The sequence below is a fragment of the Mytilus galloprovincialis genome, chromosome 12 (assembly GCF_965363235.1).
Source record: "Mytilus galloprovincialis chromosome 12, xbMytGall1.hap1.1, whole genome shotgun sequence".
Taxonomy (NCBI): Eukaryota; Metazoa; Mollusca; class Bivalvia; order Mytilida; family Mytilidae; genus Mytilus; species Mytilus galloprovincialis.
This window is the reverse complement of record NC_134849.1, coordinates 55,873,857-55,945,945: the sequence shown is the minus strand read 5'-3', so window position 1 is coordinate 55,945,945 and position 72,089 is coordinate 55,873,857. Positions and strand designations below refer to the sequence as shown.

The 72,089-nt window shown below is 32.0% G+C and overlaps 1 protein-coding gene across 1 annotated transcript; it reads left to right on the top strand.

Annotated features, from left to right (window-relative positions):
• Window positions 1-32,043: 32,043 nt before the first annotated feature.
• On the top strand, window positions 32,044-54,401 carry LOC143055134 (uncharacterized). The gene is made up of 3 exons (XM_076228276.1): window positions 32,044-32,180; window positions 41,613-43,190; window positions 54,389-54,401. The coding sequence occupies exons 2-3, from the start codon at window positions 41,626-41,628 to the stop codon at window positions 54,399-54,401; spliced, it is 1,578 nt and encodes a 525-aa protein (XP_076084391.1). The 5' UTR covers window positions 32,044-32,180; window positions 41,613-41,625.
• The last annotated feature ends 17,688 nt before the right edge of the window (window positions 54,402-72,089 follow it).

Below are 72,089 nucleotides of genomic sequence, written 5' to 3'. Positions count from 1 at the left end.
TATATGTACACGACAACATAGAGTATACACAATTGCGGGTCCTACATAAACCCACATATTAAGTTAAATCTGTGAATAAAACTCGTGCTCGTATAACGCAAAAACATTTTTTTTTTACTTAAACCGCCATTTAAGAAAATAATTGCTAACAATAACATAGTCGACAATGGTACTTAGCATTTAAAAGTATGTGTCAATTCACAAAATCGACAGCAAAAACTCCAAAAGACAAGGTTATATTTAAAAATTGAAACATTCCAAGCACAGCAGGAGATCATACCCAATGCACTTTAAAAAAAGTTCCGTTGTGTTTATCCTATTTTCAACTTTATTCTCTGAACTGAAAAAATCTTGTTTAAATGCCAATAAACGATATACATATACCCTGTGTATGAGATCGATATGAGGATGTATCTTCCAGTATGAACTATTCGAGGTCGATATACTTCTTTAGGTCTATATAATAGTTATCAAAGGTACCAGGATTATAAATTAGTACGCCAGACGCGCGTTTCGTCTACATAAGACTCATCAGTGACGCTCATATCATAATAGTTATCAAGCCAAACAAGTACGAAGTTGAAGAGCATTGAGGATCCAAAATTCCAAAAAGTTGTATCAAATACGGCATAGGTAATCTATTCCTGGGATAAGAAAATCCTTTGTTTTTCGATAAATTCAAAGTTTTGTAAACAGGAAATTTATAAAAATGATCACATAATTAATATTTATGAAACGTCCACTAGCAGTGGCGTCCACCTAGTGGTGTAAATAGTTATAAAATGTAACAGGATTATAATTTAGTACGCCAGACGCGCGTTTCGTCTACATAAGAATCATCAGTGACGCTCATATCAAAATATTTATAAAGCCAAACAAGTACAAAGTTGAAGAGCATTGAGGATCCAAAATTCCAAAAAGTTGTATCAAATACGGCTAAGGTAATCTATCCCTGGGATCAGAAAATCCTTAGTTTTTCGATCAATTCAAAGTTTGGTAAACAGAAAATTTATAAAAATGACCTCATAATTATAACCTTGTATCTAACCTTATACAAAGGCTACACTTGTTAAATCATTATTGTCGATAAGTTAAAAGAAAAACAAAGCACACATATTCATTTGATTGCTTCTATCTTCTATTATTACAACAACACATGTTTAATCTCAAGTGAGAAGCCTCTGACCGTTATCAGTCTTGTATGATTTTGTTTTATTTTCGTTCATTGATATGTTTTGGAGTTTAGTGTGATATCCATTTTCTTTGAACTAGTAAAATATTGTTTCAGAACAAGCCGATCCCCGTCTCTGGGTGTGTTTTTTCTCGCTGAGTTGAAGATCCATTAGTGACCTTCGAATGTTTTCTGCTATTTGTTGGGTTGCTTTTTATTTGACACGTTTCCAATTTCAATTCTCAGTTTTAACTTAATATAGGTATTAATCCCGTTAGGGAGTGTACATGGATGCCACTGTACCCTCGCAGCTTTCATGGGGTTCTTCGGATATCGGAGGCATTTACCAGTACATACATACATGAGGCACTTGGAAATACCGCTATAGCTTTTGAAGATACATGATTTTTATACGAAAGCCAAACGTATATTGATGTATCACTCAAATCGTGTTTTGTTAATGTTATGTAAACAAAAAATTCAGATGAATATTCAAAAGAGAATGTTCGTAGTCAAATGATCAAATCAGAAGCTCAAAAAACATAACACAAATGGATAACAACTTTCACGTTCCTGGCTTAGACTATGAATTTTCTTATGTAGAAAATATGGATTAAACCTGGTTGTATGGCTAGCTAAATAAGTTCTCGCTAATATGATAGTCGTATTATCTTAATAGCACTGTGTGACCAACAACAAACTAGACATCATAGGTAAACATACCAATAACAGAGGGACAACAGTCAGCCTTGTGGTATGAGTTATTTTGTTTGCTACCGATCCCTACAGATCAACCAGCGTACAGTTTTCAGTTTGTTAGCGGGCATAACGTAAAACAGCGAATCAAAAAATTCAACTTCATTTATAACTAATATAGGACAATGCTTTTGATTAAAAAATACTCCATTCCAAGACCTTTTGTTTTCCAAATAATCAATATTACCATTAATTGATAAGTTCCAGATCGACGGGTTCAAACAGAAAAAAAATTGAAAACAGTGAAAACTGTGCGTCTTATAATTGGCATGACTTTATCAGATGACAATCCCAACTAACTAAAATAAGGCTTACGCATAGTTATATACTTTAATTCAGTCACGATATCACGGGTGTGTTCTAGTAATATTTGAAACATACAAAGATAAATATGTAAATGGTGTACACAATGATTGACATTTAATTGATTACAGGTAGTCTCTATTTCTTTTCACCTTGTCCATTTGGAAAGAGATGTTTTTTTTTAAGACAAAGATCGAACATCAAGTCATCATCAATACCGTTTTAAATAATGTCTGTGTTTGTGATGTCAAAGTATCATTTGCGTTTACAAGATATGTGGATACGTCCAATACACAGCAGTCAATTACATCACAATTGCCTTACTTTTTTATGTATTGGATATTTCTCATGTGAAGTTGACAATATCGTAATCGAGATGACAAAAACAAAAGTCAATCAATATATAAATAATAAGTAATTAGAAAAAAGAAGAAAATGTATCTTATAGTATTAAAGCAAAAGGTCAGCATTTATTAATACCAAACATTAAGATATCAAAATAATTTCTATCGTTGTTGACAAATCCAATATTTCAGTATTGTCATTTTGCTTTTATAATGATTTTCCCAGTTTAAATAAGACCGCATAATATAGATGTTGATCTAATAACAAAGTTCATTATCTTAATAAAAATTGAGAGTTTGTTTTCAAGTTCTAATTTTATAAATTATTTTTTACTTAGCAATCATGGAATATACATAAGGATTATCTCTCTTCCAACGTTCTCATAACTCGCAACACTTGGATGATTTTAAACATCTGTCTAACATTGATCATCCGGGTGAATGCCTCATCAGTTTATCGACGGGAACAAAATATTCCCTATACCAAAAATTATTTATAACTGGGGAGGTGGTGGGAGCCTTGACTGGTAAGTAAAAATAATTCATAAAATTAGAACTACAAAACAAATTCAAGGAATATACATAAGGATTACTACTGATTTCAAAGCAGTCTGAACCTTAGTAGGAGTGTTATAAATAGATTAGCTCACCCGAAGAGACTACAACACACATATAATAACATAAAACTTCTCTGTGATTCTTTGTCATTTCAAACTTCATCATAAGTTCAAATATAGCTCATAGTTAAAAACATATAAAATACTTCCACCATTTAAAATGCTTCCACCAATAACATTTTAATGAATAACAAAAATCATGCAGAGCAACTCGCCGAAAATATCAACTTTTCTGTAACACATTACCATCTAATTCACGCAACAAAAATCTACTAAAAGTAGATTCCGAACTCCAATCTGCAGATTCTAAGATCGAATTGATAGATGCTCCTTTAAAGAATGCGCAAGTCGGACCAATAGCTCTTGTAGAATGTGCATGTATTTTCCGTTTCCCTAATGATTCAGAGTCCGAATAAGCCTGTTTAATAATTTTAACAATCTAAAGTGAAATTGTCTGAGATGTAACTGGTTTGTGAGGTTCACATAAAGCTAAAAATAATTTCCATCTTTGCTCCTGCTGTAATTTTTCTTTTCGCAACGGTTTTGTTTTATCTAAATATTGTAACAGACTTTTTCGTGTATCTAAAGAGGTATTCTTAGTGTATGTAGTTACGAAAAATTTTGCTCCAAAATGTTTCTTCCTATCCTGTTTGGCTAGGCCATGTCTTATAAACGTAATTCCTTTAGTCTGTATTCTCATGGAGCCTTCATCCTTTCTTATTGCCTGCAGATCGCTACATCTCCTGATAGTAGTTATGTCAGTGACATTGAGTTAAGAATACAGTTTTTAAAGTCAAATATTTTAAACTCATTTGTTCAACATTGTCAAAAGGACTATTTTCTAACATTCTTAATACTATGTGCAAATCCCATTCAGGTAATAGTTTTGCAACTGGAGGCCTTGTATTGAAAACACCTTTAATCAATCTAATTATTTTAGGATGTTGCCCAATTTGGAAATTATCTATTGGAGGTAATACCGTGGACAACATTGAGTGATATCCTGCAATCGTTCTGTATTGCAAACCACTATCAAATAAATATGATAAAAATCAGCTATCTGACTTAAATATATTTTTATAGAGATCAGTTTTCCTTGTAGTAATCCAGCTTTTGAACTTTCTGAATTTTGAGCAGTAATCTTTCTGAGTCCCATTCCTCAATGAGATGGAGAGTAACTCTATAACCCCTTTAGACAAACCTTCTGTTATAAACCGTTCGTTGATAGAAGTCATGCAGTCAGCTTGAAAACGTGTGGATTTGGATGATAAATTCGAGTTTTCGGTTGACATAACAGTGCTGGAATTACTGGTATCCTGATTTGAACTGCTATCAATAATTGAAGCAGCTCTGGATTCCAATGTCTCCGTGACCATTTGGGAGCTATCACCACACTTTGACACTGGTACTGCCACATATATTGCAAGACGTTTGGGATCAGACAAATTTGGGGCATAAGCATAGGCGTGCATTATCTCCCATGAAATTGTCAAGGCATCCAGATCTAATGCTTTCTGATGTTGGATCCATGAACAAAAAATGTCTGTCTTACGATTGTCTATTGAAGCAAATAAATCTATGAGAGGAGTTCCCCAAATTTTAAATAGATTTTGAACCACAAGTTTGTTCAGAGACCATTCCGTATGTTGTATTTTGGTTCGACTGAGTTGGTATGCTAAAATGTTCAAATTTCCTGTTATATGAGCAGCCTGCAATCGGATATTGTTTTGAATTGCAAGATTAAAAAAAATCCCATGTTTGGTAGCAAAGAGTGGGCAATTTCGTCCCCCATTGTTTGTTTATATATTGGACCACTGTGGTATTGTCCGATCTTATCAGAACATATTGACCTTTCAACTGATTTAGGAAGTGTTTCAGCGTTAAAAACACTGCTTCCAATTCTAGGGAATTTATATGTTTCTTGCTCTGCATTTCTGACCATTTCTCATGAAAAATTTGATTGTTTATAAAACCCCCATGCCCGGTTTTGGAAGCATCTGTCGTTATGGTGACAGAAGTCTATCCCAGTTGAAAATATTGGCCTCTCAGCGTGTATGCTGAATTTTTCCACCAACTGAGATGTGATTTCAGATGTGGTGTAACTCGGATCTTTATGGACAGATCCTGACAACTAGGTCTCCAAAATGAGAGGAGATGTAGTTGAATAGGTCTCATGAACAAGCGTGCATTCGGAATTAATTATATGCAAGGTGCCATTATGCTTAGTTATTGTAGGAAGTGAAATGCTGACACTGCATTCCCTGATGAAAGAAATACTATCGCCATATTCTGTTTGTCTATTCTTTCCTGAGTTGGACAAACAAGTTCCTTGTCCAAATGAAACTCCCCTTCTAGATATATCAAGTTTTGATTTTTCTCTGTTGATCAGAAAACCTAGTGAAATTAGGAGATCAAGACATTTCTTCTGATCTTGATATAATTGATCCTTGCTTTGATTGACTACTAACCAGTCGTCTAGATAGACTGCTAGTCTCACATTTTGAGTTATCAGAAAAGCCGCTACTAGCGAAACCATTTTTGTAAAGACTTTTGGAGCAGAAGGTGGTCCGAAACAAATAACTTTCCACTGAAAACACTGGTTCTGAACAGAAAATCTGAGAAATTTGCGATGTTTTTGAAATATTGGGATGTGTAAATAAGTATCGCTTAGATCTATAGAAATGGCACAATCTCCTATTTTCACTAAGTTTAATACTTTTGTAAGAGTGTCCATGTTACAATGTATTTTCTTGAGCTACTTTATGAGGGGTCTGAGATTTATTACTGGTCTCATTGTCCCATTCTTTTTTGGGACTAGGAAAAATATACTGTGGAAACCTGTTGCTTCATCTTGCTTGCTAACAGGTTCTATAGCGTCTTTTTTATAAGGGTATCTATTTCTTGGATTCAAATATCCGAGTCTTTTAATGACACAGAGGTTTTCCGTATGCCTTTCGAAAATGGCATTTCTAGAAACTCTAGTTTGGAACCCTCTGTTATTACTGACCAGACCCATTGATTGTCTGTCATTTTTTCCCAATTGTCTCGAAAAAAATCTTAGTCGACCCCCAACTGGTATCTCGGCCTGATTCTGATAAACGATTACCTTCAACTCTGACTCAGCTACTGTTTTTCTTTGGGATCCGTAAAGAATTCCTGCATCCACCTGCTTTCTTTTGTTTATCTTTTTTCCCAAAGTCATCAGCTTTATTGTCTTTCTGAAACTTCGTAGGAGCAGATCTCACAGAATATGTTTTGTAAATAAAGCCTGAGCGTTTATCAGCTGAATTAGCATTGTTATAATTAACATGAGTAGAACTATTATTGGAACTATATCTAGGAGTTTTATTTTGCCAATCTTGACGCACCTGAGTAGATTCAAACTTTCTCTTATTATTGTTTTTGTACTCTGGTAACAGATCGTCTAGTTGCTCACGTTGTTCTTTACGTTTCTCAAGTTTATCTTCCAAACCTTTACCAAATACACCCTCATTCGAAAGAGGTAAATGCAACACTTTAGCCTGTTTATCTTTCAAGTTATTTAAACCAGACTCAGTAGTATCAGCTTTCCTGCGTATCATATAGTTAATTGCACCTGTGCGTCCTACCTGATCAAGAGACTTTGTGTCGAAATTGCAAACAAGTCCTTCACCATTTGACAGGTTTCATCACTTACATTTTCATTTTCAACCCTCTCTAATAATGTACCTAATGTTTGTTGCATATACAACACTGATATAATACCCATACGTGTAGCCACCTGCCCTTGATAGGCTAGATTTTCTATCTGTTTTAAAGGTTTAGTAACCAACTGCTTGTGTTTATCCCATGACTTAACACTATTCGTACCATGGACAGTTCTTATCATTGGTTCTAATAAATCATCCAAACTGGGTACTTACAAAAAGCTTTTAGATTTATCATTAACCGGAAATCAACTACGGTATTCATCTTTAAAAACTGTAAGTTTCTCTGGCTTTTTAGTTCTCCAGGAACGTTCTACAATTGTCACCTGTGCTTCATCAATGATCAAGCCACAAGAATTATCAGAAGATTCTGAAGGAATAATTTCCTTGAAAAGCTTAGACAATAAGTTTAAATTATCTGACTGCTTGTCTACAGTTGTATTGTTATTATTATCAATGTTACTTGTTTGTCTCTGATTTGACTGACTTTCAACATGGTTATTAGTAGTAGTATGTTGAGTTTGTAGACTTTGGTTTAATCTTTCAACATTTCTAGATTTATTGCCAGCCAGAGAATAAAAAGGACTGCGGAAGCCACGAGAATAATCATCATCTGATGAACATAGACCAAGTAAATCAGCCTTTTTCCGATTGTCTATATGAAGAGAAATTTCTGACCTATTGTCAAAATCGAAATTTCTAATAATTCTAGGACTTCCCAAGTCCTCATCAAGATTTGCAGTCAAAGAAATCACCGGTCTACGCTCCCCTGTACTTATCCGAACTTTTTTCTCTCTGCGTGGCTAAAACACCATCTATTTTCTTATCAAACCTGTCTTCCATACTGGTTGACTTATTCTCAAGTTTAGCCATCTTTGTCAAGCGTTTTTTTTCTTTAAAGAAGAGTCTTTTGTTGTCCTCGCCATTTTTTCACGAGAAACTCACCCGTTGGCGTTTAACCTACACTATCTGAATCTGAATTGTCAGCATTTACGTCAGCAAGTGAGTGTCTATAATCTTCAGCCATCGTCCAATATGACCGGACGATAATATCAAACGTACATAAATAAAAAATTAAACGACGATACTATACTAGAAACTCTCCGACAGTGAGAACGTCTCATTTTGTTGCCGCCGAAAGATAAACTAAGGAGGCATTCACCCGGATGATCAATGTTAAATAGATGTTTGAAATCATGATTTTCTCAATTTTATTAATACCGCATAATATAGATGTTGATCTAATAACAAAGTTCATTATCTTAATAAAAAATTAGATTCAAATGATAAAAATGTTTTCTAAATTTCTATCTAAAATATTAACAGATTTTGATAACAATGTCAATGTATAAACAGCCATGCTTTTGAATAAAATATAGAAAAAATGAAGCTGATAGCCTGCTCGAGGGTGATAGAACAGATTGGTAGCTGTGGTTGACAATGTTTTTTAAGGGTACCAATCTGCTCTATCAACATATCATGTATGTGTTATTATATTAATTATATTTATTAAACTGAATACTTTTGTTTAGTATTGCCTTATACTATCTAATTCCAAACTAAAAGTTCTTTAGTACGATTTCAAAAGGTTACAGATCATAGAAAACTACATAAGAAGCAAAATAAATTTTCTTTCATTTTTGAAGCAATTGATGTTAAAAAACCATTGTCTTTTTAATTATGATTATCGATTTTTGTTGATCTAAACGTGAAGGTAAATTACATTATCTTCCACGTATAAACCAATAAAAAAATTTGGGATTTGGACGTGAATTATAAAAACATAGTTTATCCACTGGATAGTATGGTATTCCATTTGATTAACGGTTATCAGTGGGCAAACTTATATATTTGATCATCTTGTTTCAAGTGTTTAAACATTTGGGTTCTGATAAGTAATTGATGTTATTCAAGAAAAGCTCTATACATTACGGACAATTTTCTATAAATTTTGGTTTTCTTAAAACAAAAAACAAACGTTAAGCAGGCTCTTGACGAGATAAATGACATGGAAATAAGAACAGTTTCCAAATTTAGAGTTCTTGCACGATTCAATACACACATCAAAATCTAAATTGGGATTTCCTAAATGTTTAAATGGCATAGGTATACATAGAGTGTCTTAGTTGATGGAATTTTACCTACCTGTTTAAAACTTGTTTACTTAGGAACAAAAACAACATTTATCATCTAGATATTATACAATTCATACCACTGATCAGAATTTTTCGTAAGTTCATATCTTTGTTTACTTCTGCAGTTTATCAATTGATTAATATGTTTTGTTTTAGAACGGTAACTGACTGTCATCAATATATTTCCTTTTGCATATAAAACAAATATATGTGCAAGACAAAATCATAAAAATAACAAAATAACAAAATAATATCGATAACAAATATTAACATTTAAATTGAAATATATCTGCTTAACAACAAGCAGAAGTTGAAACATTCATGTTGAGCCAGATCGTTTTGTTACTTTATTTTATTCACAAATATGAAATTACAAAACAAAACGTTTTTAAATGTTAATGACAATATACATACGTTATTATTTACTGGATTTTCGAATACATCTATGGCAAAATCAAGAAGACATACACTTAACGAACAATCTTGATCAATATAAAGACTAAATAAATAGAAATAATTCATCGTCAAACTGAATATTTATCTGATGTGGTACGAAGAAACGATATTGAGACACAATTTGAATTACAGAAGTGCATTACAAATGGTGTCAAAGGTCAAATTATCACAAAACTACGATCTGACAGTACTCGCAGTTAATGAAAGCTTGTAAAAGCCACAAACGAAATATAGTCATTATAATAGAAAATTATGCATCCGAGACTAAAATCAAGTAATACACATGCTATGGACTAAAGCACACAAAATAATGTAAATGTTAATGTTATTAAGGATTATATCTGGGATGTCACAAGTATAAACTGCAGTGCTTCATATCAACAACACTGTACTAGATAATGCAATGACCCATATACTTTAAATGTCGTATATACATAAAAACAAATAGTGGAGTTACCTACGTATTCCCATTTAGATTTACTGTAACGAAATAATAGATATAAAGACCACCTGGTCTTCTAAATATTTAAATGTCATCAGTATAAATAGATTGTACTGTTTGTTTGATATTTTACATCCAGTTCAGCTACTATTATTTTGTTTACACGATTGCTAACTTCTATTTAAATAATTTAATCATTTTCATCAAGATAGTATACAAATTTAACCGAAGATTAGTCATTTGCATAAGAACATGACTTTGGTGTATTCATAAAGGTTTATCAGTTGTGTATGTATGCACTATATATGTAAAAAGAAAATTAGAAACCAATACTAAAAGTAAACACACTTTAAGCAATACCACTTACATACAGATACAGTTATATTTTTAAAAGTATTGATAAACCAAACGTAAACGAACTAATGATAGATTTAATTTTAATCACAAAAATAATAGATGACGTTAGATTGTGCAAATCCTAGCTTTTTATACCAAGATTACTTTAGTTCTTAAATTTTACAGCAATACAACAAAAAACTAAATGAAATGGGATTCAGTAAGCTTGATATATATGTAAGATAGCTGCATAGTTTGATGGAAATCCAAGTTGATTTGAAAAAGTTATTAAAAAAATTAAAGTGTACTATCTCTATTTTGTCCGAATTGCAAATCCTAGCTTTTTTTACCAAAATTACTTTAATTCCTAAATTTTACAGCAATACAACAAAAAACTAAATGAAATGGGATTCAGTAAGCTTGATATATATCTAAGATATCTGCATAGTTTGATGACAATCCAAGTTGATTTGAAAAAGTTTTAAAAAAAATTAAAGATGCCTATCTGAATTTTTATATAATAATTTTTTTTTTACATATTGTAAAATTGAATTCTTTCATTTCACAGCAATAAATCAAACTACCTAATAAGCTGGATTTTGTAAGATCAATATTTAATTTAGTTAGATGGGCTGATTTACACCAGTCAAAACTAAATTTGAAGGTCAAGACTAGTCGAGACAGGTCGAGACTAGTCAAGACAGGTCGAGACAGGTCGAGCCTTGGTCAAGACCATTTCAGACAACACAAAGATCATCAAGTACTGAATCAGACTAATTAAGTAAAGTCGAGACCTAGTCGAGTACACTTAAGTACAGTTAAGTACAGTCGAGACCTAGTCGAGTACACTTAAGTACAGTTAAGTACAGTCGAGACATTGTGACTAGTCGAGTAAAATGTGTGCCATTTTATTTAATAATAATTTTGAATATAAGATTTTACAAAGTAAAAAAGATCAAAATGGTAATCTATTAGGATTGAATATTAAAATTGAAGATAGTAATATTACTTTAATTACATTATATGGTCCAAACAGTGACAGCCCTGATTTTTATGATAAAGTTAGTGAAATAATTGAAGAATTTGATAATCATACTGTCATTGTGACAGGAGATTATAACTTAGTGCAAAATCAAGACCTTGATACTTTTAATTACTTAAATATAAATAATCCAAAAGCCAAGGAAAAAGTTTTAGATATAAAGGAAATTTACAACTTAACTGATCCCTTTAGAGAACTATATCCAGAAAGTAAAAGATATACTTGGAGGAAACCAAACCCTATAAAACAGGCCAGACTAGATTTTTTTTTAGTTTCACAGAGCTTTTATCCAAATGTACATGACTTAAAGATACAAAATAGTTATAGATCAGATCACTCGCCTATTATTTTACAAATAAAACTTAATAACTTCAGAATTGGGAGGGGTTTATGGAAATTTAACAACTCTCTTCTATATGATCCAAATTATGTCCATATTGTTAAAGAGGTAATAAATAAAACCAAAGAGCAATATGCTTCTCTTGTATATAATCGAGAAAACCTAAACTTAATAGACTCTAATGAAATTGATTTCACAATTAGTGATCAATTATTTTTAGAAACATTGTTAACTGAAATAAGGGGGAAAACAATATCATATGCTTCATTTAAAAAGAAAGAAACAAATAAATCAGAACATTTGCTATCTGAAGATATAAACAAGTTGGAAGAAATAACTCAAACAGATGAAATTTTGGAACAGATAGAAAAAAAGAAAACAGATCTTAGAATTCTCAGACAAAATAAAATGAGGGGTCAATACATAAGGTCAAAAACACAATGGGTAGAAGAAGGAGAGAAACCTTCAAAATATTTCATAAATTTAGAGACGAAAAATTATGTAAATAAAACAATTCCTAAATTAATTGATAAATCAGGAAATATAATTGAAAACCAAAAACGTATTCTAAACGAAGCGAAAAATTATTACAAAAATCTATATTCCAAAAATGAGACAATAAAATCTATTAATCTGAACAATGCTTTACCACATAAAGATATACCAAAATTATCTGAAAATATGAAAGCGTCTTTAGAAGGGGAAATATCATTTATAGAATTGACTGATGCAATTAAAAGAATGAAAAATGAGAAAAGCCCTGGATCGGATGGATATACAAATGAATTCATAAAATTTTTTTGGATTGATATAGGCAAATTCATACATAGATCAATTAAATATGGCTATAATCAAGGGGAAATGTCTATTACCCAAAAACAAGGTATTATAACTTGCATACCAAAAGGTGACAAACCAAAACAATACATGAAGAATTGGCGGCCAATCAGTCTTCTAAATAATATTTATAAATTAGCATCAAGTTGCATTGCAGAAAGGATAAAGTCAGTTTTAACAATCTTAATTAATAATGACCAGACAGGATTTATACCTGGTAGATTTATTGGTGAAAACACCAGACTAATATACGATTTATTACACTACACCGAAGAAAATGATATCCCAGGCATTCTCCTCCTCATTGACTTTGAAAAAGCTTTTGATACAATATCCTGGATTTTCATAGAACAAGTTCTTGATTTTTTCAACTTTGGAAATTCCATAAAACATTGGGTTAAAACTTTTTTTACAAATACCAAATCAGCAATAACGCAGAATAATTTTCTATCAGATTTTTTTACAATTGAAAGAGGTTTCAGACAAGGGGATCCTTTATCCCCTTACATTTTCTTGTTATGTGCAGAAATTTTAGGAATATTACTTAGAAAAAACGAAAATATAAAAGGTATTACTATTGAAGACTCAGAATTTTTGATATCACAATATGCTGATGACACCACACTTATTTTAGATGGTTCACCAGAATCCTTAGATGCATCTCTTTGTGTTTTAGAACTATATGCTGAATGGTCTGGTCTCAAGATGAATTTAGAGAAAACAAAGGTAGTCTGGATTGGGAAAAAGAAATATAGCCAAGATACAATGTGTGTAAAGTGGGGATTGGAATGGGGTTCCAACAGATTTACGCTCTTGGGTATTAAATATTCAGTAGACTTACAAGAAATGGAAACGCTAAATTTTGAACCCAAATTTAAAGAGATAGAAAGAACAATGAAAAGCTGGTCTAACAAATACTTATCCCCAATTGGAAAAATTACTATAATTAAAAGCCTTATAATTTCAAAGCTCAATCACCTATTTCTAACTTTACCAAATCTTAATAATGGATTACTAAATCAATTCATAAAAAAATTATTTGATTTTATTTGGGATGGTAAACCAGACAAAATTAAAAGAGAAACAATAGCTCAAATATATGAACTGGGTGGACTTAACATGTTAAATCTAAAACAATACATCAAAGGATTAAAACTAACTTGGATAAGAAGAATAATCAAACAAACTAATAATTATTGTAAGTTACTAACTTGTACTGAAAAAATTGAATTAAATGAATTATTCTTGGTAGGTCCAAGAACACAAGTAAGAAATCCTTTTTGGCAGGAGGTTTTTAATGCTTGGACTGAACTACAAACCAAAATAGCTATTAAGAACGAAAACGATTTTATCACATCTAATCTTTGGAATAATAAAGAAATTAAAATTGGTAATCAAATCCCTCTGTATAAAAAATGGACTGAAAAGGGCGTCTGGCTAATAAATGATTTAATTGATAATGAGGGACATTTAATGAATTGGCAGGAATTTAAAAAAACATATGATATTGAAACTAACTTTCTTATATTTCAAGGAGTAATGTCAGCTGTTTATTCCTATATGAAAAGTCTTAATATTAAAAGTAATCAGCTTATAAAGCCTTATGGGCCAATTATACCAACTACTATTTCTATATTTATGAAATCTACAAAAGGATCAAAAGACATGTACAATGTTTTAAATGAAAAAATAACAAATATCACATCACAGGAAAAGTGGTCCTTAATCTTAAATAGACATAATATTATTTGGAATAAAATATACAGACTTCCGTTTTACATTACTAAAAACTCAAAATTACAGTGGCTCCAATACAGGATAAATCACAGAATTTTGGGAACTAATAAATTACTCTACAAAATTAAAGTCTCACAAAACAATAAATGCACTTTCTGTTTGGACTCAATAGAAACTATTGAACACATATTCTGGACATGTCCGAAAGTTTTTGATGTTTGGGAAGAACTTAATAAATGGATATATTCAAAAGTCCAAATTGAACTACCACTTAATTTAGATATTGTCTTATTTGGGATATTAGAAAAAACAGAAAAAAACTACATAAGAAATCTCATAATACTATTAACTAAATACTATATATACAAAACAAAAATGCAATGTGGACAAGTAAATAGTGTAGCCTTAAAAAATTATCTTAAAGAAAATCTGTTTATTGAAAAAATAATATTTTATAAAAATAAACCACTGCAAAGAGCGTACACCTGCTGGAACCCCTGGCTCCAACTAATAGAATGATTTTATAAGTTAACTTTCACGTAATAAAAATATCTACCCAATCCATGCTACCTCAGATTAAGATTTTCTATTCTTTTTTAAAGTTATTATTAATAATTATTATATGTTTATAGAAGGATTCAAAATGTCAACTTTATGCACTTGTCTCGATTTTGCTGATGTACTATGAACTTATATACTATTGTTAATATACATGTAGTTCTTTGCCAATAAACACATTACAAAAAAAAAAAATGTGTGCTCGATTTTACTGGTCGAGCACAAAAACTGGTCAATTCAGACTCTGAGCAGTTTGTAGTGAATGAGACAACTCTTTATCCAAGTCACAATAACACAAATAAGTAAAAGGTTTACTATTAAATATAGGTATTTGACATACTCACGGAAAAAGGTATATGGTATACAACTAGACATAGTTGAAAAATATTCTTCTTAATAAAATGTTCGACCTTTTTTTGTATACAACCGGATATGACGTACACAGTTTGAGAAAAATCTAGTGTAAAATGTTTAATCGAAGACTACATTAACAGCGATTTGAGCAAAATTTGTTCGAAAAACAAAAATCAAGCTGCATCATGATATAATATAATTTGGACCAATACACTATAAAATACTTATTGCATCTGCCTACAAACAGTACCACTAATATACATCTTCGTCATCTTTATAAGGTCTCATTTACTCTAAATTTCATTTTTTTTTAAATTAATAAATATTTAGGAGTTACTTTCACTCACTAATAGATATATAATGATAATTGAGAAGTTGTAGCTTTCAAGCTGAATGATCTTTTTATAATTAAACTGACTGACTGCAAGGAGTTTTCAATAAGTCATATCGTAACACTAAAATTTACTCCGCGTATGAAATAAGGAGAAAAAGTAAGAACAAACTATGCATAACACAAATAACACTGAGTATGGCTTTCTCTGTCTACTTAGATACATGGTCCTGTTTCAAGTATTTTCTTCTCAGAAAATGTGTTTTTGAGACTCCATTAACTCAGAAAATATCTTTTATGTTGAAATACTTTACTTAAATAGTATGAAATTTTATCAAATGAGAGTGCTAACAAGGTCAAATGTGCATAGGCAGCTTCCCATATTAAGTCAAACACAGTATTATATTTTAATGTATTAAAATATAAATGAAAAAAGCACTTGTATTAGTAAAAATATATCATCTTCTGGTACTCTGTTTTGCAACTAATTTTATTTTATTAGTTGTGATCTTAACATTTCGTTTAGGCGGTATCAGTATCAAAACAAACGTAAAAATATTGAAGACAACAGTGTAGAATTAGAAAAAAAAACAGATATTGTATACTTCAATGTAAAATTGCATGGAATAAATTAAATTATCGAAAGAAAAATATAAAGTATGTGTAGTCATTTTATTTCATGACAAAAATACACAGATTTTAACTCAGTTTTCTCTTTAACGCCTCCATGCATTCTCTTAACGATTAAATTTTGTACCCGTAAATTTATATAAGTATTTTTAGTGTTCCTCTATGCATAATGCAATCATTATCATTAGTTAAACATCCATGAAACGACAATGGCTACATATGAGTACATGTTCTGATAAGCCTTAACGTTGTGATACAAGAGTGGATCAAATAAACTTTCCAAACGGTGAATAACTGGTATTTAAATTTCTTTTCTAGATATGTTGCAAACATGAATTTAGAGGACAAAAATCGTTCGCTTCAATTTTACAATTACTTATGTAACATCGTCGGTTCTGAGGAAGTTGTAAGGACAAGAAGAGACATTTTTACTTATAAGGACATTGTTGAAAATACTTCTTATGTAACCTCCATAAGTAGTGGTAGTAAAGCAGAAGGTTTAGATCTCAAAGGTAGTGACTACGATCGGATGTATCAGTTAAACTGTATTCGTGTATATGAAAGTGTAAACGATGCCGAATATGATCCATATAATGTAATATTGGTTATGGAAACAAACGACACAAAACCTGGATTTACAAAAATTAAGTTAGTCGACAAATCTTATCTTGATGTTGAAATGATATACCACTGCTGTGAGACTTTGGGAGAAGAAATGTATATTTCTAGTAAAAAAGTTCGCGAAAGAAACTTATCGGATAATATGATTATTCATGGTCCATGTCAGTCTACACCAGGTGGTGAATATGATAGTGCAGACTGTTACAGATGTAAAGAATGGGTCACACCAGCTCAACAATGGATTCACAGATCACGTACAGCATGGCCATATGACCCAATAATCAATTCAGCAGTAGAATATGGAGTATTATTTGTACCTATTGGTTGTAAAGATTCTCCAAATGAGGATTTACAATGGCGGATATCGTTTTCCCTGACCGAAAAACTGTTGATTCATTCCTTCAACCATACTCAGTTGTTATGTTATGCCTTAATGAAAATCATTTTGAAAGACCTCATCAAACCAAAACATGGTGATCTTCTGTGTTCCTACTTCCTTAAAACGATAATGTTCTGGTTAAGTGAGGAAAAAGGTCCATCCGAATGGAAACCCGAAAATATAACGTCTTGTTTCCTTGATTGTATCAGAAGACTTATTTACTGTGTTGAATATAAAACATGTCTTCATTATTTTATCCCAGAAAACAACCTGTTTGAAGACAGATTTACTGACAAAGAACATCAGCAACTACTTATAACTCTAGGGATTATCTATAAATCCCCATGGTATTCTGTGTTTGAAACTTCTACATTTCAGAACTATAGATTAGAATCAATTAATTCGCATGGAAAGGTTTTATGTGCGTCGGAATTGTCGTGTTATAATTACCTAAAGTCTTTTTACACATGTTACATTGCAATTCAACGTCTTGTAAACGTTAATTTAAATGAAGAACTATGTACATACATGCTATCTATATATGCAAAGCAAGAGTTACAATCTTCTCCTCTTTGCAACATGATGATTAGACACAAATCGTTTTACCAACAATACAAAACATCATTCTGTTATTTCAAAATGAGTTTGCGTTCATTTTCGTTATCATCGTGGTTAATGCTAGCATCTTTTTTTTATAAATGTAGAAGATTTCAGGAATGTCTTGTTATAATCAACTACTGTTTATTCAGTTGTACCCCGGATAAGATATTTCACCGTTATGGAAACAGCTTTGCTGAACAAACTGTTTTCAACCAAATGAAACACAAATATGGACTATTGCATGCGTTTAAATATTTGATGTTTGATAATATATTTTTTCTATATCCGTTCTATTTATTGCCAGACGAACTGATATCTTTAATAGTCGGCGATGCTTGTGTTATTCCTCCTGTTCTGTACTCGTATCTTCTTCAATTTCTTTGCTGTTATCAGCTTGGAAATTATTGGGGGGAACTCAACGCGCTGCACAATCTAGGACAAACAGTAGAGAAGCAATACCTAATTTTCCCTCTAAAGAATACTTTTAGAACAGTACATGAAATTTTAGAAATAGTTAGACAATTACTACGATAGTAATCAAAGAAGTATTTTATTACCATGCCGCGTTGCAGGGCTCTCTCGATAACATGCAACTATTCTGCTGAAAAGGAATAAATGTGAATACAATTGCTTTGTTATTCGTTTGAGCAATGTAGCAGCGTTGTATATACTATATATATGTTTTTTTTCCATTTATTGAGTTTTGAAAATATTCAAAGATCTGAACTCAGTTTTATACAATACTGAAAAAGTGTTCACGAAACACCAGGTTTTCATTATCACCTCGTGAGTAAGAAGTATCTTCTGTGTTTGTTGAAATTAAATATCTTTAAATCATTAGTTATTTTTTGTATACAAACGCAGCTGTATGCAAATGTGTGCAGCTCTAACCTCTAAATCCGTAGTTAATATGTTAATAATAAATCCACATGTAGATCTGAAATGATTATCAATTTGTTAAAGTAGGTATAACAAGATGTTGTATGAATACCAATGAGACAACTTTCCATCCAAATCACAACTTATAAAAGAAAACCATTATAGGTCTCATAACGGTCTTTAACACGGATCCTTGACTTAAACCGAACAGATAATAAAAGGAACCCAAAAATGATATACCTGGCGGACATTTATACCGGTTATGTCTGTTTGTTTTGTTCACACAATCTTGTCAATATAATGGAAATGTTATGAAAAAGTCATACACATGAGAGGTTAAGCTAGCTATAAAACCAGGTTATATCTACCATATTCTACATAAAACTCGCCTGTACCAAGTCATGAATTATGTGCATAAATACCTTATGTTCCATTTGTTCAGGCTCAAGGCTTTGCCATTTGATTTGGACCTTTCCGTTGTGGGGTTTTCCTCGGAGTCTGGTGTTTTTGTAATATTTCTTTAAATATCATCACGAACAAAATTTTGACTGTACAGTTAATTGTAAATCCGCCTCGTATAACAATATAAGCATAACAAAATTGATACCGCATATTTCTTTGGTCGTATGAGATAGATTTAAAGTTTTTCCAACACAAAAGATTAATAGACTGAGTTCGGGTATGACGAGTGTAATATCTGCATCAGCTTATGTTTCTACAGTTCAACTGATATAGCTGATAGTGACAATTATTAAGACTATTTTGTTTTGTCATTACGACTGATCATTTTTATTACCGAACGTGACTTATTCCCGATTGCGACTGCTTTACTAAGTGTGAATTCGTATTGCTATAAGACGTGGCACGGTACTTTTCTATCCCAAATTCATTTATTCAGTTTTGATGTTATATTTGTAATATGGTCATGGGACTTTGTCAAATGTCTTAACGTTTGTAGTCGTAACACTTTTTTTTCTGTTTTATTCGTGTGACATATGGTAAAGATAATTGATCATTTAATTCGTTTATTAAATTTTAGTTTAAATCTACGAAATTTACACGATACATTTAGTTTAAGGTTTATTTCACCTACATAGCTAGATGTCGGAAATCACGCAAAGAAGAGAACGTTAACGTAACGCGGCATTGTTGTATATCCAACGTCGTGTACTTATGACATAATCTTGTAAGTTAGTCATCAATATAAATTCATACAGTTTAAACGTCTTTCTTATTACATATACAGTTTTAGTAAAACCACTTTACGATATTGGTACCGTGACCAGATGAAGATGACTACAAAGCTTAAATCTATTCGAGCGGGACACAGAAGCGCAGTTTCTAAGATTTTAAGAAGATTTGAGGAGAGAAGTGAAACAGAAGAAACACCGGAAGAGGACGAGTTGGAAACAATTCTGGATACATTAAAGGAAAAGCAAGATATTCTGAAGGATTTGGATAAGCCCATTTTAGATATAGTGTACAAGAGGAGGATATAGAGCAAGATATACTCGACGCAGATGAGTATAAATTTGATTTAGAGGCGAAAATACGTAAAATTCGTAAATTTATTCACTTTCAAACATCAAATTCATATGCAGCCGCTAGAAGTTTTTGGCCGCACAATGAGACACTTCAACCCATTAAAAATGTTAGCCCCGTATATAACATAAGAGATGAATTACAAAATACTGGCATCCATTTGACGTCTTTACGTTCAAATTCAAGCGTCAATAGCAGCAACTTTCATAAACTACCGAAATTTAATTTACCTACATTTGACGGAAACGTACTTGAATGGCAATCCTTTTTGGAATTCTTTTGATTCCGCAATTCACAACATCAAAACACTAACAGAAGTTCAAAAGTTCAACTACCTTAAATCTTTACTAGAAGGAGAAGCGTCATATACCATTGCCGGATTTGCTCTTACGCACACAAACTACAACAAAGCTATTGCACTCATACATGAAAGATTCGGACAAAAAGATAAGATAATTCAATCTTATTACATGCAGGCACTATTAGTCATACCCGCACCAAAGAATACGCTTTCACAACTAAAAAGGTATAATGACAGAACAAAAACATATATACGAGGCCTAGAATCTCTTGGACAAGCTCAAGACTCGTACGGCTCGTTATTAGTCCCAGTCATACTCAACAAAATGCCCAGTGAAATACGCAAAAACCTGACTCGTGAACACGGTTCAACAGATTGGTATCTTGGTGATTTTAGGAGATCTATTTTTAAGGAACTGGCAATTGTAGAGTCTAGAACAGAAACATTCGAAAGTCGTAGTGCTACAGCTAACTTCTACACAAACACAAACACGCGTAACATGGCCAAAAACTAATTCACCACAGAAATCTTATCAAGTCAGCTGCGCATATTGCAAGGAAATCCCATTGTTCGTCTGAATGTACCAAATTTACAGACCACAACGACCGCATGAAAAAGAAGATAGATTGTGCTTTAATTGCTTAGGGCGACACCGCGTAGTAGATTGCAAATCTAATTCAAACTGCAAGAAATGATAGACGTCACCACACCAGCCTATGCAACAATCACCATTATAAAGAAACTACAAGTACAAGTAGTACAAGTATAGTACAAAAACACAAGGTGGAGGAATCTGAGACTTCAGTTTTACATGGTATATTCATCTTTAAATTGTGGTCGCCCAAATGTTTTATTAAAGTCCACAATAGCACCACTAAGCTACAAAGAACAAAGGATTGATGCAAATATCATTTTTGATGAAGGCGCTACAATGTCATTTATTACAAGACATTTAGCAGAGAAATTTGAGTTAAAACCACTGGAAGTGAAGCTATTACGCTATCTAGATTTGGAGACGATAATGATAACAACTCTATTGAACAACTAAACACAGCAACAGTGAAGATACAAACTATCTATGGCCAAGAAATACCAGTCCTTGTTTTGATTGTACCTGAAAATCGCCGCGCCATTTAGGACTAACATTGAAACTGCAAAAAAAAAGTTGCCGTATTTGCAAAACATAAGATTAGCACACGCCGTAACTGAGGATACATCATTTGAAATTGGACTACTTGTTGGAGCTGACCAATACTGAAATATTGTCAAAGATGATATCATTAGGGGCGAGGGACCATCAGCCGAAAGTCCAAACCAGGATACCTACTCCCAGGACCACTCAAAAGAACCAGTTCAATCAACAAAACACACTTTAGTACTACTAATTTAGGAGAAACGGTAGAGACGCACGCTACCGAAAATAAAACAGAGAGGACTACTATTAACATTGAACATATTTCTACAATTGTGGACACTTCAAGGACAAAATAAAGAACCACTGGTCTGTTGAAAGTGAATGAAACAGACAAATCAGCTTTAATGTGGACAAGATACACTAATCGAAACAAATGCTTTTACGATGATTTACAAGGAATGGAAAATTCAAAATCTCATTTCAAACAACTTAAATTATATTTGGACGAGGACAAATTAGTTCGTTGTGCGGGAAGAATACACAATGCACCGATTAGCGATATGGCGAAATATCCGATACCTTTACCGGCACATGACAAACCCACAAATTTGATTATCGAAGATGCACGTAAGCGAAGCTTCCATACAGGAATAAATGGCACAGTTACCTTATTGAGACAATCTTACTGGGAACCGTAAATCCGTCAAAACGTAAAAACTATTTTGCGTAAATGTGTCACATATAAAAAAAGTTACAAGACAACATTATCGTACCCCAGAAGCACCACCTTTACCAAGCGCCTCCTTTCACTGTAACTGGTGTAGATTTAACTGGAGCGTTAAAAGTAAGAAATAAGAATGGAAAAGACAGTAAGGCATACATATGTCTTTTTACGTGCGCTAGCAACAGAGCTGTACACTTAGAAATAGTTACAAGTTTAACAGATGAACAGTTTATATTAGCTTTCCATAAACATACGTAGCATCAGCGAAAGAAATTGAAAGGCTAACTTCATCACCAACACTTCAAGCAACATTGAATAGTCACGGGACAGAGTGGAAGTTGATACCGAAGCGAGCGCCTTGGTATGGCGGTTTCTGGGAAAGACTCATTGGACTAAAAAAATATTGTATCAAGAAAGTTTTTGGACGATCTTATGTGAGTTTAGATGTACTTAATACTACAGTAATACAATCTAAATGATCTTCCGTTGACATGTATATCTACAGATCCGATAGACGAGGACCCACTGATTCTATCTCATTTATTATATGGAAGGAAAATCGTATCATTACCGTGTCCAAGCAATCAACACGTCGATGAGAATCTTGTACAAGACTTTACGCATTCTTCCTCCAACAAACTTTGTACAGTGCAGTGCCAGATAATTAAGCATTTTTGTTGTATACAGAAGAAGGAATATTTAACCGCTTTACGTGAATTTCATCACATCAACGGTAATAATGAACAAAGTTGGTGACATTGTTCAAATATACGATGAAACTTCCAGGATTAATTGGCAACTAGCTATTATAAAAAAACTTTGGACAAAATGGGCTCATAAGGTCAGTTATTTTGAGAACGAAAAACGGAACAACAACAAGGCCAGTAAAGAAACTGTACCCTTTGGAAAAAAGTACGAATGAAATCAATATATGCGACACGAAGGAACAGGACAATGATTCGAACACACCGAAAGATCGTAAGGCAAAACGTGTAGCAGTAGAACGAATCGGAACTTGGACTACAGGGAGAACATGAACAGATAATCGAACGTTAATTCAAAGTGACATTATATTATGAACTGTGGTAAAAGTTTAATGTAGATCTTTTATATAGTCATTTCATAGCAATGTGTAGCAACATCCCAGCGGCACCAGCATATGGAGTATATGTGTCTCAGTTGATACGTTACTCTAGAGCTAGCTAAAAGTACGCTGATTTTGTTGAACGAGGAATACTGCTTTCTCAAAAGTTGTTAAGACAGGGCTATGAATCAATCAAATTAAGGTAATCACTCAAGAAATTTTACGGTCGACATCATGAGATGATTGGCCATTATGACAAAAGTATCTGATAGTCTTCCTCATTCATAATAACCTTCCATCATTACCGGACTAAACAAAGAAATAACATGACGGGTGCCGTATGCGGTGCATGAAATGCTTACCCTTCCGGAGCACCTGATTTCACTCCCGGTTTTTAGTGGAATTCGTATTGTTTCTTAATTATTATTTATAACTGTTGATATAAATGTCCTTTGGTTTTTGTGAGTCTTTGTTTACTCCGGGTTTTGATTGTTAATGTCTTATAAAATTTACTATTCATAAAAAGTATGAATTATTCTAATATCTAAATAATATTGATGTTCTTGTCCAAGGCGTATTGGTCAGATTTTACAAATTCAAATGTGACGTCATTTTTGGCCTTACACTTGGTTTTAGCCAACACGGCTGTGTATTTTTGTATCGTGCCCGTTTATAGCTAGTCACCACTTCAGTTAAATCATGTAGATCTATTATATGGTCATTTATGAAGTTTACTGTTCGCAAAGGTATGAATTATTATAAATTCTAAATAATAATGATGTTCTTTCCCAGGCGTATTGGTTAAATTTCGTTTTGGGAGTTTTAGTCCTCAGTGCTTTTATACTTTTTACTTGTTTTGGCTTCCAAACTTAGCGTCACTGGTTGGTCTTGTGTGGAAATGGAGCACGCCTGGCGTGTTAAATTTTTAGCCTGGTACATTTCTTGGCTATTTTTCATTTGTTTCGCTGTTCTACATTTTGTCTCATTTATTAGTATTGTAGTCCTGTCATGAAATATTAGCATTTAAATGTTATAATTAACATTGCCATTAAAGCGGGAGGTTTGGCATGCCACAAAACCAGGTTCAAAACACCATTTTTATTTTAAAATGCCCTTTACCAAGTCAGGGAAATGGCCATTGTTATGTTATAGTTCGTTTCTGTGTGTGTTACATTTTGATGTTGTGTTTCTGTTGTGTCGTAGTTCTCTTATATTTGCTGCGTTTCCCTCAGTTTTAGTTCGTAACCCGGATTTGTTTTTTCTCTATCGATTTATGCATTTCGAACAGCGGTATACTACTGTTGCCTTTATTTTGCAAACCGAAATTGTTGCAGTATTTTCTGTTTTTTGTTATTTCTGTTTTTTTCATTTTCAAAATTATTTAATTTAAAAAAAAAGACAATATTATCCGACTGGCAAATTGTTTTAAACTGCAGAAAAACAATATATTAATTATGTTTAACATACTCAGTTATTAAGATATGCGTTATTGAAAATTATTGTTTTATCAAAACTATAATATTTTATATGTACGGAGAAATAAGTCCATTCGAAATTTAGTCGATTGCATTATTTCTTGTTCTCTGGATATCCTTTTTCTGAAACTCTATAAAAAATAAAAATGTATCGTTTACATAATGGTTGTACATGTTTACCAAGAAGCTGTTTAATATGTCAAATTCAATCACTTCATTTTTCCATAAATCCCATATCCACCTCTTTTTCAGAACTGTTATTTTTATTTTTAACCACAAAGTACTGCCTACACGTTTTTATCTTGTATCAGTCAGACACGTGCATTTGTTTATTAAACTTATTATCAGCAAAACTCATTAACAGTGCAAGATATGTAAATAAATTTTTCTTCTGTGGTTTTGGAATATATAGTAGTAACAGAAACATCTGAAAATTTAGTTGCTTTTGTATTGTGCTACCTTAAATTCAAAACGGTTATGCCAAATGCAGCTTAGTTAATACATGTATGTTCCGAGGGTACCCAAACAACAGTATCTCTCAAAATTCAAAGTTTTGTGAACATTAAATTTATCAATGATAATTCATGTCAGCACTTCCTTACATTTTACCATTCTGCCGCACACAACCCTTACTCGTCAATTATGAGTGTGTCTTAGTTGTTAAGGAATGTCAAATATTCTTTCTACAGAAATCTACAATGATATAAAAACAAATACATGTGGTAAATGATTGCTAATGAGATTACTACCTTTCATTTCAAATGAAAAACTAAGACCGTAAAAATTGACAAATATATCGGCCTGATTTATAGCAAAACAGTTAACACAAAAAAAAACACAATTTCGAAGTAGTGTCCATTGCAGTTCATCATAATACACAGTTTAAAAAAAGAACTATAGGTTGCACTTTGTAAATACAGCTGTTTCTCAAAACACGCCTCTTTTGGGGAGTAATAGAATTTTCATAGAAAATTAATTTTGTTTACATACTGGTTCCCAGTTATGCTCTCTGTGTTCCATATCGCAGAGACAGAACTTGGGAATGTTACCAGTAAATAAACACGTGCATATTGTTTACATTGAAATCTGTGGTAACCTTTCATTCGAGGTGGGGGTAGTTAAGAAAATTAGTGTAAGTTTAAACTCTGAGAAGTTCAGGGCATATAAACGTTGAAAATATGCCGCACAGCCCTATATTTTGACCTTTGAAAAAACTTGTGGTGCATATGAACTTTCAAGTCTAGGATAAGATTTTTTTCAAAACTTCATAGTAAAAGTGGTACAGTTTTAGCCGTAAAAGGAGTTCCTATGGGAAATTGCATTGTCAATATTTACAGAAATGCAACCTATAGCAAACGATCACCGTGGTAAAGTGTATGATTTAGATTAGCAAAGTATTCTCTAACTATAGGGCACTCTATGTCATACAGGAAAATAATACATAAGTTTTCAAAACTATATAACTACAGCCAGAAAAATCACATATTTGAAACCTTAAAGGTCTATGTCTATGTTGCAATTCTATCAAAAGTGAATGATTGTATTTGAACATATTCTATTTCTTGTTTTTCCTTTTAGAACTCTGTCAAATATGAATGTAAGAGACAAGAATCTATCGCTTCAATTTTATAACTACTTATGTGACATTATCGGTTCTAGTGAGGTTGTTAAGGCTAGAAGGGACATATTTGATGGGTCAGACATTGTTTTAAATACTGATAATACAACCTAGTAGTTGCAGTAAAGCAGAAAGTTTAGATAATGACGGTAGTGATTACGATCGAACGATCAATTTCAATTTTGTTCGTGTGTGTGAAAGCTTAAATGATGCCCAGCATGATCAAGAAAAGTTACTATTCGTTATGGATACAAACGACACAAAACCTGGATGTACTGAAGTTAATTAACAAATCAGACCTTGATATTGATACAATATGCAACTGGTGTGATACTGTTGGAGAAGAAACGTTTATCTCAAGAAAACGTGTTCGAGAAAGACACTTACCTGATTAGATGATTATTCATGGTCCATGTAAATCTACAGCTGATGGCGAAAATCATTTTGCATCATGTTTAAGATGTGAAAAATGGATCACACCCGCTCAACAATGGATTTACAGATCACGTACAGAATGGCCATATGACCCCTTAGTCACGTCAGCTCTACAATACGGAGTTTTGTTTGTTCCTATTGGATGTAAAAACTCTCTATACGAGGACTTACAATGGCGAATATCGTTTTCTGTGACCGAAAAATTGTTGAATCATTCCTTTTCCCATACTCAATTATTATGTTATGCGTTACTTAAAATTATATTAAAGGACATTATTCAACCAAGACATGGTGATCTTCTTTGCTCCTATTTCGTGAAAACAATTATGTTATTGTTGAGTGAAGACGTTAGTCCAAGGAAATGGAAAGCTGAGAGTATGGTTTTTTGTTTCTTGGATTGTCTAAGAAGACTTGTTTGTTGTGTTCAGTATAAATCATGTCTTCACTACTATATCCCAGACCACAACTTTTTTTAAGACAGATTTATTGACAATCAACACAAGGCGTTACTGGATACGTTACGGGATATCTATAAATCGCCATGGACGTCTGTATTCCATACGGCTACATTTCAGGATTTTAGATTAAAATCAGATAACTCAAATGGGATGTCACTTAAAGCGTCGGAATTATCGTTTTTTAACTATATGAGCACTCTAGATGATAGTTCAAATTCTTTTAACAGTGTCTTTAAACTTGTAAATGGTTCGAGTTATTTTTTTAATCGGGAAATATGTACATACATGATTACTGTACACTGCAAAGATTTTATGCAAACAGCTGATCTTTGTAACCTGTCAACTAAAAACAAATCTGCTTACAGACAATATAAGAGATTATTTGGCTCAAGTGGTCAACAGTTTGGCTGAACAGACTATTTACAATGAAATGAATAAAAACTTTGGGTTATTGGTTGTACATAAACATCTGATATATGAACACATCGAATTTTGGCATCCTTTTAATTTATTACCAAATGAACTGAAATCGTTGATAGATGATGTTGTATTACCTTTTCCTCCTGTCGTCTATTCCCATCTTTTTAATTTGCTGTGCTTCTGCCAGTTAGAAGATTACAATGGAAAGGTTAATGTACTAAGGGATCTAGAAATAACAGTTGGCGAACGCTGTTTTATTTTGCAAAGTGACGCTATTATAAAAATTGCTGAAAAAAGTGTCGAAATAGTCAAAGGATTAATATAATAGTTTATTGAAAAAAGTACTACCTAATTGCGGCGTGGTTCGCCCTCTTCAACATGCAAACATTTTTTGCTATTATGTTGAATAATTTTAAAAAATAAAGATTCAGATATGTCATGGATTTCATTTCCTGATTTTTTTAAATGTTTTTATTTTCAGTTATTATTTGAAAATGAATGTTTCAACATCATTTTTCAGTTGATTCATATAACGATAAAAGTGTCGCAATCCAATAATTAATTATGCCACATGATAAAGTATGGCTAATAATCTTCTTTTTGATCTATGGTAAAACAGTTTTTTTTATGGCACATTGCATAATGTTTAAACAAATGAGATCAGATGTTGCACTATTATATTACCCATCAATATTACAAATGTAAATAAAAAAGAAACGTCATCTAGTGTTATATATTGCTTTTAAAAACAAAATCAAATCGATATTTCATACAAATGATCTATTCATTTCTTTACCGCTCTATGTTATATTCATATATGTCTTTCTATATTTAGATAAAATAGGGTATTACCCATTGAACTACTTTCTACACGGATGATTTTTGTAGTCAGTATATAAGGAAAATTTGAAGTATGTTTGACAAATGCGACGCTCGTTACAAGAAAGTAAGAACTAGATTAGATTGGTATACTTTTCCAAACCCTCCCAACCTTTTTATATGTAATCTTGTCGTTTCTATTCGACTTGTGTATGGTAAATATTGATTCATGATGATGATATGTGGATGTTTCGAGTCCGACTATCCTGTCTGGTTATCGCGGACTGTAGCAACATATTCTATAGACTGGAGTCTGTCTGTCTTCTGGCCTTCATTTTACTCCGACTGCGTTGATGTTCCTGGTACGGAGTATCAGGTCGTGCTGCTTGTATGGCTGATTGTATTGCCTCTTTGGATTCTTCAGTGATGACGGGCGATGTGTGCGGTTGTGTGTGCAGTAGGTCTGGGTGGTCGATGTCGAACCCGTCTTTAAAGTCGATCCTACTGCGCTTGCCTCTGTCATTGGTGGAGGTGTAAAATACCAGGTGGTGGCAGGCCTTGTTGATATTGATTCATTTATGTATGACTATTGTATATATTCATATTGAACATGTTGAATTAAAAGGCGATCTTGTGCGAACGCAAAACCCTTTACTGTGTTTTTACTACGATATATATTTAAGAGATAATTTATGTTCGGAGGAGTAAAACGAGGGAGTATATAGTTGTTTTGAAAAAAGTTATACATCGCCAACAATTCGGGAACAAAATGTTTCAAAACATATTTCAAATGCACTTTGTCTCCTTTAAAATGTTAAATTTCAATGCCTATTATATTTGACCCTCTGGTATTCAATTTTGAATGTTTTTATTTTCTACCATGACTGCTACACCAATATGAACGTAAAAAGGTTACATTCCAACATGTCCAATGTTAACACTTTTTATATATTAGCCAGTATTTCTAAACAAATAATAAACAACCAAGATTTTAATTATCCATCGGGGGAACTATGTAAGACGTAACCATTATTATGGGAGGCAGAACTGTGACTAGAGTAGACAGGTCCGATTACAACCTGTAATTATGTCTGGTGTTTAACTCTTATCCCAGGCATATATTACCTTAGCCGTATTTGGCACAATTATTTGGAGTTTTGGATCCGAAATGCTCTTCGTCTTTGTACTTGTTTGGCTTCATGAATATTTTGATATGAGCGTCACTGATGAGTCTTATGTAGACGAAACGCGCGTCTGGCGTACTAAATATAATCCTTGCACCTTTGATAACTATTGAAGAAAAATACGAAAACGGTACTGATAGTGAAAATTCTCTAATCGTACGAAAAATAAGTTTTATCTTTCAAAACTTTTTTTCAAATTTAAAGTTTCATTATACCTTGCAACGAATATAAGTTCAGGAATTTGTGTTAAAATTAGGATGGACCTGTTCTTTACACGACATACAAGAATTAATATTGGTACTATAGAAGAAGTATGCAAAATCACAGACGAAGGGGAAACAAAAGGACAATTTTACGATGAACGAAATAATAAAAAAAAAACCATCTGCTGTTCCATCAATGTGCAAGAAACGCTTGGTGTAGAGGCCTGTCAGCATTCGAATCCTCTTTTGACAAAAATGTGTAGGCTAAATCTGAGTATTCGCCTGGTTTACCTACACACTTAATGTACATATTACCCATATTGTAAAAGATATAAAATTTAACCTTAACTACTGCTAAAACTATGATTGCAAAATGTTTAGGTAGTTTACTCATTGATTTGAAATCATAAAAACAATGTGGATTTATAAGTTGAAATTTAGCTTTTAACTAGATTTCAGGAACTGAAAAGTGCTCTTTAATATGTCCTGCATGCTTTTCCATGACTTTTGCTTTTCCTTGTTTTGTTCTTAATACCGATTTGATGAGTTAAGCGCTGCATACTTGATTTTTTAAGTTCTAGAATTATGATGTCTGGCTTCATGTAGGAATGCCTATCCCATACCTGAACACGTTATACAGTGGTTCTCCTTGTTTCCTTTCTGCCATGATATCTGTTGTTAGCTGTGTTCTACAAATCTTGTTTGTTTCATATCATATATTGTCATCCTATTCGGACTTTATCGTATGAGTGTTTTATGGTGAAAGCCAACACATTGATTTGCATTTGTTGCAATCCTTGTCCTTTGTTATTACCTGGTATATGTTGTTGGCAATAATACCACAAAATATTGACTATTTAATACAATTAAAAAAGGACCGGAAAACAGAGAAAAAATTAATAATGGAAATATTTTTAATATCTATCAACAAACTTAAACATACGGTAAACAAAATCTCTCTTAGACAACAAATATTCGTTGATCTATGATCTATAATACAGTAATGTAAAATGCATCAGCAAGATGCTCAATTACAGATAAATTGATTTTCAAAAACTAACATGAAAACATATTGTTTCACTGGTAATTCCCAAAACTATTTGATTTTCAAATGAATACAAACGATCAGAAAACAATATTTCAACTTTTACTTTCATAGTCTTTATCTATATAAAATTCTCTCTATCACTGAGCAGCATCAAACCAGATTTTAATTACTACTCTGATGTTTATAGACATTTCCACACTATTCATCAATCATACACATGTTTGGTACAATATTTCAACTTTTACTTTCATAGTCTTTATCTATATAAAATTCTCTCTATTCCTGAGCAGCACCAAACCCGATTATAATTAGAAGTCTGATGTTTTTAGTCATTTCCACACTATTCATCAATCATGCACATGTTTGGTACAATATTTCAACTTTTACTTTCATAGTATTTATCTATATAAAATTCTCATGAGCAGCACCAAACCAGATTATAATTACTACTCTGATGTCACAATTAACTTGATATGAACATTTCATGTTTAACCAAGTGTGACTTTTTACTTACAAGAAAGACTAATTTATACATTTTGTGAATTAAGAAGGGCAGTCAAATAACAGAAAAAGTTTGTAATTTTCAGAGTGATTAAACATTATTTAGTTTATATTGGTTTTGCCATTATTTTCAAGAATCAAATGCCAACTTTTTTTCTTGCAAAAATTAAATCAATAATATATAATCTCAGCATACCAGAATTCTGAATTGACAATCGACCACATATATATTTTATTTACCATACTTATACTTATAGACAGTATTTATTTATACAATTTTAACTTTTACATTTTACTATATAAGTCTATATATATATATTTTTATATGTTATCTCATCCGAAATGGGTTTTTTTATGTGTATTATTTTTTAACTTTTCTGTAACCTTTGTACTTGCATGGTTTTATGAGAATAAACTATATATCTATCTATCTATCACAACAAAATGAAACTATTGAGTTACCTACGCATTCCTCTCTAGATTAACTGTAGATAAATGATCACCTGATTATCAACATATTTAAATGTCATCAGTATAAATAGATTGTCCGTTTTGTTACATATTTTACTTCCTGTTCAACTGCTACCATTTTGTTTACCCAAATTATAACTGAAATTGGCATAAATAATTATTTGTTATCAACATAGTATACAAATCGTACCAAAGATCAGAAATTTGCGTAAGTACATGACTTTAGTATGTTCCATTTCCATTCTCAATTTTATCATAAATATTTATCAGTTGAGTATTCATTTTATATAAAACACGAAAGTTAAAATCATTGCCAAAAATAAACTCACTTTAACCAAAACCTGCCATTTTATCTGATTTACAAACTACTATGTTAAATCAGCTTTAATCTTTCTTTGAAAATGAAAATGTTACAAATATAATTGAATTTTTATCATGAGGTTTGCATTTTTCAAAGTTCTTCCTTTCCAACTTCGAGACATCAGGTCAATTTACACTATTTTTACATATATAATAGAGGAATGTTAAATATACTCGACTCAACCGATGGTTCATATCAAATATGTATAAAGAATAGAGCAAAAAAATATCAAAGAATAAGAACCTCGCATCCAGACCATCATACTAGTTACCTTAATGAACGTTAGTTTGTCTTTGGGAGATTTTTATTGGTTATGATACTGTTTCTTTTTAAGGTAGATCATAAGTAAATCTTTTTTGAGACAGAATTTTCTTATACTTAGCCAGAATGAAGATTTTAATATGCTCTTTTCAAAAATATAATAAAAAGTAGGGGTCACCGTACTATTTTTCAAGCTATGAGTCGTTGAAAATTGCCTAAATTTGGTTAGATTGTTAATGGAAAAACACAATTGTGTGCATAAAAAATAATCTATGAGATAGAATTATGAAATAAATTGTGAAAAGATAGGTTTTGTAATATGTTTTAAGAAAATAAAAAGAAAAAATGGTGTCACCGAACTTGTTTTCTTGCTACAAGTAAAAAGAAAAAAAATCCCTATCTGTCCAGTATAATTTTTTTACTAAAAGAGTTATCTTCCCTTAAATGGCTCATTTGAAAAAAATGATTCAAAAAGCAAAATAAAATGATATTTGTTTAATTATTTTGGATTATACAATAAATTGCCAAGTTTTCTTTATATTATTAAACAGTCTAACCATCACATTGCAAATCTGTCTCCAAATTTGCAGATTTAGGCAAATAACTAGACCGATTTTTTACTGTGATTGTTCAATCCAAGATGGCGGTATACCATGAATCTACCTTAAGTGGAGATGGATAGCTGCTGTCTACTGGAGACACAAAATCAAGGTTGCTGTTCGGCGTATTTTTTTTTTTTTGAAAGATAGTTCCAAAGTTGGGGTCGGACATCCAACCCCATCCTTACCGAAAATGTAATAAAAAATAGTCCGCACTATGTCCCAAGGGAAGCTGATAAGTAGATGAGGTCTACAGTAGAAAAAATCCAGGGTGTTGTTCTGTTTATGTTTTTTTTTCTAAAGTAAGTCTGAAGTTGAGGTCGGATATCCTACCCAACCCTAACAGGAGGGGTAATAAAACAAAAAAGTCTGCGGCAATACTTTTATCTGCACTAGGTGAAAGTGTAATATATTGAAAGCGATTACTATTGCCTTTATATAACTAATGAACCAGAAATGAAATTTCATTGAATTGAATTGTGTCTTTGACTACTTAATTATATATTAAACACTGATGATATAGTGGTTATATATTAATAAAAACATTTGAAGTTCGTTTGAGTCTTATGCAACATTTGTGTTTATACAAATATTTGAAAACTGGCTGCTACCGACTGGCTGATTGGGCCTGGTCTCACAAACTCCACATTTTCATTACAGCTGATTGCATTGAGTGTGAAGACAAAGGTAATATTCTTGGTTAGCTTGCTTGATGGCTAAACCGTGAAGTCATTATTAGGTAAGGTATACTACCCTCCTGTAGTAGTTGCCTACTGCCTACATACATATTGACTGGTTATCTGTCGGACTAATCTACTCTTAAAGGAGGATAGTTAAACTAACTTAATAATGCAAGCAAGCTAACAAAGGATACTACATTTGCCAACACATTCAATACAATCGGCTGTAACGTCTTTACGTTACAGGTTGCAACACTTTGCCAAATTATAGCATTGCAATACAAGTATGGAAAATTATGTCAAGTGCTTTCATATAGGGTTATACCGTAAATTGGGTTATTTTAGTTGTAGTTTTATTTTGTTTTATTTGGTGTCTACGATGGAAGTGTCAAAATTAAACACACAAAAATAAAACAAACACTAAATATTGAAACGCCAAAATCGAGGACCGCTACGACGATAATGGTAATAGTTGGGGGAAATATCTTATGTTATTATATCTTCCTTAAATTTCTAATAATTCTATACATAGCCAAATCTGAAAAATAAATACCGACACTATATATAATTTTTATCTAATCGTCAATTTTATGAAATTGTAAAGAAACCACATTATGAATATGTATTCTTGTATGTCATAAATATGCCAGGCTACTGCTGATTAGACACCGTTGTTGGAAATAAGAATATAAAAACTCCTTGTTATCCTTTATCTTCAATTAATTAACATGAAATGCCAGAGGCATAATGATTAAAAGCTAAATCTTTGATCGATTATCATTAACACGTAGTTGCAATAGAGAAAATTATTAAAATTTATTTCATATGATTTGTTTTAAAAAAAAAATAATGTTTTAAAATCACTTTCTTGAAGCGTTCAACCCCGAGATACGGAATTATTTGCAATTGCATTCGGAACCGATTCCTTCATTTAGTTAACTTTGTCGTGTTTTTAGTTTGTGGAGGTGATTGATATTTACTAATTAACATAAACGAGTTAAAAAGGGCAAATATGAATGAGCTTGCACGCTCTAATTGTCCCAGAATTAAATACATCAATTCGGCAAATTACCAAAATTAAACACAACAAAATAAAACACATGCCTTTTGAGTGAATACCGCCAAAATATCACGACGCCAAAATTTCCCAATTTACGGTAATGTATTTATGTTCTATTAGAGGTCGGTCATTTAAAGACGTATCAACCGTATCATATACGTTGACGTATCCGCATCTGCAGATATACCAAAAAAACAGTATGTGATCCCGAAAATTTAATTTTATGTACTTTTAATAATGCAAATGGGCGACTGATTAATTTCTAATGCAGAAATTTACAAAACAATCAGGAAATTTCGAGTTTTTGTGGAATATGTAACCCGACTTTTCAAGATATTCCAGATAGTTGAAACAGTTTATAGGCATGATAGGAGTGAATACGGTAAAATCGTTTGTTGGTGTATGAAGTTGTGCTCAGACACGTAGAACCAAATTGTTAGTTGACAAATAGATTGATACCCAGTATACTGTTTTATTAAATGTACATGTATTTATATAATATCTGAAGACAACTGGTGTTTCTATTACCTCTTCTGATAACATCGCAAATGAACAATATTCAAAGTTCCTTACATGTATATAAGTAGTACATTTGATTTGTTTGTGTTTATTCGTGTATCATCTTGAAATATTTTTTTAACTAGATTGTTAAGGATTGTGTACAATATTCGTGTACCTGCACTATATTGGCTCCTTTTTAACGAAATTTAAAAGTAGTTGATAGAACCCCTTATTTTTTTTTTTGACAAAACGCCACTTTCATAAATATTGAAACAGTATGTTTGAATGTTTCGAAGAGATTCCAATTAGTTTATTTTATGAATGAAGCATGGTCTTAAGTATTGATAAGCTCGGGATCACATAATATTTTTTCGAAATATCTGCAGATGCGGAAACGTCAACGTATACGAAACGGTTGGTGCGTTTGTAAATGACCGACCTCTATTATGGTAGTTTGCAAAAACAATCTCAAAATCGAAATCTAACTGAACAAAATAGTTACTCACATTACAAAAAGTTTGAGACATTGAAGGCCAAATAAGTTTTCATATTTCACATTATTGCGTGTCTTATTGTAATCGGACAGTCATTGTAGACTTTACAAAGTAACATAATACTAAGGCAAAAATAAATGTAGAGTTTCATTGGTGAAATTAGGACTGTAATAAAAAGATAAAGGTTTATCAAATGATCATGACTTTTGTTTGTAGTAAAATGAGCAAACCCTACAACAAAGAGTATACAAAATGTTGAGCCCTAAAAAAACCGCAGAAGTTAAATCTGTGAAAAAAATCGTGCTCGTATAGCACAAAAACAGTTTTCTCATAAATAAATTAAAAGCGCTATTTAAGACAATAATTGCTAACAAAAATACAGCTGGCTATAGTACTTTGCATTTAAAAGTATGTGATTTCATTTAGAAAAAATGAAAGAACAAACTCCAAAAAAAAACTTAAGGGAGTTCGCTTCTCAGTTTCAAAATAATTAACTTTTCAAAAAGCTAGTTTATATTGATAGGGGATAACTAAAGGAATCAAGAGAGCAAAACAAATATATAGGTCAATGTGCCAGTTTTCTAGATATTGACCATTGAAATTTTAGCGGGAAAATATTATCTCTTGACTTTTCATAGCTTTATCATTGACAAGTTAAATTTCATAAAAAAATTCCGCTGTATTTATCCTATTTTTCGTTGTTTTTTTCTGAACTTATAAAATCTTGTTTGAATGCCAAAATACGGTATAACTATAGCCTTAGAATGAGATGTATGCATTGATATATCAACCAGTATGAATTATCCAAGGTCGATAAACTGCTATAGGTAGATATAGACTCGTATCCGACCTCATACAAAGGATACACTTTTAATTCTTTAGTGTCAATAAGTACACATAATCATTTGATTGCATCTACCTTTTGTGTCAGATATTCTAAGCATAACTACTTTATATCTGCCGGTTTCAGTCTAACCTTGAACATTTGACTCTTTCTAGACGAATACGATTAGTAAGAATATACACAGCTATAATATTCCTACACATATATATAATATAAGTTTATCACCTAACAAACTCTAAACAAAGTGAATTAACTAATGTTAATGTTGATCAGATTTGATTTTGATCTCAGGTGGCCCGGAAATAAACACTACACATATTACCTGTCTGTACTTTATTTTGCTGACCAGTTATTAGTTGTTTACGTAATAGTACGATGTTAAGGTATCATTATCATTACAAATGTTTGAATATTCAAGACAGCTATGTACAATGAATACCAAATTTTTTTATTATAAACGTCAATGTAAACATTGCAAGATAGAACTCAAATTAGTGAACTATATCAAGTATATGTAACCATTTTAGTTCACAATTCAGATAAACAGAATTTAAGTCCATTCATTCTCTCATCAATTGTATTTTCCAACCGTAAACTTTTTGTAAGTATTGTTTTTCTATTTAAGAAATGTTTGTTTCTGTCTATGAAGAAATAACATAAAAAATGTGGTGCACACTAAGTAACCCGCGTAGTGGGCTATTTTAAAGTGTTATTTCGAATAGACAGATAAAATATGACAGATATTTCTTATAATTTATTTCTTAATTCAATTTAAAACCGGAGAAAATCATGAAAAAAACGTTGATGACGTCTCAATAACATGACTAAATTGTGTCTATAAGCTGATAAACTAAATGACGTCAGCCAATCAGAAGACGCGTTACATCTAATAATAATTACATATTTATATATATATATATAAGTCTGAAAATTACTCCAAACAGTGTTAGAGTTAGATTTTCTGCTGACAATTTTTTGTTCGTCCCTCAGCGGGATTCGAACTCACACCTTTGATACACTACAGCACCAATCGCTTAGCCTCATGTCCAGCGCTCTAGACCACTCGACCACATCCGCTATATAAAAATACAACTTCAATAGTCGTAGTGTTACCTTGTCAAGGAAGGCTAATCTAGAGATAGACATGAGACACGTGCTTTTTAAGCGTGTGTAGATGTTATATTATTATTTTTATACACAGTGTATTTTTCATTTGTCAGTAATCTAACTCAACAATTTTTATAAATCATATGGGATCATGATGCATTTCATTATACAGTCACTAGAAATAAGTATATCATACAAACAAGTCTAAACAAGTGACAAACCATACAATATATATGCGCACTGGATCTCAGAGTGATAGAGATACATGGTTAATACAAATATTTATATAAGTACATCTGAGTCAGTGACAACTCTACAACAGATGTATCCATCGGATCGCCATCAATGAGGGTGATACATGGCTGTGTACATAATGTATATACAACTCGTCTAAACATCAACCCAACAATGTTAGATCTGTAAATTTGCTTTCGCAAATTTGGTCACTGACTCAGACGTACTTATAAATATAACTGTTGTAGAGTTGTCACTGACTCAGACGTACTTATAAATATAATTATTTTCTGTAAAATTGAGAATGGAAATGGGGAATGTGTCAAAGAGACAACAACCCGCCCAAATAAAAAACAACAGCAGAGGGTCACCAACAGGTCTTCAATGTAGCGAGAAATTCCCGCACCCGGAGGCGTCCTTCAGCTGGCCCCTAAACAAATATATACTAGTCCAGTGATAATGAACGCCATACTAATTTCCAAATTGTACACAAGAAACTAAAATTAAAATAATACAAGACTAACAAAGGCCAGAGGCTCCTGACTTGGGACAGGCGCAAAAATGCGGCGGGGTTTAACATGTTTGTGAAATCTCAACCCTCCCCCTATACCTCTAACCAATGTAGTAAAGTAAACGCATAACAATACGCACATTAAAATTCAGTTCAAGAGAAATCCGAGTCTGATGTCAGAAGATGTAACAAAAGAAAATAAACAAAATGACAATAATACATAAATAACAACAGACTACTAGCAGTTAACTGACATGCCAGCTCCAGACTTCAACTAAACTGACTGAAAGATTATGATTTCATCATATGAACATCAGGCACAATCCTTCCCGTTAGGGGTTTAGTATCATACCATCATAACATATATGAGAAGAACATAACCCGTGTCATGCCAACAACTGTTTTTAGAATAAATGTGTTTAGTTCCGATGCAAAGACCTTATCAATGACTCAATATTAACGCCAAAATGTGACTGTATATTACATTAATTTGTAGGATCCTTTACTATAGATAATTTAGCTGATCTGTAACAATAACATCTTCATGCCTTATATATCATGTACTGTAGTACGCCGCTAGATTAAAACTGAAGAGGAAAGGTAACACACGGCCACTGAAAGCTTTATTTTTTGTAGAACCCAGGTGGTCGTGTGGTCTAGCGGGACGGCTGCAGTGCAGGCAATTTGGTGTCACGATATCACAGAAGCATGAGTTCGAATCCCGACGAGGGAAGAACCCAAAATTTGCGAAAGCAAATTTACAGATTTAACATTGTTGGATTGATGTTTAGAGGAGTTGTATATATATATATAAACGCCTAAAAAAGTGTACACAACAACTCCAAATACAAAAAAAAGTAACTATAAATGTAATTATTTATAAATATTTCGGATAACAGATATCCTTCGTCAGTCAGATTCTGATGTTAAAATATATATATATATATATATATATACATAACGAAATCATTAGTTAAAAATCCACGAAATGACAATGGCTACATATAAATGCATGTTCTAATGAGCCTATAACGTTTTGATACAAGAGTTGATAAAATAAACTTTCCAAACGGTGTATAACTAGCTATGTTGCAAACATGAATTTAGAGTACAAGAATCTCTCAAATTTACAATTACTTATGTAACATCGATCGTCGGTTCTGATGAAGTTGTAAGGACAAGAAGAGAGATATTTACTGCGATGGATATTATTCTAAATAACATTTATGCAACCTCCATAGGTAGTGGTAGAAAAGCAGAAGGTTTAGATCTCAAAGGTAGTGATTTTTTATCTGATGTTTCTTATAATGAAACATACATTCCCCCAGTTTTGGTTTGTTTTTTTGTTTTTCTGTTGCCTTAAATTTATCATAAAACCACTTGTTGGCATGATACGGGTTATGTTCTTCTCATATATCTTATGATGATACGAAACTATACCCAAAACAAGACTGGCTGTTTTTGGTTCTCATATAATGAAGACATTATCTTTAAATCAGTTTCATTGAGTTCAAGAGCTGGCATGTCAATACCTAATTTAATTACTTTGTTGAGAATGGTCGCTCCTCTGGTTTTTTAATTTTGCCAGATATTCGAAATACTCTTTTTCTCCGGCTAACCCCTACTTTTCTTTTCGTTATCTTATTGCATAAAGTTTGAAAAGATAAATTTGAAAATCCTATAAAATCCTCAACACCTTATAATTTTGGTAACCGTCTATAGATCTGAAGTTGTTCATTAGTAGACCAACGACTTATTATATTATCAAACACTATATGAATGATACACAGTAACACAAGATAACACACAAATGTAACTGTTGTCATTAGAGAATACGTATTTTCTCTCTAAGCATGAAATATCAAATGCAAATAAATCTGACTTCCTTATATAAATCATGTATCTTCTAAAAAAAAAACTAAAGCTTTATGTATTAAATATGTATAGTGAACATTAGACCGTTGGTTTTCCCGTTTGAATGGGTTTACACTTATAATTTTGGGGCCCTTTATAGCTTGTTGTTCGGTGTGAGCCAAGGCTCTGTGTTGAAGGCCGTACATTGACCTATAATGGTTTACTTTTTTTTAAATTGTTGTTTGGATGAAGAGTTGTCTGATTGGCACCCACAACACATCTTCCTATCTCTATTATGTTTTTTTGTTAATTGATATCATGAATTATAACTCAACTAATGCGGCGTTCACACAGTGCTGATTATGGCTCCCGTTTGCGAACAAACAGCATTCAGACAAAACAATTAAAAGCCGGATAAATATTTTTCATTGATATTGTATGTCCTAAAATTGTCTTAATGAAGTCGTATACGTTCGTACTAGATACCTGCGAATAACAATTGGTTCGGAGAGGTTGATTAAGTATTCCGACGGTTAGGTGCGTCCCGTTATATAGGGGAAAGGGGGGTCAGCGGATTGTGTCTAGTCGGATTATAATCTTCTCTGTGTCGTGTGAGTTCCGATGTATCGCATTAAAGTCGTAAAAATATCATTTGATATATATTAGTTTTCTGGACTTTTTTCTATGCACCTTGCATGATCTGGTGAAAATGTTCATTGTTTTTTGCCTATTGAGTCCACATTGCAACAAAATCTTGCCGTATGTAAACCGCAAAACACAATATTGTAAATTTAAAAAATTATTGAGAAAACACTGAACAGTATGTGTAGTCATTTTTATATAACAAAAATAAACAGAATGTTGATGATGTATTCCTTTAACGCCTCCATTAATTTTATCATTGATTAAAATGTATGTAACTATTTTTTTTCTATATATAACACAATCGTAAGTTTAACATCAGTGATACGACAATGACTACAACAGTAAGAATGTTGAGTACATATTAAACATATTCAAGCATGTTCTGACAAGTCCTAGCAAAACAAAACATTATTCTACCATTGATTTATTATTTATTATATTTAGTGAATAACTAGAATTTAAAAATCTCTTTTTATATTTGTTTTCTAGATATGTTGAGAATATGAATTCAGAAGACAAGAATCTATCACTTCAATTTTATGATTACTTATGTAACATCGTCGGTTCTGAGGAAGTTGTAAGGACAAGAAGAGAGATATTTTCCGCGATCGAAATTGTTAACAATGATTCTTTCATAACATTCATAAGTAGTGGCAGTAAAGCAGAAGGTTTATACCTCAAAGGTAGTGATTTCGATCAGATGATTTATCCAAACTTTATTCGTGTGTATGAAATATTGAATTGTGTCCAGTCTGATCCAGATAAAGTTCCATTAGTCATGGAAACAAACGACACAAAATCTGGATTTACAAAATTGAAGCTAGCTATTGAGTTTGACTATGAGTTTGATATGATACAAGACTGGTTTGAGACTGTGGGAGAAGAAAAGTATATCTCAAGCAAACGATTTCGAGAAAAAGACTTATCTGATGATATGGTAATTCATGGTCCATGTCAGTCTACAGCGGGTGGGGAAATTGATTATGCACAATGTTTATGGTGTAAAGAATGGATATCATCAGCTCAACAATGGATTCACAGATCACGTACAGTATGGCCAGATAACACACTAGTAATATCAGCAGTACAATACGGAGTTTTATTTGTTCCTATTGGCTGTAAAAACTCTCCAAACGAGGACTTAGAATGGCGTATATCATTTTCCATAACAGAAAAGTTGTTGGTTCATTCCTTTTCCCATACTCAGTTATTATGTTATGCGTTAATGAAAATTATCTTAAAGGACATCATCAAACCGAGACATAGTGATCTTCTTTGTTCCTATTTTCTTAAAATAATAATGTTCTGGCTAAGTGAGGAAATCAATCCATCAGAATGGAAACCTGAGAATATGATTTCTTGTTTTGTGGATTGTATAAGAAGACTTATTTACTGTGTTGAATATAAAACATGTCTTCATTATTTTATTCCAGAAAACAATCTGTTTGAAGACAGATTTACTGACAAAGAACATAAGGCATTACTGGATACACTACGATTTGTTTATGGATCACCATGGACTTCTGTATTCCATACGGACACTTTTCTGAATTACAAACTACAATCAATTAATTCGCATTTGATGGAACTATCAGCTTCGGAATTATCATGTTTTCCTTATATAAGAGTAAAGGATAACCGTTCAATGTACAGTCAATTTAAACGTTTTCGAAATGGCTATGATAATATTTTTAGAAAGGACATGTGTGCGTACATAATAAGTGTATGTTCAATGGAATATGTACAACCTTCAGATTTTTGTAACATGGCAGACAAGAACAAGTCTTTTTACAAACAATACAAGAGATTATTTGGTCATATTAATATAAATTTACAGTCAGATTCAATAACTCCTTGGTTATTGTTATCATCTTTGTTTTACAAATGTAAACGATTTCGGGAATGTCTCTATATAATCAACTATTTATTATTCAGTTGTAACCCGGATAGGATATATGTACATTTAGCAAACAGTTTGGCTGAACAGACTGTTTTTAAGCAGATGAAGCAAACATTGGGATTAATGCATACGTTTAAATATTTGATAATTGAACATATATATTTTCAGTATCCGTTTTATTTATTACCAAACGAACTTATGTCTTTACAATCCGGCAATAGTTTGCATATTCCTCCTGGTGTGTACTCTTATCTTCTACAATTTCTTTGCTTGTATCAGCTTGGTGATAACAGAGGAACTCAAAACGCGCTGCATAATCTCGAACTAACAATGCAAGAGCGATACTTTATTTTTCCCAGTGAGTATTATTCTGAACAAGTTAATACAATTTTTCTTTTGGTGAAATCATTAAAAGGATACAAATAAGTTGCGAGTGACTATTTCATTGATACACAGCTTTAGTGTGAACCCTATTTAATTAACATGGATACATTTTGCTTTTAAGAAATCAATATGGGAACAATGAGTGTGTTTGTATGTTGAAATATTTAGCAGTGTCATTCTTAATATTTGTTGTCACTTACTGAATTAGGTCTTTCCACTTTTCCGTGAAAAGACCTATTGAATTTGTTCAAAATCTCTTTGTGTTGCATTTTAACGTTGAGTCGTTTGTGTTTTCTCTTATTTTTGAGATATTGAGATAAGACGTGGCACGGTACTTGTCTATCCCAAATTCATGTATTTGGTTTTCATGTTACATTTGTTATTCTCGTGGTGTTTTGTCTGATGATTGGTCTATTTCTGTGTGTGTTGCGTTTCGATGTTGTGTCGTTGTTCTCCTCTTATATTTAATGCGTTTCGCTCGGTTTTGGTTTGTTACCCCGATTTTGTTTTTTGTCCATGGATTTATGAGTTTTGAACAGCGGTATACTACTGTTGCCTTTATTTACATCACTTTTAAAAACAATGTTACGATCAACTGATACATGTTTATGGAAAGGCTAGTCAAACGTACTTACGGATTTTTTTTTATCTGAGGTATGACTTGTAGAATATCGTTATAGAATTGAATTATTTATGCCAACAGTGTTTCTTATATAAGTTAAAGGAAATCATAACAGGTTAATCCATGTATGGAAAAATGTATAACCACCAGGAAAATCTATTCATAACTATGACAATTAAATATGTAGGAAAACTGGTCATTAGGTCGTTCCACTTCTCTGTGGAAATACCAAGTGTATACGTTCCGATTTTTATTATATTATAGTCAAATTTATCATGATGTTGATGCGCATTTTAAATTTTATCCTGCTAAACCAAACTAATTTCTTTATAAGAGATCTATCCAGGAAAACTGTTATTATTGTGTGAGTATCTCATTGTGAACAGTAAACATAATTAAGAAGTTTCAGATTGATTTTTAAATTTATGCATTTTAATCGGATCGAAACTTCATACGAGAGCTACTGTTTCTTTTATTTTCGACCTTCGTGATATATAGATGCAAATCATGAACCGTAACTTATAAAGAACCAAGGCCACTTGATTTTGTTTTTTGTCCATGGATTTATGAGTTTTGAACAGCGGTATACTACTGTTGCCTTTATTTATTTCTGATTCTTAGGTTTTTCCAATTTTCCGTTGAAAGACCTATTGATATGGTTCTGATTATTTGTTCTTTCCACTTTTCTATGAAAAGACCTATTGTATTTGTCCTTATCATTATTTTATCATTATTTTTTTTCTTCCGACAAATTTTGTTCTCGCGTAAAATATTTGTTTCGCCATATGTCGCTAAGATATTTTTTTTTATAAAGTATCATACAGTTTATGTGCTTTTTATTATTCTAATTTTAGGCCGAACAATTTTCTTTGTAAGAGTTTTCTCCCCATTCACTGTGTATCAAATTAATGCATCTCCTTCGTTACAAAAAAAAATTTCGACTATTTGTTTTTGTTAATTGTTAGTAACATCCTCAGGTATTTTTGTTTAATTTGGTTCGAAGCGATTTACATTTCACTAAAACGGTTAAATGAAAAAAAAATAACTAAATATAGCTACAAACTTTGCAGCTTTCAGGACGTATACAATCATCTGATCTTAATATATTAACCAAAGTCCATCAACATCGCCCCTCCCCTTTTTTTTGAGGAATTCCATGTCGCCTTGAAGTTCAGTCCGTACATTTAACTGTCAAAATGCAATCCGTCTTTTGAAAAAACTTCTGAAATAAAAATCCAGACATACATATTCAAGCGTCACGTGATTTCAAAACATACAGAAAACTCGATTTTAACCTACATGTTGAAACAAAATGCACACACAACACATAAATAAACTATGAACTATGAGTTCAAGTAGCAAACATAGAAAATGAAAAAAAAATGGAGAAGATGATGTAAGGACTTTTATTTATTAGGAAATCCTGAGCCTGTTCGTTTGGGAGTGAGGGGTTTATAAGTACACAGCCCGGTCAGAATATGAACGTTAAATCCGTGAGTGCCATGCAAACGTTCAATCTATCAATCAATCAAAAAACTAACCGACCAACCAACTAACTAATCAGCAAAATAATCCATCAACATATCAATCCTTCTTTTTGATACCGGCTTCAAGATACCTTGTAATAATTTCGTTTCGCTTGTTCAAAGAGATCCTTTCCCGTGGGTTTAATTTGTATATCAGTCAAACAAGCAAGCAATGTACAATTATATCGAACCATATATTTTTGGAATCAATGTCAAGTTAACTATCAAATAATACCGGAAGTAGAATTTTTCATTATTTCCTTATATCCATGCAATTGCTTAAACACCATATATTTTTGGAATCAGCGTTCATGAAAAACTCTGATTCCTTATCCAGATTAAAGCTTTGTTTGATTTTTCTTTATCTGCTCTTTGACTTTGGTATTCGGATTTATATTTTTTTTTTAAAGGAGCATAACTTTAGATACATATCTAGTAGAAATGCTTATTGTGTGCACGAAAAGTGACACCGGTAATGTTATTGATTAAGTATTGTAGCATTTTGTTACAACAGCGTATCAATATTCTTCTTTAAAAATTTTAGAACAATTTTAAAGATGTCAATGTCATCGAAAAAGTTTTTATCACTACTATCATTTTTAGTATATTTCGTCTTTGTTTAAAAAAAAAATAAACATGGAAAAATAAATCTGAACCAAAATGAAATAAAATATATCAATGGAATTTTAAAAACTTTTCTATGTTGAGGAGGCATGCTGTATTTGACCTGTTTGAATAGGAGGTGTGCATGTTTTTAGTATATAAGATAACATCTGAACCAACACAACACCCAACGAAACGGCGTCGCCATTTGCGGTATTATTTCTAATGCGCACTTAATTAGTTTTACTATTATTACACTTATCATTAAAATCTTCAGAAACCCATATATAATTTGTATTCGCAAGAAGAAAAAATACAATTCGTAGGTTGTATAAAAATGATATTCAAATGTTGAATGAACAGCAAAAACAACACTCCTAAAGAATAACAACACGTAGGTAATAACAAGTTAACTACTTTAGTCGGTGAGGCAGCACTAAAACTGAGCCTTGTCAATACAATTGTTCTTCAAATTGTTGAGTAATATTCGATTATTATTATAATAGAATAACTGTTATGATATTGCATAGTTCTTTAGTAGAAAAACATATCTTCTTCAGCTTTTCGAGCAATCACTTGAACTTTATAAAAGCGGTAGTATCAGTACTACAATCTATGACTGTGAAATTATTTATGAAAATATCATTTCCCCACCTTAGTAACACTATACCAACTGAACCTGCATATGGAATATTCAGGAAATTGCATCTACCAGTCAGACTTTGTAGAACGTACTCAGTGCTAACGATTAGTTAAATCACAATTCAATACACATTTGAATACAGTATTATTCTAATATTAAATTTGGCCATCGTGGTTTTTTGTAAGAGTGACCTGGTAAACATGAAGGCCACATACAGAACATATACATTCATCGTTGTGTGAAATTATTTATCACTTTCATAGCGATACTGTTACTTGTAATTCTTCTATAAACCTTTTTCATAAAATTTCTATAATTTTTTATCAAATTTTTATGGACTTACATTTAAATACATTTCCCAGATATGATTATGAATCAAAAGAAGTAATTGCATTAAAATTTAAGTCCGCGTGCAGCGGAAAGAAATAACAAATCAGTAGTTTTTTTCTAATGTTAAAATAAAGTTTTAATGGCTTCAATACATTAGTGTATCCTGGCTTTTTTCTATAGTTATTTCCTTGATATTATTATCTTCCTTGCACATTACTCATCAACTATTATTGTCAGATATATTAATATTCTAATTACGATAGTATTAAACTCAAACATACATTTTTGTAGTTATATAAGTGAACTATATTTAGATAAGTACTATTGGTACTACGGTGCATTGATGTTAATTGTATTTAGTAGCGAAATTATTGATGTTTTTCTATTCGCATACTAGTATGTAAATATATATACATATACTCAAATATCATGAAACTTTGGTAATTAGTTTATATGTATTGGTGTTACATGTAGCTTCCTTTTGATTTTTATAGATTTACATTTTACGTTTTTGAGTTATGAGGTTTTAGTAATTAAAAAGGGGGGTATTTCCAGTTTTGAGACAATAACTCAAAACGCTTTCGGCAAATCTCATGACACTTTGATGATTTTTTTATTCATGTATCTATTGACATAAGCTCCATTTCGATTTCATGGCACGGCTGTTTATTTTACCTGGGCATGGTGAAAAAAATATTACTATAAAGGGCAAAGACTTGACAACTCAATAATGTGTTCTGGTAGGATGATATGTTTGCACTTAGAATATCTGACTGGTTACTCTCCTAAATTTATAAATTTCATAAACAAAAATATTGGAGCCTAGTACATGTAGTAGTTCTTTGATTCCATTTTCAAGATTCACTGAACATAGAAATTATTGTATGATAGTTGGAACCACTACACTCTGCGGTAAACTGTTCATGTCCCGCCTACAATAGTAGAGGGGCATTATGTATTTTGGTCTGTGGGTCCGTTCGTCTGTCCTTATTATGTGGTCTGCAAAAATGTATTTTGCATGCCATATTATGGTTTTAAGCACTTTTGTATGGTTCACTGAACATTAAAATTGATAGTGCAAGTTTGGCATCATTGTCTTTATTGGTGCAGGACATACTTAGTCCTTGTCAGGTGGAGCTGTGTGTGTTTCATTTGTACAATTCAATTTTATATTTGTTAGACTTGTCAAGTTGATGTTGATTACCCTTCCGAAGCATCGAAGATCACCCCCAGATTTTGGTAGGGTTCTTGTTGCTTAGTCTTTAGTTTTCTATGTTGTGTCTTTTGAACTGTTATTTGTCTGTTTGTCTTTTGGTTTCTTACCCATGGCGTTGTCAGTTTATTTTTTATTAATGCGTTCGACTGTCCCTCTGGTATATTTCACCCCTCTTTTGCTGTGTTATACTGTTAAAAGAATAAGGTGTAGCTGCTACTACCAATTAGCAAGTTTGTCATTCTACAGAACAGTTTAGTAGCTTTGAATCTGAATACTAAACAATGAACAAATGCAATTGTAATCACTTAGATTACAAATAATGCTATTAACTAACATATCGCAAGTTGTTTTTTGTGCAATTCATTTCAGTTGATTATTGTGGCAATAATAAATAATTCTGAACTTACAGTATAATGGAAAAGATGTCTTAGGAAGGCCACTTTGTTTCTTGAAGACTTATTTTTTTACCATAATATTTACATTATAGATAAGAATCTAGCTGACATTGGTGGTCTAGTACTAAGCACTATTCCTACAAAACAATCCAGCAGACAGTGATGGTCTTACACATATAGTACAAAACAATGTTCATATACAAATCGAGCTGACCGTTGTGGTCTAGTTCAAAGCATATTTTTACAAAAATATAACTGACAATGTAAAATGTAGTTTTAATACAATATACTATTCATATAAAATCCAGCTTTCATTGGTGGTCTAGTACATAGCACAATTCATATTCATCACATAAAAAACACTGTTATCAATCCATTTTCAAAATTTCATGTACCGTATAAAGTTCGGTAATATGTTTTACTAAATGTTAAAGTCCAGCGAAACGAGACAATTTAGAATTAACCATTCATCTTTTGGAAAGTTTTTTTTTTTTTTTTTTCTATTATTTCATATTTCTTGAATAACAGTTTAATGAACAGGAGTGTTTCCATTGATGATTAAGGGGGAAATGAATTTGTCCTTGAGTTTCCCAAAAAACATTTCTGATCCTGAACATTCCCATCACCCACACATAAAATAAGAATGGTCAATGCCCTACCCCCTATCCACCAGAAACAAAAGGGGAAGCACACATTTATAAATGAAGGTCACCGCACTACATTAAATTATTATCAAAACATGTATCTAATAGCAAGCTGTATTTAAAGGGACTATATCAAATGTGGAACAATTAAAAAACCAGCTTGGGATATGCTAAAAGTGAGTAAAACTGATGGACAAAAAGACAAATACTGCAGACACCTATTACAGTAATTTGATTTCAATACATTTCCTGAGTCCACGCTAATGACAACAAATAAGTGATAGGTCCACTGAGTTGACTTCATAGGTATATATAACATAAGTACTAATAATAAATATACTAAAATACCCAAAATCTGGAAGTCCAGAACATCATCAATAGCCAACTTGAATCCAGTATATTCACCATCATAATCTAGGAAAGCATCTCTGATTTTTCTAACAACACAGGATGGAATAACCACTCTCTTACTCTTTCCGAGTCTCTCACCTTTCAGCATCAAACATACAAATTGTCTGTAGGCAACTAATCGTGACTGTCTGAAATAGCATAAATACATATACAATGACTGATTTCTGTGAGAATTCACAATTTGATATTGTGCATGGTAGACACATAAATGTTGGTCAACCTTTTAAACTTCATTTGTCTTGTGGGATATTCTACTTGAGACCTAGTACATGTATATATATACCAGCATGGTTTTTATATGTTTTTTTGTTTTTTGTTTTATAGTTGTGGGTTAGTGTCTCATAGATATAAATATCAGCCTCTCATTTTTTTCAAATGAATCATATAGATTATATTTTTGAAAATATAAATTTGTCAAATATTAATCCCTACAGCATGTTTCAATATATTATGTTCTGTGTAAAATATTCTGCATATATCAATAAGGCTAACAAGAAAAACGTTTTCTCTGTCAAAAATGTCCAAGATTGTTCTTACGTTTATTTTCTTATTTTTTTTAATAATGGAGGACTGTATTCATGAAGTAAAAACGAAGCTTTACTCTTTGTTCTTAATCAATAGTTTCTATGGTGTCTCGACTGATCTATATTTTTGCCGCAACATTTACAACAGACACAGTCACCTTTGTCTGAAAATCTTGATACTCTTATAGCAATATTGTAGAGAATAATTTTTTTTTATCAATTTCTATCAATTTTTTATGGCCTTTATTATAAAAAAAAGAGATATGATTATAAATCGAAGGAAGTATTAACATCCAAATTACTTAAGCATATATTTCATGAACCGGAAAGAAATAACAGATATGTTGGTTTTTCTAATGCTTAAAATAGAATATAAGTATACGTCCGATAAAAATTGACCAAAGCATTATGAGCAATTAACAAACAATTTTGAAAAATAATATTCGAATGCTATTCAGACCAGGACCAGGTAACGTTGTGGTTATTTTCACTAAGTTCATCAGCATCGAGATCATATATCGTACTGTTCAAATGTCCAAATGTTTTGTATTAGCATCAAGGAAGACAAGATTTCGAAAATTGACCCGTCTGATGTCATAACGTTCTGTTTATATAATGATTAAATACATCTACAGTTAGCAGGAGGTACAATGAACAGCCTGTTCTTCTATAACTTGTTGTAACTAATTGCCTTTTTCTTCGGTGACAAATTTAGCAATTAATAATGTATTGAATACCTAATATCAGTTCAATATTAATATTAAATCACAAGTGAAAAATGTCAAATGGATATACACATTTGAATACAGTTTGTAATTCTAATATAAAAGATTTTTTATAATGACGTCATGGTCTTTTGTAATAGTGACCTAGTGAACGTGAGGGCAAAATGCACAACAGATAGAGTCATCTTTTTAAGAAATCTCTTCACCTTTATAGCAATACAGTATAGAATAATTGTGTCGCTGCTAATTTTTCATAATTTATTTTCATACATTTTTATCAAATTTTTATGGACTTTATTTTCAAAAAGAATATATGAGATATGATTATAAATCAAAGGAAGTATTTGCATCCAACATTATTTCTACATATATTCAAGGCCCCGGAAGAAATAACAGATATGTTGGTTTTTCTAATAAAATTAAAATGGCTTCAATAAACTAGCGTGTACTGGCTTTTTTACAGTTATTTCCGTGTTATTATTTACTTCCTTAGAAATTACTCATCAATTATTATTGTCAGACAGAATTTATTCAGATCACGATATTATATAAATCAAATCTGTAGATCAGACATAAGCGTATATATCTAAACTACTACAGTATATGTATACAGATGCATCAGTTTATGATACATTTGTTTAATAAAAAAAACACTGAAACTATGTTAACTTGCTTTAATATATTTAGAAATCATAAAGCAAAAGTGCATTACAACACATATTAACAGTGAGTTATAAGATGCAAACACAAGCGACGTGTTAGATTTATACTATGACCTAGGCCATGAAAATTGACTTATTTTTTTTTCTTTTTAGTGGACCACATACCTCAAATCAAGTGGCCTTGGTTCTTTATAAGTTACGGTTCATGATTTGCATCTATATATCACGAAGGTCGAAAATAAAAGAAACAGTAGCTCTCGTATGAAGTTTCGATCCGATTAAAATGCATAAATTTAAAAATCAATCTGAAACTTCTTTATTATGTTTACTGTTCACAATGAGATACACACACAATAATAACAGTTTTCCTGGATAGATCTCTTATAAAGAAATTCGTTTGGTTTAGCAGGATAAAATTTAAAATGCGCATCAACATCATGATAAATTTGACTATAATATAATAAAAATCGGAACGTATACACTTGGTATTTCCACAGAGAAGTGGAACGACCTAATGACCAGTTTTCCTACATATTTAATTGTCATAGTTATGAATAGATTTTCCTGGTGGTTATACATTTTTCCATACATGGATTAACCTGTTATGATTTCCTTTAACTTATATAAGAAACACTGTTGGCATAAATAATTCAATTCTATAACGATATTCTACAAGTCATACCTCAGATAAAAAAAAATCCGTAAGTACGTTTGACTAGCTTTTCCATAAACATGTATCAGTTGATCGTAACATTGTTTTTAAAAGTGATGTAAAACCCTTCACACGAAGGCAAACTGACTTCAAGCAATATATTTCATTTCTTTGTAAAGCTAATCAAATTGTTACAATGATGTCACTAGAATAACGAACGTGCATTTAACTTGACGAACAAAAAAAGCTATTTGACGAGTTGTATATTTTTTCAAAAAGCATGGAGCATTGATTAGGAACTGACCAGTTGACAAAGATCCTGTAGATAGGATATTCCATGGACAACGATAAAAGTAAAATAATATAGGATTTTCTTATCCTTGATCTCATTTTCCTTTCTAAGGTAAAAAAAAAACTCAAATCAAAAGACTGTTAATACTTAGGGTTTGCCAGATATAAATACATTTCAATTCTAACAAATACAGAAGGGGAAATACATTTTATAAATATATAATTTCTATACCGCTTCATTCAAGGTTAAATAAAACACTCTGAAGATATAACAAGCAAATTGAAAAACTATTTTTGTCGGCATCTTCTTCGGTTGCAAAATATAAGAAATAACAAGAAAAACGGTATTATTCATACATGGAATGCGGTCGCAGTTTAAAAAGCATATTTTTTTTGGTGAAATCTTATACCAAATGTCTAATCAACATTTTTCAAAACAACCAAACCTTAAAAGTAAAAAAAGTCAGAATGAAAAAAGCAATCAGAACAATAGCAATAGGTCTTTTCAAGGAAATGTGGTAATACTTAATAAATTGTTATACGATGGCTACACAATGTTCCGATATTAATGTCAGAATAATTTGTGTAAAGCTTGTCATTAAGACGGGGTTTGACAAAAACAAATGTATATAGCTGGGGTGATTACATATTTCTTCAAATAATTGCATAACTGGTATGTATTTGAAAATCTACGTTTTTTTTAGGTATGTAGTAAATATGGAACTAAAAGACATGAATCTATCGCTTCAATTCTATAATTACTTAAGTAACATCGTCGGTTCTGAGGAAATTGTAAGAGCAAAAAGAGAAATATTTACTGCAATTGACATTGCTACTACTTATGTAACCTTAATAAGTAGTGGCAGTAAAGCAGAAGGTTTAGACCTCAAAGGTAGTGATTTCGATCAGATGTTTTTTTTAATTCTATTCGTGTGTATGAAGGTTTAAATGATGTCCATTTTGGTCCAGGTGCATAACTTTGTGTTATGGATACAAACGACACAAAACCTGGATTTACAAAATTGAAATTTGATAACAAATCATATCGTGATACTGATATGGCACCCGACATTGGTGAGACTGTTGGAGAAGAAACGTACATCTCAAGCAAACGCTTTCGGGAACAAAACTTACCAGATTACATGATTATTCACGGTCCGTGTGTGTCGACACCAGGCGGGGAATTTGATAATGCAGACTGTGTTAGATGTAAGAAATGGATCACACCAGCTCAACAATGGATTCACAGATCACGTACAGCATGGCCACCCTACACAATAGTTACTACAGCTGTGAAATACGGAGTTTTGTTTGTTCCTATTGGATGTAAAAATTCTCCAAACGAGGACTTAGAATGGCGAATATCGTTTTCCGTCACCGAGAAAATGTTGATTCATTCCTTTTCCCATACTCAGTTATTATGTTATGCGTTAATGAAAATTATTTTAACGGACCTCATCAAACCGAGACATGGCAATCTGTTATGCTCCTATTTCCTTAAAACCATTATGTTATGGTTGAGTGTGGAAATCAGAGAATATGAGTTCATGTTTCTTGGATTGTATCAGAAGACTTATTTACTGTGTCGAATATTAAACATGTCTTCATTATTTTATTCCAGAAAACAATTTGTTTGAGAACAGATTTACTGACAAAGAGCATACAGCATTAGTAAACACTTTACGGGTCTTCTATGAATCCCCATCGAATTTAATTTTTAAATCTTCTTCTTTTCAGAAGTATAGATTAGAATCATTTAATTCACGTGAAATGGTACTATCAGCGTCGGAATTGTCGTGTTTTTATTACCTGAACATTACGCTTGGATGTTTTTATTCAGAGTCCATGTACAGTAGTATCAAACGTCTTGTAAACGGTTGTGTAAATAAGGAGCTCTGTACATACATTATATCTGTATTAGCCATGGAAGTTTTACAACCAACTCATCTTTGTGACATGATGGATAGAAATAAAAAGTAGTATCAACATTACAAAAGTTTAATATCTTGTTTCATGATAAATGTACGTTCATCGTCATTTTCATCGTGGTTATTGCTAGCATCTTTATTTTACAACTGTAAACAATTTCAGCAATGTCTCGATATAATCAACAAATGTTTGCTTAGTTGTACTCCGGATAAAATATATTTACATTATGACAAAAGCTACACTGAACAGACTAATTTCAAGCGGATGAAGCACAATTTGGGATTTTTGCATGCAGTTAAATATTTGATGATTAACGATGTATATTTCTATTATCCATTTTGCTTATCATGTTTATTGCCAGACGAACTGATATCTTTAATAGACGGCAAAGTTTGTTTAACTCCTCCTGTTGTGTATTCGTATCTTCTACAATTTCTTTGCTGTCATCATCTTGGAGATAACAGAGGAAAACATGACGCGCTGCACGATCTAAAGCTAACAATATCGAAGCGGTACTTTATTAATCAGAATGAGAATGTTTCTAGAAAGGTAAATAAAGGTCTTGAAATAGTTAGAGCATTCATAGGATAGTAGTTAAGAAAGCAGTCGAGTACCATGCAGCGTTGTGAGGGCTCATGGTCACTAGGAAGCTTGCAAAGTTTCTGCTTAAATGGAATAAATGTGACTACAATTATTTTGCTGTTTAAAAGAATTATAAGCAGTGTAGTTCATATTATATAGTCTTTTTTGTCAATTCCTGAATTTTAAAATTAATCGAAGATTTGCAATCAGGCGTATCTATAACTGACAAGGGTCAGGAAGGAAACAAGTGTAAAGCAATACCTCGTGGGCATGAATTGATAATTTCGTTTTATCTTATAAAGAATTTAATATATTTTATGCAACAACAACGTTCTGCACATTTTGTACAGCACTAACTGCATCAATTAAACCAGAATTATTTTTTCATCGCTACAAATTATGAAAACTGATATCAATCCCTAGTTAATATGAAATATACATGATGATCTATCATAAATATGAAATTTACATGAAGATTTACCTTAAGTATCAATTGAACGATACCATGAACCAAAATAAGTTAAAAATATTTCGATCGATTTTTGGGTGGTTTTTTTTTGTTTGTGTTGTTTTTTCTTCTAAGGAATTTATTGTCAGATTCATGCATTCAGACTCCCAGCTGAAATTTGGAATATCTGGGCGTTTTACACACGTAGAACGATTTAACTTGTAAGAACGGTATTTCATTATTTACAAACTATTCTTTTTATATAAGTATACTGGATATACATGTATGTAATCAATCTTTTCGAAGAAAATGCTATAAAAGATCAAATGCACAGAATATTCGTATGGTAAATAAAAAACCTGTTCCAACAAACAACTATAAAGATCAAGATAAAGGAAGATGTTATGAGTGACAATGAGACAATAACATTAACGGTACCAATTTTTCTCCACCAAATGCGCATGTCGACAATACATGTCTCTTCAGTGATGCTCGTGGCCAAAATATCCGAAATCCGAAGCTTATGTATAAGATGAAGAGCTATTATCAAAGAGGTACAAAAGTATAGCCAAATCTGTAAAAGGAATCAAAGCTTTGCATGAGGGAGATGTGTTCCTTAATTTATAATCATTTCTAACATTTTGTAACAGCAAATTTTAATAACACAACAAATCCGTATTTTCATGTCAGTACCGAAGTACTGGCTACTGGGCTGGTGATACACTCGGGGACTTACAGTCCACCAGGAGAGGTATCGACCCAGTGGTAGTAATAACATGAACGGTGCCAATTTTCCAGCACCAGATACGCATTTCGACAATACATGTCTCTTCAGTGATGCTCGTGGCCAAAATATCTGAAATCCAAAGCTTATATAAAAGATGAAGAGCTATAATCCGAATGGCCCAAAAAGTATAGCCAAATCCGTGAAAAGGATCAGAGCTTAGCATAGGGAGATATATTCCTTAATTTAATATCGTTTCTAAAAGAGGGACGAAAGATACAAAAGGGACAGTCAAACTCATATGTTCCTTACGTCGTAACTACAATCCCCTTACCTTTCATGAATGTGACCTACCGAATAAGACTATTTACCGGATTTGTTATCACATAAGCAACACGACGGGTGTCACATGTGGAGCAGGATCTGCCTACCCTTCCGGAGTACCCCTAATTTGGGTGGGGTTCGTGTTGTTCATTCTTTAGTTTTCTATATTGTGTGATGTGTACTATTTTGTTTGTCTGTTTTTCTTTTTCATTTTTAGTCATGGCGTTGTCTATTTATTGTGGTTTGTATGTGTGCATCGAAACAATAGCATGAGTCTAGCCTTTACCAATTCACTTTGAAAGTAGTTTTTATGTTTTGATCATAAGTTCCAATTATCATGCTGTATGCATGTTGATATCGTTAAATATAAGCTGCAAGTCACAATATGAAGCTTTTTGTCGAGTGAGCTCAGCAAACAAGATATGTTTCGGCTTAGTCACCTATTTAAAGCAAGTTAAAATTTAAATCCAAATATAAGTCGAGTTATCCGAGTTTGAAATATAAATACATTTTCAACCGATGAAAAAAAATCATACATATTTTGTTATATTATTAATTCGTATATTTTAACTAATTTGATTCGTTATAGCAATTATAGCCTTTGTTTGAGGTCAATACAAGGATTTATCATATACTTAGCATTGATATGATAGCTTTTGCATATGTGTAATAAACGGAAGTACACAAGCCATAATTTTCCACACGGGATGATATCCCACATCAGGGGAAATCTTGTGCAGAAAACTCATATCAGTGCTTCTCGTGCAGGTTACTCCCCTTATTTCCGGTATCGTGTTTCCGTTATGGCGTCAGATTTTTTTTACTATGACGTCACGTTTTACGGGAACTTTTGTGAAGTCCATTGACGGCGGAAAAATAACGATAAGGTGTATTGGATCCAGTGGTAAATATGTTTGTACAGAGCCAGCTGTTATTGAAAAAAAGATTTAAACGGCTAAACCTAATGATATAGATTTTTAAATGATGCTAGTTATCGTGGATTTACAGGATCTACAGAATCTATGTTACCATAAATATATATGGATGTAGTGATGCTATTGTTGAACAATTATATTGTACATTATGTTGGATGCATAATTTGACTTCTTTGTTTTTTACTGTATAAATTATTTCATTTGTTTATTTGCCTTACATGAAGCAATTGTCGGAATTATATGAAAAACAAATTAAAACATGGCCTTTCAATATCGGCCCGGGTATCATCCCTCGTCCAATATCAGCACCTTGACTTCGTCTCGGGATGATACCCAGGCCGATATGGAACAGGCCATGTATTAATATTTATATATTGACCAAAAAAAAATCAAGAAAAAAAGGAAATGAAATATGTTTTTATTGTCTAGGAGACAATATCATATCTATAAAATCACAACAAAATCAAATGACGATTTTAATACAAATATGTTCGGTAAATTAATAATATCACAATTTTAGCCTATTTGTGAGGTCAATTCAGGATATATCGACCCAGTCAATATACTTCTTTCAGGTCAATATATCCTTGTATCGACATCATACAAAGGCTATAATTGTATAATATTTTTAATGGTCATTGTATTTTTTATTTGACGTTACCTTGTTTTCACCAACGGGATCAATTGCATAAACATCAAGGGCATGAATTCGTGCAATTTAAAGTACAATGCTAAGTTAGTGCGTGTATTTTGCATCTATTGATCGTTTTTCTGAAACTTTAAAAAAAAAACTGTATTGTATATGTATTGCCTGTACATGTTTGACAGAAAAAGCTGTTTTCAACATGGTTGTCCATAGGAACATACATTTAGACCTAATTCTAATTCACGTGTATTATAAATTTAAGTCAACTTAAGAACCTCAGGCGAATGTTTTGTTAATACTGATATTCAAATGGTATACATGAGCAGGGAATGTGTTTATGATATGCATAATAGATCACACATCACCTTAACAACAGATCATGTACACATTGCCATATAATACACTTGATAATTCTGTTGTACAATACGGAGTCTTATTTGAATGGCGCATACGAAAACGAAAACGAAAATTGTTGATAAATCTACTAAAAAGGCGAAGATTTTGAGCGTCAACAAACATGTTTCACCCCACAAATTGCTGTCCCTGTCTAAAGTCTGGTTGTAATTCAGTTATTGCTGATGATCAAATCTGTTTTACGTTCATTGTTTTGTGTATATATCTGGTTGTTTGCTTTTTCGTTTTTTAGTGCTTTACATTTCTCATTTCGATGTCATTTATAACTGATTTTGTGGTATTGGTTTTGCTTATTGTTGAAGGAAGTATTTTCACCTTTATTTGTTAACTGGAATGTCATTTGGTCTCAGATGGAGAGTTTTTCATTGGCAAGCATACCACACATTCTTTTGTATTAACAATTTATACCACAAATGAATCGTAAGGGACGACATCAAATGTTCAATGAAGGCTAATTCATATAGTTTTTCCACTGACCCATTCGTTACCCCCCTCTTAACCTAATTTGGGGAAAATTTAATGACCAATAAAGATATATATAAAATCGATGTCAAATTAAACAAAACTTGCAGCAATTTTGACCCCCGCCCCCAAACTGTTTGAAATAAAAAAAAATTATACTTCATTGATTTTTGTATGTCGTCCTTAACAGTCAACAAAAAACATCAGGTTTCCGTATTAATGCACAGCAATGTCAAATTAATGAAGACAATTTTGCCAAATTACATATGTTTTCATTGAAAAAAAATTCAGCGTGTCCGATATTTTTATCCAAAACCACTGTTCGATATATTTGATTTAACGGAAGCTGTATTGTTAATTACTATTTGGAAACCGTATTTAATTATATTTTTGGATAAGTATTACAAAGATTTATTTAATAGTGGGAGATATTATAGACATAATTATGCAAATCGCGATACAAGCATGAAATTTGGTATAAAGGTTGACTAAATGATCCTTAAGATAAATCCGCTGCTGGCTAGAATAAAAATCATTTTTTCAAAATGGCCACCACACATTTCGGTAATGGCGTCATTACAAATTGGCAATAATTGGTTAATCCTTTGAAAGGTGTGTTATATGTAAAATTCAATGTTAGATTTGATAAAAAGTAAATGACAGTTCCTTAATTACGACTAGACAATACATTAATGAAATTAAAGGTGACTTCCGGTTTCAAAATGCCGGTAAAAAGGTCAAAAATTTTAATTTTTATACTTTCAAGCAACTTTGTTGAAAGATGTGTGATAGGTATAATCCAATGTAAGTTATGATTAAACGTTAAAAACAATTCCTAAGTACGACAAAACAACACATAAATGAAAAAAATGGTGACTTCCGTTTAAAAAATGGCGGCAAATACGTAGAAAATATTTTTACAATTTCCATCAACTTAAAAAGTGATAACACTCTTTGTTAAGTTTAAATGTCTAGTTTGGGTAGAAAGACAGGTTGCTTATCTTATAATTATCTGATAGTTGCCTACACTACAACCCGTACAAGGAAGGCCAGAACGGTAGCATCTACAGTTACCAACACAGCAAGATTTTTGCCTCCGCATTTCAAAATTTCCTGACACGAGGATGCAACGGCAGTCAAAGAAGTTAATTTCGGTTTCCAACTGTCATTGATTCTTTCTTTACTCCAACCCCAGTGTTCATGACTTGGTACATGTACCTGTAGAATACATGAATCAGGCTGAGCCCAAACAACTCCTCCTTGATATACTTATCTTTTGATGTGCTCTGGAAAAGAATCTCTTTTAGGCGGAATTGCATCACAATGCCGCTGCTTCCTGGTATACAATTCACATCGTGCCTAGCGTCATACTTCAGCCAAAAAGAAAACGTCCTTTACATCTGGAAAACCTTCCAATTTTTTAGCCAAGCTGACATCTTCCCGTTCTAACGACGATTCGACAAAGTACAACATCCACTTGCATGGACGAAAGTAAGAGCAGCTACAAAACGCATTTGATATGTCACGTACAGGTTATTCCTTCCATAACCTATCCACAATTTGTTCTATCTTATTTTGCGATTGCTGCAATTCCTGATACTTTTACATCTGTGTCAGAACTACATAAAATGACATTTTACAACACTTTTCATAATCATGCCGAACATGGACAAACATTACTGTATATGCTTCTTCATGATTACAAGGGGGTAGATAGGAAGTATTTTTATTGAAATTGCAAAAAATATTTTCTCCATTAGTAACATACACATTTTTATTAGTCTCTTAAGGAGCAATTTTGTCAGCAAGAAACTTGAACAATTTCGTTTCGTAGTCATCTTCACAAAGAAACCTACAAACCCTTGGTGTTCTACACGAATCAACACCTTTCCATCTGGCACAAGAACCTTGCCTTTGTCTTGTCACAGCCTTTAAATTATTCATTTACTAAACATCAAATACAATGTCTACTTTTGAAAAATTATCGATGCAAGTTTTTATATAAGGCAGTATGACATCATTAGCATAATCATCAAATATTTTTGCCCAACTTTGGGACCTGGAATTAACCATTGCTGCCCCACCAACGATAAATGCGTCCGAATTTGGAGCAGCAAATCGCAGAATGTTTCAAGTAAACCCATTTGCAGCGATTAAATACCACTATTTCAAGTGACATCATGAGATAAAAACTGTCTACTGTGACAAGAAATGAAAAGTCTAGAATAGATATCTCAATCACTTTTAATGTTCTACAGCTTTGTTTTTGACAAGGACGTTTCCAGTTTAATTTTGAGGCCAAAATAGAAGTTGTTCTTTTTTATTTGGTTATAAAAAGCAGGTTCTCCTTCGTTTTGCATTTGCTTCAAAAGATCTTCGCTTTGTTTGGACCAATATCTTGGAGTTTATTTATATATCTTACCTGTTTCCGAACCAACAATTTCCTGAATTGAGTATTTTCTTTTTACAAATCTGACGACTCTTCTAGAAATGAATTTCCAAACTCGTTCATTACTTTACAATCCCTTTAAAGCTGTTAAAAGAAATCTTTTTGTGTTTTCGTAGATTCTTCATTATGTCGTTCGTCTGTTGTAGAATGACCAAAACCACTAGATCTTTCAAATTCATCTTTTAGTATATTGACTCCTAGTCCAGCTACCATTCATTTGTCTACAAGGGATCTTCGGTTAATCCTATGGCACCAACATCGCCCTTCACAATTGCATTATTCTGTTTTATGCCTGATCAATTGTGTTATAAGAAAGACATGTTCTGGTCTTACGGACAGTGACATAATAATTTTCAAATTCCATTGTCACCTGTGGGTGATGTTCAGGAAGGGAATTCATATCTCGGAGACGGGTCGGTAACGATCGAACATAATTTACACGATCAAGACCTAAAACAATACGCTATCATGCTTTATATGGACTGTTTGAAAAGTACAAAATTTCACTCATGAAATGCGCATAATACCAAAATCAGAAGAAGTTTTTAATTTATAATTGAAAGCCAGGAATTAAACTGTGGTCGAGATGACTCTATTTCCTTTCTTTTAAATCATTGAACGCCACAGAGTCATGACATAATTATATATTCTGAGTTGAGCCTTCATAATCCGAAATTAACAAATCAAGCAAAATACATCCAACTGTCTGATGCGCCTCTCTAGTTCTAGGTACATTTGAACATACATAAAAAGAATCTGCAGTTCTTGGTGTTGCAATATTGGCTTCAGTAAGACAACATGTCCATCCCCTATCACGCAATATATCACCCAGAGTTTTATAACAAGTCATTTCAATGTGCAATCCACAAAACATGACGATATACTTATCTTTTCCTTACAAATCAGGCCATTCCCACTGAATTTGATTAGGCATTCCCAAAAGTGACTGATCTGCAGTTACAATTGATGTTTTTCCGGGATTAACCACATTTTCGCCTTAATCATCGAATACCTGAGAATTGCCTGGTAGTGCATACAAATCGCTCTTGATGTCTATAAATAGTTTGCACATGCGCAAAAGTGTTAAACACATGTGTATCATAACCTTAAAAATGTTATTTAACCAATTCATAATATCACTAGAAATCCAAAAAAACATTAAATATATGGTAAATAGTTTAAATGTTTTTGAAAGAATTTTGTTACATTTTCGCTCATGCGCAAATACTGGATATGTCAAATATTAATTTTTAATAAATATTTGATGTAAGGAAGGTATCCAACAAACCTGGTAATTGGTTTTTACTAAAAGAAGTTCAAAGAAAAACTTCCCAGAAAAATCAGTATTTTCAAACTAAAGAAAACCGCCATTTTAGAAAATGGCCGTGGCTATCTTGAAAAAAAATATTTTTTAATGGCCAGCAGTTATTTCTTAAAAAGTATACAATAATGATGATTTGTGGTAATTGTCATACTAGTATCATCATTTGCACAATTCCCTTGATTTTGCTTGCTAATATCTTCCACTATAAGGCAACCTATACAACTTAATGCAATCTAATTTGTATTACACATTTGTTATAGTGTGTGATAACATTGTGTGAGGGAATTCGACGTTTGATGTACCACTGTTCACTCCAGTGCAATTTATGACAATACCACTGCATCAATCAGAATTATTTTTTTTGCAGTGTTCTAAGAAATGATTTTGCTTTGTTGTCGCGTATTATTTGTGAAACATTCAATGTTTTAAAAAGGCGAATTTTCTTTATAAAGTCAATGATTATGTTGACTTTTGAAGGCCAAACTTTCTACAGCCTTAAATACGCTAATGAAAGATCCAAAAACTATACCAATACATAACGACATGTTTATGAAATTATAACAAATCTATTGGTTAACAAATTTTTACTCGTTATTGCAAAATAATGAACTTAATATATCTGACATTTTCTCCCTACCCAGTTTACCCCTATACATTTTTATGATGTGGACTGGTCATTGTTATTGAATCGTAGGCAATTTGATTGGATTAAGTTGTTATTAGTTTACCTTCAAACTTGTTTATGCTTTTCATACATGACTATTGATTAATTAGAACGTGCATGAATGTGTACGGTAACTAAAATGACCTTCAAACTGGACACTGGACGAGTCAATATTATGTTTTATCAATGAAAGTTAAGGTATGAAAGCTAAGAATTGCCACTTATTCGATTTTCACAAAATTTTCGGAATATACAGTTGAAAGGTTATTTTTTAAAAGCCTATTGTGAAGAGTTAAGAGAAAGTTTACAAATAATACGTTTTGTTCCATTAAACAAGTCATTTTCGTAAGAGAAATACCGAAATATATTTTACACACGACTACGGCAGGTAAAATTATTATTTATCATAATAAAAAAAAGCATTTTTCAGTCTCATTGGAATATGTTGATTACAATTAATCCCAAACTTAAGAAGTAAGTAACTAAAGTCAAAATATGTCCGATCTGCCTATTTCTGCACATCAAAAGTCAATACGATCGTTTTAAAGTCAATTTCGTCTACCTCACAAAATCTTGTTAGGCACTATAAATAACAATTGTTCTTTGTTCGTTAAGTTTACACTTTATTCAAACTCGTTCATAAGTGACTGAACTTACATTAAGCTACTTTTAAAAGAAATTCCAATACAAATATGCAAATCACTGATATCCTTTGTTTTGCGTAAATAGACTTAATTAGTGAAACGATTGTCTTAAGTTATCAATGGTTTTATTTTAGTGTTAAAATTCTAGTCTTTGGGAACATTGATTAGCTGTTATGGATAGACATAAGGACGAATTCCAATTGATAACTTTTAGATTGATATATACGAAAGGCACTTGTTTAAGTAGAACTATCAGTATAGTCAAAACATGTTGTCATAATTCCATTAATGTAAGTATAGATTATACATTGTAAAAATAATATACAAGGCAAATTAAATACTTTGACTAGGACACTTATTATTTACCTCTCGTCATTTTTAAATAAATGTTTTATATACCAAAGTTTTAGATTAATCATATACAATGCTTGCAGAAACAAAGACATATTGATATTTTTCTTGTTCATTATGATCTCGTTTATCCTTAATAAAAATCTGACATCACCGAATACAACTTATCCTAAGTACATTTGATCAAATGATTTTTCATATGACAAACGAAAAGACCAAAATGAGACCCAATCAGAACGTATGTGGCATCTAAAGACATGATATTGACGAATTTGCAAAATGATAGAAATATATTTTGACATAAATGCAATGCTTTAATCTTCCAAGGATATACACAATCTGGTTCTAATTTATGTACCTCTCTAGTAATAAGTATCTTGAATCCAAAATTGAGTACATGTCCCATGTATGGATGTTATTATAGTTTTCATAGTCCGGTAGTGATGGACTACGATAATTAGATAAGTCTTCACATCTCTCTCTCATATATTCCTTTTTTATAAAAGAATATCATGTAACCTTATGTGAGACAACAATCTGTACCTAGGACTAAAACTCCGTATTTTAAAGAATTTAAGAAACATATATTCCATGACGCTCAACTAACACATGACGGCTTACGTAACAATGACAAAGAACTGATTTTTTTAATAAGGGTTGCTTATTGTGTTTAGCTTGTAAGCAATTGAACCATGTGTTCAAAGTGGGGAAGTTGAAACATACCTTCAAAAAATATTTGAACCCCATCTTGTAATCTATTCCTCGTTATTCTGTTGTTTCATTCGTCAGTTCTCTCTCTTTTTCTGTAATGATATTTCACAAAATAATCTCCGTATTTATCATACTTAAGGGTCAAAATTCCAAGTCTAGCTACTTTTAAAGTATTTCAAAATCTTAAACGACCTTGCAGAAATTCTGTATGAAAATAGGCCGGTATATTTTGAAAGTTTGACGTTCAAGGAAACACAGATAGAATATATTATTGAATATATCTAGTTTTTCTAGTGAAATTGAAAAGTCGTGAATTTGAGATTTTTTACTGAGAAGAACAATAAATGTGGCTATCATTATAATAATAATGACAGTGTTATATCTTAATTTTGTTTTATTATTTTGGATTTTAGATTTGCTAAAATCGTGTATAAAAGTATTTTCGTACTCATTACACAGTGCGGTTTTAAGATTAAATGCATGATGTCAAAAAAGAACAACAGAACCCCTCCCACTTAAAATAAAGAAAGGAAAAAATAAGAGAAAAAAAATCTCAAAATATATGTCAACGCATTGTGCCAGTCGGAATGCTGAGCATTTTGTTAACTACACATGCCGGTATCATTTTCATTTTCACCTAATACTTATCAACCGCTTTCTGTTTCTACATATTTGTATCACACGATACTGTTACTGTTATAAATCACTTCAAATATACAATATAACGCATAATTAAGGGAAATTGAAATATAAACCATGACCTATTTTTAAGAAGTTTTATTTTCGAAAAAGTAACGTACGCTCCTGTTTTTTTTTCTCAGATACAAATACACAACTGTTTTGCTAGACACAATTTGATTTGGAACTTTATCATGTATATTATGGAATTCTATAGACTGCTGAAAAATTTACGAAAATACGAAAATACATTGTGTATTTTTATCTTGGAATTTATTAATTGACTATGACTTCGTTTTTTAAAAAGGAAACAAAAAACATCAACATAACTGATTCTTTTCTTTCCTTTCTTTATTTACATATAGAAATTTAAGCTACCAATGTACATTACTCAACATAATGAAATATTTTTAACAGTTTAAACTTTTTCTGTATCAGGCTTACAGTTGAACAGTAGTATTTGATCGATATTGTTCAGTTACGTAATTGCATTGCAAGAAACGAATGCAATTATTGATGTCCATTTGTCCTCTTAATGTGTTTGACATTGGCGACATTTGCTAGAAATATCAATTGACAGCTATCAGAAATTGTTGCAATAGTTATCAATATAGTGCGGTGACAGAAGTGTAAAAAGTCGTCTAGATCGCGAGTTTAATCTCCCCAAATAACACACGGCTAAAAATGGTCTTAACGTAAAGAAAAATATGTCTTCTTTAGTTTTTGCCCTGTCGTCAGAATTTTGTACGGTCACATTTTTCTAAAAAGTCATTTTTATGACTGGTAGTATATTGGAGAGTTTCAACCCCCCTTTTTCAAAATGAAAAAATGTGTATGTTTGCTTACATTTAATTGAAATAGTTTTTCCTGAAGCTATTCTTATATGTGAAAATATTCTATTCGGTATTTTATTTCCTTCTAATCAATAAAATTTGCGAAGTTGAGACTATTTAAAATTGAGGTAATTTTAATTGCAAATTCAGACTCAAACTTTAGTTTCTTCTTCAAAGTATTAATAAAAAATATCCCATAATATTTTAAGCATACAGTATTTAATAAAACTGATAAGTGATAAAAATGTCGGAACCAAAATATGAAAAAAACTTAAGAAATCAATGGAAAAAGAATGGAGTAAAAATCTTCAATTTCAACACGGAACTCAATCACTTGCCTTCCGTCACATTTTGTGTATTAGTCAATAATTTGCTCTCAAATGATATATGAAATTACTACCTTTTTCGCTATTATATACACATATTTTCAATTAAAGTGCACTGATATATGCCACATAATTTGTTTGTATATGCTTATATTCTATGTTTTTTCGTTATAAAACATCAAATATACTGTGTCAGAAAAGTCTTATTGTAAAATCAAAATAATTGACGGATAGTTTCAGTAAATATTCCGTGATATGCCAAGTCCTTTGCAACTTGCTCCATTAAGTCCAAAGAAAAGACAAAAGTCGTTAAATTTTATGCAGTGCATAATATGCCCAGGAAAAAACTCGATTGAAATTTTGAGCCAATTTACCAGTTTAGGGAAGTCGATTTGTGTATCTGCATTGCATAAAAGATTGGCTGAGGTGAACATCAAGATGTTTCATGCAATATCTGTTAATTTGAAGAACTCCGTGCAGGCAGTTTATCATCGTTCATACTACAAAACGTAAAGAAGTAAAAATATGTGTTCGCCCTTTTAGAGCGAGGAAGCTTCTAGTCTGATATTTAATGACGAAATACAATTATCTGACTGTTAATTGTCCCTCAGTTTCGGGTAATTGTACACGTTCTAGAATGCAGTCGTTCAACTGGAGCGCTTGTATATTTTGTTGCAACAAAACATTTTAGAAAGATAAAAAATTATTCAAGTTTGAATCAGATGAGCGTATCAAAAATGTTTCATCCGTGTCAGATAAACTTAAAGTTGAAATAGTTTCCCGTCCATCTTTTAAACTTCAAGCACTCTGTCATTATGGTTGCATTACAAATTATTTGCTAAAAACGAAATAAAAATATCCAAACCCGTGGAAGCAGATATCTCAGAATACGATACTACTTTTACTAATTTTATTTTGGCTATTGACAACGATTTATTGGTCATTCCTCATGACACCGTTACTTGATAAATATAGATCATTTCTTCCGGCTGATTCTAATTTAAAATATTCTACATGTAAAATGCAGTCTAAACTCATTTATTTCTATAGAAATTCAATTGTCAAACAACTTTAACAAGTTCAAGGCAAATATAACGTAACATTTAGTAGCAAAATAACTATTTATGATGTCATATAAGCTTCTAGTCAATTAAAAACTGACCTCAAAATCTCAATGTCAACTGTAATAGATACAAATAACGGACAGATATTTCATTCCGCTGAAAGTTTACTTAGAAAAGACATCGAAACTCTAAAGAGACTACCCAACTTCGGATGAATTGTCTCTTACTTCTTAATTCAGTCAATGCCTTCGTAGTTATTGCAATTCATTCTATGGTTACTCAATGAAACTGCATACAGCCAAGATTTTTCTCAGGAAATAGCACCAATTTCACGATTGTTGAGGCAATCGTTTTTGTTTTACTCCTTTTCATTTAGGATTGGCTTTACAAATGTACCATGAGTTTGGTTGAAAACACCTTGTTGAAACATTGAATGCCAATGGATTTTATGCTTCTTAAAGTAAAGTGTCATCACACCTTCCTAACCCCCTTTTAGATCTCTGTTAAATCTTGGATGAATTGATAGCCTAGGGCTGGTTTGAAGCTGGTATTTTTTAGGAACAAATGTCTTTGGACTTCCTACAATATCTTGTCTGTACTTGTAAAGAAAAACTCAAAATAACGTGTTCGCTTTCCGTAGAACCTTTCATTTGCAGACCTGTTGCCATGAGTGAAATGTGTAGAAATATTAAAACACGTCTTGTGACGGTTGATGAAAATGAAGATGATGGAGATAACGGTTGATTTGGTATAATGCTTGTTGCACTGGTACACATGGTTCAAGCCCCGAGGTTAGGGGAGTGTTGACGTGCCCTTAAAAAAAACCCGCCACTATCTGTATGTGTCTGTTTCAAGTCACAGTACTGCAGTGTTTGTCGTTTGTTTATTTATACTATATTTGTTTCTTTCTTATTTATTTTGTACATTAATCAGGCCGTTAGATTTTTGTTTGTTTAACATTATTCATTTCGGGAATTAAAGACTATGCAGTATGATTTTACTCATTGTTGAAGCCCGTACGGGACCTATAATTGTTTTATGTCTCATTTGGTCTCATTTGGAGAGTTGTCTCATTTGTTATCATATGACATCTTCTTTTTTTTTATATGGAATACTTTTGAAGTTTGTAGTACGTTGCAAGGGAAAAAAGGGGGGATATAGTTACAAAACCTATAATGTAATAGATATTAACCAGAGTTAAATACACAATTACAAAAGATAATACTATGGTAGCAGTAATAATTGTGAAAAAAACCAAAAGCAACGAGTAGTCTATAAAAAAACCTGAAGTATTCGCAAATTCAATATGAGGTCATATTTGACTGTAGTGTTCAATGGCTTTGGTTTGATACCTCACCCACTATGACACTTTAAAAAATAATTTTAAAGTATTGTCCTGCATGACACTTGATTTTTACCTGAAATTGATATTTTTCATAAGGTTAACGTGCTCTAAACATTTTATAGGTTGAAAACTTGATTTTTGAAGTTTTATTTATAAAACGTCGTTTTAGGAATTTTTTTGATAAAAAAATCTCAATGATTAAGGTTTATGTATAATAACAAACATTACTAAAGACAAAACAGTATCATTTGTATTTAGGTAGAGTTTAGAAATAGAAAAAAATGCCAAAATTGAAACCCTCCCAAATTTTCACAGATTTTTACATATGACCTTTGACCTCAATTTAAAAAAAAATGTGACCATATCAAGTCCTGACGACAAGCATATTATTATAGTACATGATTTCCTCTTTCCAATGATATATTATGTAGGTGTGTGTTCGGTGGGGAGATTAAATTCAAAAAAATCTGCCTTCAGTCACCGCACTAATATACAAGGATTATAATTAAATACGTCAGACGCGCGTTTCGTCTACATAAGACTCATCAGTGACGCTCAGATCAAAATAGTTATAAAACCCAAACAAGTCCAAAGTTGAGGGCTCCACAATTTCAACAAGTTGTGCCAAATGCGGCAAAGGTAATCTAATCCCGGATAAGAAAATCCTTAGTTTTTCGAAAAATTCAAAGATATGTTACGGGAAATTTATAAAAAAAATACCATATAATTGATATTCATATCAAAACCGAAGTGCTGACTACTGGGCTGGTGATACCATCGGGGACGAAACGTTCACAAGCAGTCAAATCGACCTAGTGGTGTAAATAGTTATCAAAGGTACAAGTATTATAATGTAATACGACAGACGTGCGTTCCGTTAACATAAGACTCATGTAGTGACCCTTAGATCAAAATAGCTATGAAGTCAAACAAGTACAAAGTTGAAGAGTATTGAGGACCAAAAATTCCCAAAAGTTGTCCCAAATGTAATTTTTTAACATTGCAATAATAACTATGAGGTAAGCTAAACAAATAATAAGAATATGTATCTTAGAATCAGTCATCAATTGAACAAATAACAGCTACACAGATAATATTTTGACATCATCATTTAATTTCGCCATTCGGCCGCACACAACGCTTACTCATTAATCATAAGTGTGCCTTAGCAGTTAAGAATATCAAATAGTCTTTCTACAGAAATCTACAAATAAATGATATAAAGATAAACACATGTGGTAAAGGATTGTTAATTAGTCCATCAGCTAGTTCTCAAAAGCGCGCTAGTTAAGGAGTTTGTGTTACACCCCAGGGTACCGCGATTTTTTTGGATAGAATTCAACTTTATTTTCTTATTGATAAAATACAAGGTGTTAGACTAAAAAAAAAGTGTCCAAAAGAGGATTAAAAACGCCCCTTCCAATGGTCCCCTCATTTAGCAATCACGACTAAGTAATTTTTAATTAAAATTTTTAATATAAAGCGATTAAAAAAAAATAAAGTATAGGTTTAAACGACTAAAACAGATACAAAACTATCATATTAAATGTAACTCGGAAGATTTTTTGTTAAAAAAAAAGTTTTTTTACATTACAAACAATCCAATTTTATGGGTTCAAATTAAGACATATTTTCTCCTTTCATAAAGAAATTCGTTATACAATTACACGTTTTAGTTAATTAAACTTGAGAAATAATCATTATGCAATGTTTAAATCATTTGCAGTATTTATATATCGTTGAAAATATGAATTATTTAATAAAATATATGTACGTGCAAATACTCGTGAAATACCGGAAATCATCAAATTACCGTCTTTGATTCAGTATACAACATGTACAATGTATTCACTCATAAGCATTATCAATTTGCAACTGAAAACCAACATTTAATTGTCGGTTTATGATGTTTTTGTGAGACAAATTATTTTATAAAGTAAATGTGTAACGAAATATGTATGAAAAAATTACAAATTAAGGTGATTTTTTTGCGTTCAGAAAAGGTGCACTCTATCGAACTCAATAAAGGTGTGCTTGATAACATTTTGTGTTTTAGCTATGTAGTGATTGACTTAAGATTGTTAAGTCATTCAATCGACAAACATCGCTTTGAACGAACGTCAAATAGTCAGGTGTGGTATTTGGCAATACTTTTTACTTTCTTAGGTTTCTTAGAGATACAAAAAAAAATGGTTTTGTTGGTTTCAGTTTAAATAAAGATTCTGATAAAAGTTGGTTGCTAAAAGTATGCACATGAAAGAGCTTCAATATCCTTAAAATGTCGAGATTTGGTAGGAATGGTTAACCCTTAAACATCCACCCAGAAAGAACTCAGAAAAACTCGAATGAAGCGAGACGAAACTGATGTTTTGAAATTGTTTCAGACACTGCTAAGCTGACCAATTCAATTATAACATCTGAGTAGTTATATGGCTTGTTCACGGGTTATGTTGCTTCTTCGGAATTAATGTGCGACCTTCTAAACGTCTATGAAAAGGGAAAATTTGCTTCAGAAATTTTCATTACGGAACGGCTTTTTCAAAAGTCAACCGATATCTTCAAAACACTCAAAAGAAAATCATTGC

Excerpts from the sequence above, each read along its gene's own strand:
- LOC143055134 (XM_076228276.1), top strand. The coding sequence starts at position 41,626 with ATGAATTCAGAAGACAAGAATCTATCACTTCAATTTTATGATTACTTA.